At 32.4% G+C, this 72,089-nt stretch overlaps 2 protein-coding genes and 2 pseudogenes across 4 annotated transcripts; 3 read left to right on the forward strand and 1 right to left on the reverse strand.

Moving 5' to 3' along the window:
* The first annotated feature begins 16,165 nt into the window (after positions 1–16,165).
* LOC107893881 (protein SET DOMAIN GROUP 40) lies at positions 16,166–20,308 on the forward strand. Of its 3 annotated transcripts, XM_016819023.2 has the most exons (5): positions 16,216–16,613; positions 16,704–16,752; positions 16,869–17,009; positions 18,302–18,367; positions 20,073–20,308. In XM_016819023.2, the coding sequence occupies exons 1-5, from the start codon at positions 16,462–16,464 to the stop codon at positions 20,076–20,078; spliced, it is 414 nt and encodes a 137-aa protein (XP_016674512.1). In that variant the 5' UTR covers positions 16,216–16,461; the 3' UTR covers positions 20,079–20,308. The 3 variants fall into 3 exon arrangements, 2 of the variants coding, with proteins under 2 accessions (XP_040941969.1, XP_016674512.1); XR_001683052.2 differs by lacking the exon at positions 16,704–16,752 and having other exon boundaries at positions 16,166–16,613; XM_041086035.1 differs by lacking the exons at positions 18,302–18,367; positions 20,073–20,308 and having other exon boundaries at positions 16,209–16,613; positions 16,869–17,205.
* A 1,613-nt stretch (positions 20,309–21,921) lies between these two features.
* Positions 21,922–26,129, forward strand: LOC107893882 (nuclear transport factor 2-like; annotated as a pseudogene).
* Positions 26,130–68,292: 42,163 nt separating this feature from the next.
* LOC107893884 (ninja-family protein AFP3) lies at positions 68,293–69,974 on the forward strand. The gene is made up of 2 exons (XM_016819025.2): positions 68,293–68,891; positions 69,499–69,974. Exons 1-2 carry the CDS (start codon positions 68,408–68,410, stop codon positions 69,894–69,896), a joined length of 882 nt encoding a protein of 293 aa, XP_016674514.1. The 5' UTR covers positions 68,293–68,407; the 3' UTR covers positions 69,897–69,974.
* A 113-nt stretch (positions 69,975–70,087) lies between these two features.
* LOC107893883 (LRR receptor-like serine/threonine-protein kinase RPK2) overlaps positions 70,088–72,089 on the reverse strand; it is a 3,923-nt pseudogene continuing 1,921 nt past the window's right edge.

The raw sequence follows: 72,089 nt of genomic DNA on the forward strand, positions 1-72,089 counted from the left end.
AAAAATATTTTTCTCATTTGACAATAAGTAATGTCAATGTTAATACAATATCGGGTAGTTCAAAGCTTATTGAAGGCTCTAGAAGAGCTATTATATTATTACCTAAAGGTACAAAATTTTTCATTGATGATGCTTTATATTCCACTAAGTCTCAAAGAAATTTATTGAGTTTTAAATATATTCATCTTAATGGATATCATATTGAGACTATGAATGAGAAAAACATTAAATATCTATATATTACAAATGTTGAATGTGGAAAGAAATATGTTTTGGAAAGGCTACCAGCTTTTTCATCAGGTTTAAATTATACACATATTAGTGTAATTGAGTCACATGTTACTACAAACCAGAAGTTTGTAGAACCACATATTTTTACTATTTGACATGACTGGTTAGGCTATCCTGGATCTATTATGATGTAAAAAAATCATTGAGAATTCAATTGGACACCTATTAAAGAACCAAAAGATTCTTGAATTCAAGGATTCATCTTATGTTGCTTGTTCTCAAGGAAATTTGATTATTAGACCATCACCAGCTAAAGTTGGGATTGAATCTCCCGCATTTCTAGAACGTATTCAAGGTGATATATGTGGGCCCATTCATCCATCATATGGACCATTCAGATATTTTATGGTATTGATATATGCATCTAGTAGGTGGTCATATGTGTGTTTATTATCGACTCGCAACCTGACATTTGCGAGACTACTTGCTCAAATAATTCAATTAAAAGCACAATTTCCAGATTATACAATTAAAACTATTCATTTTGATAATGCTGGTGAGTTTACAACCCAAGCTTTTAATGATTATTGTATGTCAATTGAGATAAAAGTTGAACATCCTATAGCTCATGTTCACACACAAAATTATTTAGCTGAATCGTTTATCAAACGCCTCCAACTAATAGCTCGGTCATTGCTTATAAGAACAAAACTCCCTATTATAGCTTGGGGATATGTTATTTTGCATGCAGCAGCACTTGTGCGCTTAAGGCCAACAAGTTACAATAAGTACTCCCTATTACAATTAGTTGTTGGTTAAAAGCCAAATATTTCCCATCTTAGAATTTTTGGATGTGTAGTATATATTCCAATTGCTCCACCATAACGCACAAAGATGGGTCCTCAAAAGAGGTTGGGAATATATGTTGGTTATGAATCTCCTTCTCTAATTAAATATGTTGAACCATTAACTGGAGATTTATTTACTGCACGATTTATTGATTGTCATTTTGATGAAACAACATTCCCAACATTAGGGGGAGAGAAAATAAAACTGGTAAAAGAAATTACATGGAATGGATCATCATTATCTCAATTAGATCATCGCACAAGTCAATGTGAACAAGAAGTTCAAAGGATCATACATTTGCAAAACATGGCCAATCAACTGTCATATTCACTTACTAACCTAAAGAGAATTACAAAATCTCACATACTAGCTGAAAATGCTCCAATACGAATTGATATCCCAATAGGGCAAATTGCTAGTGCAAAAAAAAAAAAAAGTAATCCACGCCTGAAGCGTGAAAGGCCAATCGGTTCCAAAGATAAAAATCCTCGTAAAAGGAAAGGAGCAATTATTCAAGATGGTAATATTGTGGAGGCAAGTGCCTAAGAAGAGGCCAAAGATATAACTAATCAAAAACCCCCAAAAGAGGTTCAGGTACCTAAAAGTGGTGATAACGAAGAGATCTCAATAAGTTATGTTACTTCAGGAAAAAGATGGAACTGAAAAAATGAAGTTGTCGACAAAAATTTTGCTTATAATTTTTCTACTGAAATAGCAAAAGAAAATGAGGATCCTAAGGTAAATTTATTGAGGAATGTAGAAATAGAAAAGATTGGCTAAAATGGAAAGACACAATTCAAGCATAATTAAATTCATTTTCTAAAATTGAGGTTTTTGGACCTATAGTCCAAACACCTAAATATATAAAGCCGGTAGGATATAAATGGATATTTGTGCAAAAACGAAATGAGAAAAATGAAGTCGTAACATAAAAAGCACAACTTGTAGCACAAGAATTTTCGCAAAGGCCCAACATTGATTATGAAGACACATATTCTCCTATGGTGGATGCAATTACGTTTAGATACCTTATTATCTGGTAGTACATGAAAAACTTGACATGCATCTAATGGATGTTATTACAGCCTATTTGTATGGTACACTTGACAGTGAAATTTATATAAAAATTTTAGAAGGATTTAAAATCCCTGAATGATATAAAGTTTCCTAGGAAAATTGCTCAATTAGATTAAAGAAAAGTTCATATGGATTAAAATAATTTGGACGTATGCGGTACAATCGTTTTAGTGAATATTTGTTAAAAGAAGGTTATAAAAATGATCCAATATGCCCATGTGTTTTTGTAAAAAGGTATGGATCAAACTTTGTGATAATTACTAATTATGTTGATGATCTAAATATTATTGGAACTCTTGAAGAGCTTCAAAATGCAATAAATTATTTAAAGAAAGAATTTGAGATGAAAGATCTTGAAAAAACAAAGTTTTGTCTTGGCCTGTAGATCGAGCATTTAAAAGATGAAATTCATGTCCATCAGTCAACTTATATGAAAAAGATCTTTAAAAAATTATATGGATAAAGCACATCCATTGAGTACCCCGATGGTTGTACAATAGTTAGATGTGAATAAAGATCAATTTCGTCCTTGCGAGAATGATAAAAAGTTTCTTGGTCCTGAAGTACCATATCTAAGTGCCATAGGAGTATTGATGTATCTTGCAAACAACATAAGACCTAATATAACGCTTTTTGCAAACTTGTTAGCAATATTTAGTTCTTTTCCAACACATAGATATTGGAATGGAATTAAACATGTATTTAGATACCTCAGAAGGACCATTGATATGAGATTATTTTATTCAAATGATTCAAAATCCCTATTAGTTGGCTATGCTGATGCTAGATATTTATCGGATCCATATAAAGGTTGATCTCAAACGAGATATTTATTTACATATGAAGGTACTGCCATATCATGACGTTCAACAAAGAAGACATTAGTTACTGCCTCTTCAAATCATGCTGAAATAATTGCAATGCATGAGGCAAGCCGAGAGTGTGTTTGGCTAAGGTTATTAACCCAATATATCCAGAAGATATATAATTTTCATTTACAGGAAAAGATGTCAACTATCTTATACGAAGATAATATAGCATGTATAGCTCAATTAAAGGGTGGATATATCAAAGGTGACAGAACGAAACATATTTCACCAAAATTATTCTTCACTCATGATCTTGAGAAGAAATGTGATATAGAAGTTCAACAAATTCGTTCTAGTGATAATTTAGCAAATATTTTTATCAAGGCATTGCCAACTTCAACGTTTGAAAGAATACTCCACAAGATTGGAATGCGTCAAGTGAAATATGTAATGTGATATTGCCATTAGGGGATGTCAAAAACACGTTGCACTCTTTTCCTTTAACCAAAGTTTTGTTCCACTAGGTTTTCTTGGTAAAGGTTTTTAGCAAGGCAACTTATAATAAGAGATTACGTACTCTTTTTCCTTCATTAGGTTTTTATCCCATAGGGTTTTTCTTAATAAAGGTTTTAATGAGATACATTTTTATTTAAAAGACATCCAAGGAGGAGTGTTGTAAATACATTAAATGGATGCCTATAAATTTTAAACATTTATAAAAGTAATGAGTTAAACCCCCCATTCATTATTAAAGATGCTTAATGTACGTGTTAATGAAGCAGTTAAATAAGCTTCATTTCTTTATGTCGCATTGAATGTCAATGGCTTATATATAGAACTCTTTTGTAAATGAAAAGAAGATACGAGAAAATTCTCTATTTACTTTATATGTTCTTTTATTTGATTATTTTATAATAATTTCATTTTATTCTTTTATTATTATTATTATTATTATTAACATATATTATAACAAACAATTACACACTTAAATGACACTAACCCATTTAATGGTTAATTGCCACTTTAGTCCTTCCTATTTATTTCAAATTACAATTCTTTTATAAATTGTACTTTTATCAATTATGCAATTTAGTCCTCGTACTTAATTTAGGCACCAAGTAAATGAAATTACCTATTTGAAATTCAATTAGCCTACAGATTACGGGTCTGGTTATAGCAATGGACTCCCAAAAACACACTTTCTAACACTACTGACTTTCGGGTCGTTACATCAACGACCGTTTAGTAACATTTTGAATTTGACTGACCAAAATGTAGACTTACTAATAATTTAGTAACTTTAGGTGTAGTTTACCTAGAGAAAAACTTTTGGTATGGTAAGAGCATTTTTTTACTGTAAACTGATTAAATTATGAATAATTATTTGATAAATGACAGTGGAAATTTTTAACTCCATAAGTAGAGTTGAGATTTTGTCATATGTCCTTAAGTTGTCAATCGCATCCCACCGTGCGTGCACCAAAACTATGAATCAACACAAATATAATTAGAAATATAGTAGTGTGCTACAAGTGTGACAAGTCAGATGTAATATTTATAACTGTTACAATGGAACACTTCGAGTATTCCAAGGATCGAACCCAACGGATTGCAAAATTGGTAAATGCGTTTATCAAGTTAAGCAATTATTAATCTACCTAGTTGGATATTATTAGTGCAAATTCAAATATATAAACTAAATTTAAACTAGAAATTAAACAAATTAAGCTAAACTTTTTCCTATTGTTTTAGACAATGTAAATGATTAGAACAATGGTCGATTGATTCATTAATTGCTAACTAAGGTAATAAGCTTATACTGATAATATTGTTTACCACTCTTAGCTAGAAATCTCCTCTCGATCTCATCTTAGACTAAAATATACCACCTAAGCTCTCCTCTCAGTCTCACCTAGGCATATAGATCTCCTATCGGCCTCATTATTTGACAAAATTATATTGAACTATTTAACAATAAACTCTCCGTTCAGTCTTATTTATCTAGGTTTTTCACTAGAGATGTCAATTCTAGCGTATTAAACATTTTGATATAAAAGAACAACCAAACAATCAAGTATAGACATTAACTTAATTTAACAATCAATTCATCAATTAACCAACAAGCAATATCAACACATGATAAAGCTTAACGCCCAAATAGACATTTAATCGAATAGTTGATATGCATAATATAAAGGTAAGGGCGATAAATGCTCATTTACATGTAGAACCAATGAAACCCAAAAAATTGATTCATCTTTATTTACAAAAGTATTTAATAAGAAGAAGAAATAAAAGAACAAAAATAAAAGGAAAAATCTAACCTAAAAATGAAAAAAAAAAGAAAAGAAAAGAAACCTAACATAAAAATATGAAAACTAAAGAAAGATGTTCAACTAAAAAAAACCGATCTCAAAAGTTTATAAGATAGTGTTTATAGTCTACTAACATTTAATCTAATATTGACAATTAAGCCCTTACATAAAAAGTGACTTAAGCTTGTCTGGATATAAAATTGCCTACATAGTTTTTCATCCATTAGACTTCAGTGTCGCAACATCCATGGCAGTGGGCACGATGTTAGCTTTTGGGGGTTTTTAATGTCGTGACATTAAATAGCTAGTGTCGCGACACACTCGATAGTGGCCTTAGCTCCTTCACTTTAACCATCAGCAATGGTATCGTAACTTCAAGCTTAGAACCGCGACACAACACATCTAGTGTCGCAACATCCTTGACAGACTGCTCCAAGTTGGTTTCTCATTGAAGTGCTGCTCCCTTGAGATGATGGAGGCTCGTTGTTACAACATCCTAACATCAATGTCGCGACACCCACTATAAAGCTCGATTTTGGGCCTAGTCAGAACAGTGGTTTCGGAACCACTCACCTGAGGTCAAAGAAAATATTTATGATATTATTTTATGTGTTATAGCACGATTTTATGAGTGCATGAAAATTTTGGTGAATTTATTTTAGCGATTGCATGCTTAATTGCAAAAAATGACTAAATCGCATAAATTAGAAAAGTCTCATTTTGATAGCTAAGGGTGTTAATTTTCCATGAATCTTAATGTGGTGGCCTTTAAAGGACAATTAATCCAATTTTAGAAGGGTTGCCGGCCATAGGGGATAAGTTGGTCAAAAAGTCAAAAGTCTAGGTGGTTTGGTGACTTAATTGAATAAAATAAAACAAAATGACTTCATCTTTTCATTCTCTTCTCCTACCACTAAAATTTTCAGCCATTAGAGGGGTTTTTGAGCTTTAAAATTTCAGCAACTTTAAACCCTTTCAAGTAAGTGATCTTGATGACTTTTCTTAAATATTTTTGTACTTTTGAGACCCTTGTAGCATGAGCTTTCTAATAGGGGACTATTTTGCAAAATGGTTGAAAGTCTAAGGTTTCTCCATGAGAGCATTAAGGTTTTTTTCTGAATTTTTATGGAAGAAAATGATTCTTGGATAGGTAATAAACAACTTTTGTGAGGAAGTTTTCATGGAAACCCTGACTAAAGACCATTTTGCATAAGTTGTAAAATAGGTGATAAATGTATGAAATAATGGAAATTGTGGGTTGCTTCTAGAATAAAAATTATTCGTCTAGGCTTGATTAGTGAGAAAATGTGATTAAAATTGAATTTCGAACCTAGGGGTAAAATGGTCATTTTGTGAAAACATAGGGGCAAAAGGGTCATTTTGCCCAATTATAAATTTTTGAGTATCTAGATTTATATGCTGATGAAATGAATGAATTTTATCAATATAGATCAAGAGAAGCATGATTCGGGTCTTAATCGGGGTAAGAACAAAGTTTACGAGGATTAAGCTCCTTTCCATCATTTTATACCGAGGTAAGTACATATGTAAATAACGTCTCATTTTAGCTTACTTTTAAATGTTTTATTTTTACCATGTATCATAAATTGTACTCAATGTCATAAAAGTATAAATAATGCGAGGTAAGAGTAACGTACATTATGATCAAGTGCAACAACGTCAGGTTAGATACGAGATCCCGTTGAACATCGAAAATAGTATAGGATATAAAAAGGTAAGTCATGAGAAATTGAGTGGTCTAAACTCATGAGTTGAGTCTGAGTTCATGAGATAAACGAAATATGTAATATGGGTCCGGGTACTGACTTTGTGTATATACCCGTGAGTAGCTCAATGAGCGGGCATTACATAATAGAGCTATAGGGTCCGGGCACTGACTTGATAAAAAGGCCTGTGAGTAGCTCAAATATACAAGTATTACAAAGTTCGAGGTAGCTTTGGCTACTTGTATGGTATTTAAGAGTAAACTATCCGAGTATTCATTGGTATTTCCGAGTGTTCAATAGTAACTCAATGAATGGATTGGTGATACTTCGAATGAGGTAGGTCAATAGAGAGAATGAATTTGAGTTATTTTATAGGTAATTGTAGGTATATATACTAAACTCTCGAATGAAGACCTTAGTATGTGATGAGATGTAGTAAGCATGCATAGAATAAGTGAAGAGTAAGATAAAGAGATTAAAACGATATATCATTTAAGTATAATAAACCACGGTTTGATGAATGTATTACTAATTACACTTATTTACATATATGTACTTACTAAGCTTCCATGCTTACCCTATTTCCATTCCATTTTCTTATAGTGCCGCCAAAGTAGTTCAAGAATCGTCACCTACGTCAGAGAAGCCAACCACACTATCCTTGAAGCACTTGGTATAGCTAGTTTTATCATTTTGATTATGGCATGTATAGGAACTTTTGATTTTATTTTGTGTCACATTGTTTTTGGGCCAAAGGTGTTGGCTTGTTTTAGTATTTTGACTCATTTTGTATAAAACCATGAAATTGGATAATGTTATAAGCCAATATAAAAATGCAAGATAGTCTTCTACGAATGTGAAATTGTTGGCATGGTTGAATTTATGAAATGTATATAGGTCTTAGCTATGGTTGTTGGTTGAGAAATCATATTAAGTTAGATTTTGATATGTTGATTGGTATTAAATTGTGTTTCAGGGTGGCATAGGGCTTTGTAAATAGCCTTATATTATCCACAAGGGTAGACACACGGGCGTGTGTCTAGGCCGTGTGTGACACACGGCCAGCCCCATGGGCGTGTTGTCTGGCCGTGTGTCCCCTGCACGTAAAAGTTTCAAGTTAATATGCATGGTAGTAAACACACGGGCAGAGACATGGCCGTGTGTCTCAGCCATATGGAGGACACAGCCTATGGCCACAGGCATGTGCCTTGGCCATGTGCCCCTTATTGGATGCTGACGTCAGAAACAAAATGTCAAGGTTTTTAGACACGAGCTAGGACACGGGCGTGTCATGGCCATGTGAGAGACATGGGCCATAGACGCCGGTGTGTGTTAGGCCGTGTGAAAACCCCTATAGATTCGAATTTAGAATTTAATTCGCACGAGCATGGAACACGGGTGTGTCCCTTGATGCTTAGGCCGTGTGTATCACACAGGCCATTAACACGGCCATGTCTTAATGATCACACGGGCGTGTGCTCTGTTTCAAGGGTTATTTTTTTTAAAGTTGGTTAATGACCCGAGCCGGTCCTGAATGGTTTCCAAGGGACATTTGAGGCCTCGTAGGGAAATGTTAAGGAATTTATATAAAGTTTTAAAATTTATCAAGTCTTGATGATTCGAAAAAGTTAGAATGAACGTGTTTAAGTATGGTAACGCCTCGTATCCTGTCTGGCATAGGACTCGGGTGTGGGGTGTTACACCCACGATTGTCGAGGCGTTCCTTCATGTTTGACCTTAATCATCTTCCTACATAAGCTCAAATCAATCATTAGACTCTCATACATAGTTTTGTCAATTTGGGTCTCAAAAGAGGTAAAATATAAGAAAACCTATCATTGATACTAAAATTTAAGAATTGATAAAAAAATTAAAAAGACTCGTAAACAACTTGACAACAAGCTCATTTATACTCGAAAGAGCCTAATTTGACATCTCAAATTACGTCAAATCAATTGTATTTTAAAAACTTAAAAACAAATAAATAGAACATGTGACGAAATGTCAACCCGCTTGTGGAATTAAAAATTTCCGTCATGTACCAAATAATTAACCATAAATTATACTAGAATTCGTATTACACATGTATGCATGTAAAAACCACAAATATGAATGAAAATGTGTGTTTAAAAATACATATTATAAATAATAAAACGTAAGGCTTGAAATTAATTAATAATAACACATGAAATTTTTAAGATACTAAAATTTTAAAAAAAATACATTGTTTATCATTGTATTGTTATCAATCTTGAGTTGGTGTCGAGATAACTTATGACACTAACTCAATGGAATACATTATTAATATGTAATATCTCTCTATATATAAATGATAAAAGTAATAAAGTGTACATGATAAAATTAAAATATATAAAAAAATATCAAAATAAAGTTTTAACTAAGTGAGAAATTAAATGTTTTACTAATGCATGGATTGATTTGGGTTCAAATCCCATCACATGCATATATGTATTGATTTTAAAAAATAAAAAATAAAAAAAAAGTAAAATACCATTGAATAATGTAACTTATTTTAATTACAAAAATGATATTTTCGTAATTTTTTAAATTAAACTGATGAGTTGATTAGGGATGACACTAACTCACAAATATACTTTTACAAATTTAATATTGTGACTATATATTGCATTATATTAAGGAAATATTAGATTAGATTAATCCTAATGCCGCGGTAATGTAATAATGTAAAGATATTAATTTACAGATAGGGAAACACATATTTGAACTAAAGTTAAAATGGATTTGAAGTCAAAACGTGATTCTTTGTATAATATAAAATTGTGGTTAATAAATTAAAGTAATATATTATAATAGTCACAATATATGGAAAAATATGAGGAGATTTTTAAGAGAATATTACCGTAAGTAGGGTTATTTAGGTTTAGGGTTGCCAATTTAAATTTTATTAAAAATATTTGGTTTGTAGCAATTAATTTATATGATAATTGATAACGTAGAGAAATCGAGAGAAGAAAGACAGAATTTCAGAATTTCATTGTCCAAAACACATAACCACCCTAGTACTGATAGGAGGCTAAAATAGGGAGGTAGCGGTCTTACAGCTGTCTAACAAACTATACGCACCGTTTCACTTACTAAGCTAAACGTACCTTGTAGCCTCCCCTCATGAATTAAACGCCCCGTTTTATTAAAAGAAATTAAAACCTAGTTTTTACCTCTTAAACAAAAAGGAAACAGAAAATGAAAAATAAAGTTTACCCGATAGTTGACTTTAGTTTGTTCCATATGAATAATATATAAATTCCATTTCAAAATTATTGCCATAATTTGAATATAATTACTAACGTGAGGTTTATTTCTGTAGTTGATGGTGTCATTTATTTTTATTTATGAAATGATTTTTTTAAAAGAATCTTAAATCGTTTTATTTGCTTTTTAAACTGTATTGATTTTTTGACATATTGCATTCGAATTTTCATTGCGGTTAAATTTATAATGATGTTGACTCCATCTACAATGGAATCAATCAGCACAATAACATAGTAAAAGTTTTTTCTAACAAATTACTTTTTAAAAATTGTGACTTCAAACATATAATGAACTCCTTTTCTTTTTTCTTTTTTGTCAAAATTAGGTATTCATTGTTATTAGTGATGATAAATCTTTTTGTTGTGAGTGCTTTTTAAAGAAGTAAACGGTTGATAATAAAATGTGTTCTATTCTCATGGACAAGGATCAAATCCTTCATCTCATGGTTTTTTTTAAAGGTAAATTCATTAGTTTATTTAATGAATGGAACTATACAATTCAGAGAAAAAAATAGCAAACACTTATCGTAGATTGTGAAGAACAAGCTCTATCAACACAACAAAGGCTTTAACCTCAGCATCAATAGAGCATTATGACACTTTGACAATTAGCTTTGTCACAACTCAAGCACAACATATCTAGAGTGATTGCAAGCACTTAATATGATAAGGAAATCAGCCTCGGATGATCCAAAGTAGCGAGCAAAAATCGACAAAAGAATCGAGCATTCGCCAAACTAGAGAAGATGACAACAAAATTATCCCTAAAATCACTTGAAAAACAAAGATTACATGTATAAGCAAGACTAAAAAAAGTGTTAAAAGAGCATATAAAAACTTCTAAAATTGAAAACTTAATAAACAATAGAAAAACAAACAAAAAAAATATAAAACTTAAGACAACACGGGTCGAAATCGACATGTGAAATCATTTATTATTCTAAAATACATTCAAAACGTACAGAAACAGATTAAGAAGTTGACGAAGAGCCACCCACTTTCCAAGAAAAAACTATTGGTGGCCAATGAAGTTTTAACGAACAATAGGCACCGTCATCTGTCTATCACAACTTATGAAGACAATAAAGATACCCACAAAATAGATCTATAAACTGAAAAGAGAGAAGACATGTATAGTGGATAACAAGAAGGAAGAAAAAAAGGGTTGATGGGAGAGGAAAAAGGCGAGTGATAGCTAGCACGAAGGTTGGTACCGCCACTAAGCAAAACAAAAGATAAGAAGCAAACGATTTGGAGAAAAAAAGAGATTTTTTTTTTACTTCAACCCCTGGCCTCATACTTAAAAGATAAGGTGAACAACCATCACGTCATACTTTATAATTCTATTTCCTTTTTAATCGAACTTGAATTCTCTATACATATTAATTTCGTTAATTAATACTGTCCAGACCCAAATTTGCATGGCCCAAACCAGACAAACAAACCAAACCAAAATAACAACTAAAGCCCAATGTCCATAGTCTAATTCCAAAAAAATAAACTACCAGCCCAAACCTTAAAATCCTGACGGCCCAAACGGCCCAAAACACTTAACATTTTCAAAAAAAAGGGCAGAAACCCTGGCCTCTTCACGCCGTCGCTTCCACGTGCCGTCTGACACTTTTCTACCATCGTTACCTGTAAGGAAGAACAGACACGCAAAGTAGCAGTAACAGAGCAAAGAAACAGGAAACAATAAAAATAGTAGCAATGAACAGTGTAAAAAATTTGGCTATAAAGCCACAATCAAAAGCCGATTGTAAAAGGAGGAAAAAGAAAAGAAAAGAAAAAAATCGAATACCAAATAAAGAGAAATCAAAATCAAAAGTTCAAAAAAAAAGGAGAAGTCGAATCTTACCTTTCCTTATGGTTATCCCGTCGTGGGGAGGGCCAATGTTGTCATCTCCGATGAAAGACGACATTTTTGGGATCGGGAGTCAAAAAGGCCAAAAATGGCCAATTTTTATGATCTCCAACAACCGTGGACGGCGGCGCTATCACCGACGACCGGCGGTCGTCACGGTGGTCTAGTGACCGAAGCTAGGCCGGAGGGGGAGAGCTAAGAGAGAGGGGAGAGAGTGTTTCTGAATATTTTTTTTAAAAGAAGGAGGAAATGATTTTTTCTTGAAAGTTTTTTAACTTATATAGGGTGCTAAAACGGCGCCGTTTTGAAGGGGTTCAGAAAGCCCCAAAACGACTGAACCGAGCCGACCCGACTCACAGCCGGAGGATTTGCGTGTTTTTGTGAAAAGGGGCTATTTGCGCTGGCCCCTTCCACTTTTATGGTCTGTTGCGATTTAGTCCTATTTCCTTTTTTTTTTAATTTTGCTCCTGTAATTTTATTTTTATTTTATTTTGGTCCTCTACAGAACGACGTGTTTATAAGGCCTGAGATAATTTCCAAATTGGTCCCCCTCTTTTTGCGCACATTTAATTTTAGTCCTTATTTAATTTTATTAATTAATTTATTAAAATTTGTACCTAAAACTCTGTTTACATTTCAATTTAATCCATCTTTTGGTTAATTTCACTATTTATATGTATTTATTTATTATTATGCCTAGGTTCAATATTATTTATATTCTTTTACCTTTAAAATATTAAATCTAGTATTATATATTTATTTATTCATTCACGTATTTATTTATTTATTTATCTATCGATTTATTATTCATTTCTTATCCTTAAAAATTCGTTTGTTTATAATTTGTTAACCACACAGAATTTATCATCATCATCATTATATTACTCTTTTATTTTTATTTTTATTTTTTTCTTGTTACTTATTTTATTATTATTATTATTATTATTTTATACTTTCATGTTTTCTTTATCATATATTTCCCCTTTTATTTGTTTATTTATTTCTTTTACTTAATTAATATTAGATTTTATTAGTTGATGCCGTTGCTTATTTATTGTTTTTGATATATCACCGCTTAGTTTATATGCACCATCATTTTATTATTGTTACGTATTACGTCACGAGTCGTTTTAATTGTATTCATGCTTTTCTATTATGGCCCGAATAAATTAAATATTTATCATTTTAAATATTACATTAACTTTTACGCGATACATAAAAATTTTTTTTTTTAAACCAAGACAAATGTTCATTATTTCAAATTTAGAAAAATTATGTTCTAATTTATGGAATATGATTTCTTTCTAAAACTGAAATAATTGAATATATTTTAAAATAAGTAATTTTTTTCGCATTTGTTCTCATTTTCGGGATTTAAGACATGGTGTCCTAACTTACGGGACGTGATCCTTTTCTTCGATTAATTTGAAATAAATTCATTTTTGTGAAAACAAAATTAAGTAACATTGTAACGAAGAATCGTATTTTAAAATCTTTTCAAATTCTCAATTTTCGACAGTAAGACATTAATTAATCAATTAGGTACTAATTTTGGGCGTTACGAGGGTGCTAATCCTTCCTCGTATGTAACCGACTCCCGAACCCAATTCCTGGATTTTAATTTGTAGACCGAAAATTATTGTTTTAGCAAATCAAATCTTTTATTAGAACGATCAAATTACGAGGTGATCCAATCACACATCATAAAAGGATTGGTGGTGACTCCCATTTTCGTTTTTAAAATAAAAAGTTGACCTTCAAAAAGAAAAGGGTTTTGACAAATACATTTCTGATGGATGATATATTTCCTCATTATTCAATGCTTTGTTTGAGTTTTTGTAAATTAAAAAAGAAAAATTTTCAAAACTCAAAAAAATAACTCTCTTTTTATCATAAATTATCGTGCGTTTCTACGTCATCCCTATCTTTTTCCAATAGGAGAATAACAAATCTGATTTTTTTCTCTTGATTTTTAGTATTTTTTAGTTGGATTTGAGTTTTTTTAAAGAAAAAAACTGAATATCAGGATGAAAAATTTAATTTATCATTCTCTTATTAAAAAGTGATAGAGATGATATGAAATGTTGGGAATCATTTTCCATTATCATACTTACATCCATCGGTTAAATTACGAAAATTGTAAACATTTAAACCTTTGAATTGGGATCATAACTGCATAAGTTAGCAATATTATAATTCAAGTATAAAAAATAAATTCAAATAGTTACTTACCATGTAACAAATATCATCCGTTTAATTTATTTAGAAGTTATAATTAGTTTATATTTTCATGCGATAACATATTTCTCAAAGAAATCGAAAAAACAATGTAATTTAAAATATTTTAAAAGTTTATTACGAATTATTTTAATATTATTTAATCTTAAAAATATTTAATATTAAAACAATACACTACAGGAAAATAGGGCTTTAGCAGCGTTTTAGCAAAAAACACCGCAAAAATTGTAAAATACAGAGCAATAGCAGCGGCTAAAAATAGAGCAATAGCGGCATTTTACTGAAAACGCCGCTAAAAACCAGAGCATTAGCTGCACTTTCGGTAAAACGCCGCTAAAAACCAGAGCATTAGAGGCGCTTTCGGTAAAACGCCGCTAAAAACTAGAGCATTAGCGGCACTTTCAATAAAACGCCGCTAAATACCAGAGCATTAGTGGCGCTTTTGCTAAAATGCCACTAAAAGTCATATAACTCCTAAAACTCTAAACCCCAAAAATCATAAACCCTAACCTATAACCCCTAAAATAATAATTATTAAAAATTATGGTTATACAATATATTAAATATTTTCTTATATAATCGTAAAAAGAGATACTATTGAATTTAAAATATTGAATTAATTATCATTATAGTTTAAGGTTTATGATTTAAGATAAATGGTTTAGGGTTTAAGGTTTAGGAGTTAATTAGTATTTGAAGGTTTAAGATGAATTATGGGTTTAGGATTATGGTTTAGGGTTTATAGTTGGGGTTTAAAGTGTAAAGGTTTGGGGTTAAGGGTTTAGGGTTTAGGGTTTATGGGATAGGGGTTAAGAGGTTTAAGGTTTAGGTTAATTAGTATTTTTTAATTTATATATTAAATGATTTCTTATATAATTGTAAAAGAGATAATATTAATTTGAATATATTAAACTTATGATTATATTTTAAATTATTTAAGAGATAATAGATAAACCTTATATATATATTAAATGGTTTAAGATTTAATCTAAAAATATTTTGATATATTAAAAATAATTCAATTCAAATTAATTCCTCTACATTTAATTTATTTAAGTGAAATTTAAACTTAAAATTTAGTCCTTATATTTTAATTTGATTAGTTTTAGTCCCTATATTTTTCAAATCGATCAATTTTATCTTTTGTTCTTTTCAAAATTTAAAATTTTAGTCATGATCACTCAAATGATAGCAATTATATATGTTTGATTAAATTCTACTATTAGTCTTGGTATTGTGCGTAAAGTTGTAGGTTGAGTTTATGTTATCCAATTAGATCATTCTTGGTCCCTATACTTTTCGAATTTTGAAATTTTAATTTTGACACAAATGACAATCGTTAAATACGTAACTGGCTTTTTGTGAGTAATATGTTTGTTACATTAGATTTTAGAAATAGCAAAACTTAATGAATTTAATAGCTACCATTCAATTAATACTACAATTTCAAAATTTCAAAATTACAATGACTAAAAATAACAAAATTAAAGTAAAATGACTAAATCCACAACTTACATATAATTCAATACTAATAGAAAAAAAATAATAATTAAAAATATTTAACTTGTTTATATTTAAAAAATTAATAAATATCAAATGAAAATAACATGTATATATTTATAAAAAAATTAAAACAATATCATTAGGTTTAAGTAAATTTACACTAAGTATTTATAAATATGATGTGTTTTAAGTAAAATTTAATTGGAGATTTAAAGGATTAATTGCGTTTTTTTTAAATACCTCAAAAAAAACATAATTGTTTAACTTAAACATGATCCTTTTCCTTTCTAAAATATTTTTTTTTCTCATACCCGACACTAAAACCCTTAATTTTTTCCCTAAAATTAGTATCCTCAAAACACCCCCAACCTCACCCTTCTGTTGCCCTTTTCAATAAAGAAACTCTCCAACAGCAGCGTCTCCGTTGTCTGGGTGTCTCTTGCTTCCCTGGCGCCGGAGGAAGAGGTGTGGCTGCTCTCCGGCCGATTAGCAAAGGAGAGTTGCTTCTTAGATTTCCAAAATCTGCCTTAATCACAACTGACTCTCTTCTTTCAAGAGATGAAACTTTGTCTCTTGCACACAAATCCCATCCTTCTCACTCTTCTACCCAAGTTTGCTTTTGTGTTTCAGTATTCGATATATGTTTTAATCTGCGTTTCAACCAAACAAAACGACTGGACTAAAGCAATTTGCCTATTTTCATTTGCAAGGTAGGTATTCACTATTTGTTTGTTATATGAAATCAATAAAGGAAAGGCTTCTTCTCCATGGCACCCTTATTTTCTGCACTTGCCTTGTAGTTATTCCATACTCGCCGCTTTCGGTGAACTTGAAACGCAAGCCTTGCAAGTTCTGTCTCTTATTTTACCTCTTTTGCTTTTGCTTTTGCTTTCTCACATTTGCTTCACTTGTATTTCTTTTTTTCTTTTTTTTCTTTCTAACCTTGCTATTTATCTCGTTCTTAGGTGGATTATGCCATCTGGGCTGCTCAGAAAGCTGTCACAAAAGCTAAATACGAGTGGGAACAAGCCTTCACTCTCATGAAGGAACTTAAGCTTAAGCCTCCACTTCTCACTTTCAGGGCTTGGATTTGGGCTACTGGGACTGTAAGTTCACAGTGTTTATGCTTCTCTGGGTTTTTCTTTTTCAGTTTTTATTTATGTTGGACAGCTTCAACTTAGACTGTTATGCACATTTCACACGCATGCATATGGATAAATGTCTGGTTAAACAAGCATACATGGGTTCCTAATTTATCTTCTCGTGTCTCTAATTAACATTTTCCTACATATTATTGCTTTGATAAAGGTTCAGATTATTGCTCGGGACAAAATACCGCAGACTTCCGAAAATATATGTTATTTATGCAAACATTTCTTAGTAAGATGAGATTAAAATTTTGGAGTGTCAAACAAATAATACTGTTTGAAAAGTTCAGAATTGGAATAGACTGCTGCTTTAAAGTATCTGTATGGATGGTTACGTCATCACACAAAGTATGGTACTCTTTCGCCACCCGAGCTTGCTAATTCTTTGTATTATGCATATGTAAGTACACTAGGGTATAATTCTTTGTTTTTTTGGTTAGTTTTTTTCTTTTGGAACAATGCCTTGATATTGCAATCTTGGTTTGAGTGTAAGTCGCTTCCTCTAATGTTACTGTGGGATAGTTTGCTTATGTTGTGAATGTTGTGATTACAAGAGTGTCTTTTTGCATATGATTTCCATGACTGCAGTGATTATATTTTGGACTTAGAGTTTTACATATGGTGACAGGATATAATTTTCCTTAAGATTACTAGAAGCTTATCCCTAACATTACATTTTTGAAATGTTATTGTTATATTCTGGTGTTAATCAAATTGTTTTCTGCCATACATGTGATAACCCAACATGTCAATCTTCTGTGTGCCAAACTCATATGGGTTGCATCATCTTTTCCTCTATTTCTCTTCTTTCTTATCTTTCAATGGTAAAGTGATGCATTGGTGTGTTATATAGCTCTCTTATAGGGTTGAATTATTTACTTGCTCCATCTTTGTAACCTTAGGCTGCTAAAAAGATGCTCCAGATAACATGTTGCACCTAGTTGGACCTTAGAAGACAAACTAGCTCTTCTATTCAGCTCCATGCAATTAATTATTTGATTTGTTGAAGCTATTGGTTGATTTAGATGATTTGATTATGCACTTCCTCAATTTACATATATCCTTAATCATCTCTTCCAAAATGCCTTTTTTAATGCATTCAGATCTTGCATATGCAGTTTGATTTGTTTAGCCTCTGTTACTGAGATTGTCCATTTAAAATTATTTGATGATAAACTTCCCTTTGCCTGTGGTGGCCATATTTTCAGCACTATTGAATTTAGTCTTTTGGTCTATGTCTGGATCTTTAGGCACTAGATTTGAAGCCAAACTATGTGCGTGCTTGGGCAAACATGGGTATCAGTTACGCCAACCAGGTTTGTTATCTCCTGCATTGTTCTCTCATTGTCTTGACATTCATGAAAAGGGAACTGCATTTCTTACCTTATGTCTTCATTTCCTTTTGCATATTAAATTTATGCTTATTAATTAAACAACATAAATCATATTTTTTTAATCTCCTTAATTATTTGGGTCCATCCTACATAATAGTCAAATTTATTAATCAACTAGCCACTATTATTTGCGTGACTTAAGATTGAGTCTAGATTTCAGCAATTTTTTAATGTAGTCAATGTTATTCAGAATTTTTTAATGTAGTCAATGTTATTTAGAATTTTTTAATGTAGTCAATGTTATTCCGGTATAAAATACAGTTGGTACTAATTATATGAGTGCTTACCGATTGATTTCGCCTTTACCGACCGAAGTATGGTATATCGGTAGATAAAAAAATGAATTTTAAAATATAATTTTAGATTTAAAGTTAAATATTTTATTCTTTATTTTGGATTTGTAGAAGATTAAAATATGTCATAAGTCCATGCACGCTTTTAAATTTTGAAATTTACTCCCTATACTTTTATTTTCAAGAATTTAGTTTATCTATTTTTTAGATTTTAAAACAACGTTAATAGTTGGACTTAAATTTTGAATTCGGAAAAATATATGGACTAAATTCTAAATTTTTTAATAGTAGAAGGATTTAAGGTATATTTTTCAATTTTTCGAATTATGGATAGTATGGGATGATCTTATTGTTTAATTTATGGAATACTTTTTTTACTTGTTCATTTTGAAATTGTTTAGTGATAGATTGTATTTTCAAGGCTTATTAAAAAGTATTTTATATTATTGATTAATATTTTATATTTAATATTTATAAATATTATATAATTTTTTTTAAATAACAATAAATATGAAATAAACCAGATAATATTGACTTTATTAATAAAAATAAAAACAATCAAATCTATTTAAGTGCATATATTTTTTTAATCAATTAAAATTATTTTTGGTTTGGTTTTGAAGATCACTTATCCACAAAGCATAACTCATTCTATAATCCATCAGATTTATGCTTCTTTTTTCTTTTTTTTAGTGTTTTTGTTATACTTTTCGGTGTTCAGCCTTATGAAACACTTTTTATATTTGACTTTTTTAAATCTTTGGATGTTGTCATTTTTTTTATAGTTTATTGCCTGTTATGTGTTTTATTTTTTTTTCGATTGTTTATTTCCCTTTGATTTAACAGCATTTTCTTGCAAATCTTTGAATAATTGAATCCTAGAATATATGTGTTTGAAATTTATTGATGTGGTCTGTGAGTTATTTTTAGTTGTTTTATGCTGTTTATTATGATTTACTAAATAAGAGAACCTAAATTAAGAAAAAAATAGGTGTCTGAAAAAAAAATGGTAGTTTTAATTATTGTTTCCTGCTTGAAGTTGAATGCTGTCCATATATGATTTTGAATGCTGGAAATTTGCAGCATTTAATTTCCTGCTTGAAGTTGATTAAACTATGCTGTAAATGCAAAACATTTATATGCTGTTCACATGCTAAATTAACCATTAGTGAGCTTAAAATTGGTCTATTCGAATGTGTTAAATTCATTGTTCAATGTGATGTTATTTATGCTAATGTTATATGTGGCGTTAATGTTGACTTGTTAATTGCATATTTTATTATTAATTTGACGTTATATGTGTCATTCATTAACTTTTGTTTCTTTTTTCTCAGGTTTGAGTTTTTGTTGGATGCATGGTTCAGGATTAGCTGAATTCATGCATAGTGACGACTTGTTTGAGCTAATTGCTGATCTTAAAGTGTGCATTCTATCATTATTTTGTTCTTTTTGTATTTTGTTAGATTTCTGGTGTAGTATGATAAGTGCGGTATTTTGTTTGACTGTTATTGATAAACTTTCTATTTGGTGGGATATATATTTATATCATAGATATTATTCTTCTTCTCAATATTTTGATAATGAATTTTAAAATTTTTTATATTTTTCATAACTTTTTTAATATTTTATTATTTTTTTAAATTTTATGATTTAGCGGCATTTTTTTGGATAAACGCCGCAAACTTTAGTGGCGTTTTCTATAGCGACATTTTTTGCGGCGCTTGAAAAAACTCCGCTAAAAGTCAGTTTTGCTGTAGTGATATAAAAATCATCATAATTTGAATATTAATATTAATTTAAATAATATTATTTGTGATTTTTTAAAGGCTATTTATTTCATATATATTGTTAAATTATTTAGTTTTAATATTAAAATTGTTAATATTCATTTTTATGATATTATATCTATCTTTGATTTCCTTTAGATAATGAATGTAACTCAAGTAAATATTACAGAATAAAATCTTAAAGCATATGTGTAATCGCTAATTATCTTGAGCAGATTTTTTCTATTTTTTAGCATTTATTTTAATAAATATTGAAATATTTAATTATCTTTGAATCCTAAAATATGTACTTATGGTAACCTATAATATTTTTTTAAAGAAATCTATTAACTACAGTTCTCATCATATTTTATCATTTATTTTAATAAATATTATAATATTACCTTTGGCTGAATTTTTCTGTTTCAATATGAAAATCTGTACTTATAATTTTTTTTATGGACCCTATTAACTATAACTGTCATTATATTAATGTGACAAGTCACTATATATATATAAACTATATCACATAAGCTTTGTTTTTTTTTCCTTAAATATATATGATATTTTAATTGGAATGATAACATTTGGAAACACAACACAAGTTCACAAAATATAGAATTTAACTCGAGAGTTTGCAAGCACTAAATTTCTAGAAAACACGAGAATGTTTGATTGCGAACCCCACATGGTTTTCAATGCAAAACCTCAATTTGAAGTCGAACAACGCTTTTAATTGGACCATCATCTCATCTTAACTATAATGGAGTGGCGGTGCATTACGCTCCTCTGCTTACGTGTCACCAAATAATTCACCCTTCACTGATCACAACCTAATGCTAGCCTGGATTTTAGGCATTTTCTCCACAATACATATAGTTAAAAAACTAATAGCCACCGCAGTCTCCTGATAGTCCTTTCTTATGTTAGTCCCTTTACTATGATAAAGTTTGAGATTTAAAATTTTACTTAATTTGACATAATGTAATCCTTCTCTTTTTATAATGTTAATAATAGTCTAAATTGACAATATTATTAGTTGTTGTTGGTAAAAGGATGACAAGATATTTTTTAAAATAACCTTAAACGTTGGATTAATATGTAAATTTATAATTCATCAAATATATTAATATTAGATTGTAGTTTCACATTGCTCTACAAATGTGACATAATAACAGTAAATAAAAACAGTTGCACATAATCACTTTAGTAATAAATAATTAACGATGTTATTAATTTAAATTTTGTAATAATATTATAGAAATAGAGGAACTGATTAATTTCAAATTAAACCAAGTTTAAATTGTCAAATTTGTCTCACCTACTATAGAAGCCAGTTTCCAACTTCAGCTTGCCACCAAACCCCTTTCGCATTCCATCTATATAATCAAATCAAAACCGTTGAAGCTAACGCTCTAACACATTCATCAATCATAATTTGATCACGACCGCCAATCAAATCAGTTGGTCCACAAATTCATCGACGAGACCAAAACTAAACATCTCTAATTTTTTAAAAATAAATTTTAAAAAAAATCCAGTAAGGATTCGAGAATTTCACCCTATATATATCTCTCTCTCAAATAATGAGGTGAAATTTAGGTTACTTCCTTTTTTATTTTTCACCTTTCGATTCTCCACGGTGCCGCCAGGCACTGTTTTCTCTTTTCTAGGTAATCCCATTTTTCTTTTCTATTTTATATGATTTTTGATGGCACAATTTAATGAAATTAAATGTTTTCCGATCTGGGTTTAACATCAATCGGTATAATGTTGTCGCTGTTATTGATTTCTGTTGGTTTTGTTTCTTGGAATTATAATCATAGCCTCAATTATGAAAAGTTTTTCCCTATGACCGGATATAGTAATAGTGGATTATCCATTATTAAATTGTTGAATAGATCTTATTTTTTTAGTTACAATGCAGATTTATTTCTGATAACTAATGAATCAGTTTTCTTTAACCGATTGGATTCATACTAGTATAATGGTTTAACTTACCTGAAAAAGGCATCGTCTTTAGGGTTTTCGCAGTTTTGATTTGTTTTTTTCTCAATGGTATAACGTAAATATTTTGGATATTGTTCTCTGCTTTTCAATTTTCATTGGGAAGTATTTCCTTAAACTTTTACATTATGTTGGGTCCTTACATGTTTTTGTGCTTATAACAACTTTTATCGTTAAGTGTTTTATTGTTTGTAGATGACAATGCAATCGGATCCATCGGCTTCCGATCCACAAGGGATTGGGAATGCCTTTGTCAAACAGTACTACACTGTTCTTCACAATGACCCTTCACATGCTTATAAATTTTATCTTGACTTGAGCGTGTTAAGCCGCCCTGGTACCGATGGTGCGATGAAGTCCGTGACTACCCTGAAAGTAAGTTTCTCTTTTGCAGACAATGCAACGGGAATGATTGAATTTTATTTTGTTCGTGTTATGGCAATTTACAATGTTTTCTGTAATGCTCATAACAGGAGATAAATGAATTGATTCTCTCATTGGACTACCAGAGTTAAAAGGCCGAGATTTCTTTTGCTGATGCCCAGTTCTCATTAGCAAACGGTGTGATTGTTTTGGTTACTGGCTCTTTGATCGGAAAAGATGATGTGAGGAGGAAGTTTACACAGTCATTCTTTCTTGCTCCACAAGAGGGTGGATATTATGTCTTGAATGATGTTTTTAGGTATGTTGATGACAAAGAGCCAGTGGACGTGGCATATAATGATATTGATGAGGGTAGTCAAGCTGATTTGTCTCAAGATACCGGTGAGTTTTATGGTTTGTGCATATGTTTACTTACTGATTTTCATTCTTTTAGGGGAGAATGTTTAATTTAAAATGCTTGATTGCAGAGGTAACTCCTGTGCTGAAGAATGCTGTAGCAAATCACACTACTTTTCCTTCGGCCAACGATGATAACAATGTTAAAGAAGTCAGTCCTCCATTGGACAATGGAAAGCATACTGTTCCAGAGAGTGGGGTTGTTTCTGAGCAGCTACCGCCTCCAACAGAGTAAAGTCAGAAAGATTCTCATCCTGTGAACCAGACTTCGGCCCCTGTAATTCAGGATGATGCTCTGAAGAAGTCATATCTATCAGTTGTGAGTTCATATATCCTTACCAGCATTTAGAAAACCACTTATTTTAAATGGGAAAAATAATGCTTTTCCTTTTTAAATACTTGTTTCAGGTACATGCATTGACAAAGAATTCTGCTCCATTTATTGTGAGAGCTCCGGCTCCGAAACCTAAACCTGTGGAGCAGTCTCGCAAAGCTGCAATACCTGAAGAATCTGCTCCTAAAAGCTACAATACCTCAGAAAAGAGCAATGAATCTTCAGGTTTTTGTTTATTGTTCTTCAAATTCATTAGTATCCAGCGCTTCAAAAATGTTAATGTTGCATAATTTTTTCATCCATATTCCTCATTTCAACTTGTTTCAGGTAAGAATACTTCGATATTTGTCGCTAACTTGCCTATGAGCGCAACTGAGGAAATGCTGGAGGAGGTTTTCCAAAAATTTGGACCAATTAAACCCAATGGCATCCAAGTCAGAAGCTTTAAGGTTTGTTCTTTACGTCTGTTTTGGAATTGATCAATGTTTCGAATGCTTGTTTGCACAACATTTACAACCTTCACTTGGTTCATGTCTTCAGGACAACAAAAACTGCTTTGGGTTTGTAGAGTTCGAGTCTGCTACTTCAGTGCAAAGTGCTGTTACGGTAGTGCCAGTCCTCCTCTCGTAGTTTTTATTTCATAAATTTCTCGCATCTCACATTTATAATTAGATTGATGTTGATTTCGTGTTGCATGATGGCACGATGGTATGTCTGTCTAAAATTTTCAATTCCCATCAATGCAGGCTTCTCCTATTACAATTGGCAACAGGCAGGCCAATATCGAAGAAAAGCGAGGCACGTTAACATATCTTCTTCAACTTATATGTTGATGTTCTCTTCATGGCATGAAGGGCAAATGTTGTTATCATAAAGTTGTTTATAGCATAGCATAAGAGGCAAGTGGAAAGTGCATAAATTATGTTTGTTTTAAATAATTTGCAGGACCCTGCAGTGGTGGGAAACCAGGGTTTGGTGGTTATAGAGACGAAAATGGCTACCGAAATGACAACTTCAGAGGCCGTGGGAACTTCAGTGGCAGCCGTAACTTTAGAAGAAATGAAAGGAATGAGTTCTCAGGTCAAGCTTGGGGCAATGCGGGGCGAAACGGAGAAGCTAATAGGAAAGTTTATCAAAATGGGGGACAAAGAGTTGCTGCTGCTCGCTATGAAGGTGAAAGTTAAGGGTTTTGAAGATTAGTTTCTTGCTTTTTATCACCAAAAAAGTAGGGGGAAACAAGAGAGTAATTTTTTTTTTTTACTTTTTTCTTTTCAAATTTCTACTTTTGAAGTCTAAATTTTCGTCATTTTCAGTTTTGAGTTTATTAAAAAACTTAAATTAGGTAGGCAGATGGCTGGGAGGCTTTGGAAAATAATCTGTGGAATTATTATTCTTTTTGCTTTATATTATTTAATCTTTGATGAGATTTTTGGATAAAAAAGGGTTTTTCTTATGCTGCTAGTGAGTTGGGAATGGGTAGAGAAGAGGGTTTAGTATAAAGGCTTAGCAGTTATGGCATCGTAATCTGTGATGACCAAGCAAGAGGTTGTGAATTGGCTGTGGTGGGTGGTGACAGAAATTAATCTGCAAATATCAATTGAGCATCTATTATTATATGTCCAAACAGCCGATGTTGCTGTTGAAACTCAACACCCAATTCCCAAATTCATCCTTCCATTTGCCACCCTTGCCCTTGCTGTGGTGAATCCCATTTCATCTGCCTCATGGTTCTAAGCGCCCCACTTTTCCCCTCCCATTATTTACAAGTTTTATATAATTCAACATTTTTATACAAGTTTTCAATTTCTTGATTTTTTTTAACAAAATATTTTTATAAAATTTGAAGATTATTTTGATGATTTTGTATATGGTTCGAGAGTGATTATTTCGCTTGTTTTCTTGATTTATTCTAGGGTTATAAATTATATTTCATTTTGACTCAAATTGATTCAATTAACTTTGTTTGATTAACCAAACTTTTTTTTTTTTTGACAATGGCTCCTATACTTTATAAATATTCTAACTTTAATTTCGTTTGTCAATGTGCTACTTATCATGGATGACTTCAGTAGCTCATTTGCAAACTCTTTCGAACCAAGCTTTTTCAGCGTGGGCTATCTCAATCTCTGCAATTATCTTCTTTGTCGTGCTTGTTTAGCCTTTTCGGCCTGGGTTTTCTCCGCCATTCAAACTAAGCCTGTTTGCTTCACTCTTCTCATGAATGTCACTTGACCCTATCAATAGCTTTAAGCGAGTCCTACATTTCTTATTTGAGTTCTGCCAGTGCTTGATGATGGTAGAAGCTGAAGTTCAAGAACCTTAGTTGATTTCAAGGCCTGAAATTGAGGTTGAACTCCTCAAACATGAAAATGGAAGATGAACGAGGCATGAAACTGGTGTTTCCTTTCATAAAATGGAAGACCAATTAGGGAATTTTGGGGATGAAGATGTTAAAAGACATTGAAATTGAAGTTGAGAAGAACAACAAGATGGAATTTCGGTTTCAAAATTTGAAAGTTGAAATTTTTTTGGTTTTTAATGTTTTATCTTTTTGGATTAAATTTTTTGAGTTATCTAACTTGAGTTCTCTCACATATTTTCAAATAAAAAATAATTTTTTTTGATAAAAAGTAGCAAGTGGCACCTTACAATTGGAAAATGTGTCTTAATAAGTCAAAATTTAGCACTATTAGACATGTTTCATTGCAGTCAGTTTCATTCCGATACTGTTCATATTGGTTATCGAAATAATAAACTTTAGGTCCAGTTTTGGGGTAAATTTCGATTGGTGCCGTTCATACCAGTTGATTTTATCAATATTGATTGAAATATGGCGTATCGGTTGGTACCAAAGAAATTGAAAGTGTAGATACTAATATAATTATATTCAAAATAGAAGTACCATATTAAAAGATTGTTCTGGTAGTAAATCAGAACAACAAACTTTAGGTTCAGTTTTGGTGTAAATTTCGATTGGTACCGTTCATACCAATTGATTTTGTCAGTATTGATTGAAATATGGTCTATTGATTGGTACCAAATAAATTGAAAGTGTAGATACTAATATAACCATTTTCAAAATAGTACCATATTAAGAGATTTCATAACAGATTTGAAAGATAAATATACCATTATCCTAAATTTTTTCAACTCCTTTAAATCCTTTACATGCAAATCCCTTTACTATAATTCCAATCCCCCTTCTTCCCATATTGTTTGTTTTTCATCTTTGAAACCATCTCTTGTAAGTAAATTGGAATGGACAACACTTAGAGATTGTAGCTAGACAAAAAGCGATGATTTAGATCCTCCCTCTTATGAACATGAGTGCACGCAACATCTTGTGGAAACGAAAATTCATCTGTTAAATAATATAGCGGAAGAAAAAAAGGATCAGTGATTTTCTTTGACCAAGATCTCTCACTCAATAGATCCAATTAGAGTCTTTATTTAATTGCCATAATTCATGATTTTTAGGTATAAGAGAGCTTGCAAAATTCATATTAGGTGCGGTATAATTTGACATTTTAGAAACAATTGTCCAAATGATGAAGTGGAAGTTAAAGATATCTTTAAAGATGAAAAGGAGAATATCAGATAGCAAATTGAAACCTCTTTTGACTCTAATCAAATTCTTCTTAGGGTACCCATAAGAATAGCTTGAGTAGAGGACCTAGAGGATCTACATATGTGGATATCAGGCCAAAGGTAGCCATATTTGTGCCCTTTTTAGAGAAACCAATATCAACTTGGTGTAGGGGATAGAGGGATTGACAGTGATAATTTATCTATGGAATCTGATCTGTCGATGAGAAGTCAAAGGAATGTTTTTGAAGATTGAACACTTTTTCAGAAAAGAGAAGGTGACCAAACACAAGATGGTTAAAACTTGAAAAAAGATAACCATAGAATGGAGGGCAATGATGATTAGAATAAAGCTGAATGCAATGAAAGGCAAAAGGGGGAAGGGTAATGTTATAAACTAAATAGAGTTAGATTTTGATAAAATATCAAAGAGAGACAAACCTTCTTGTGGACCTAACACCTTAGTATAAGAAAGTACAATCAGATAACTTAAAGGATATTAATGATTATTTTCCACCTCCAAGCACTCAGGAGCAAATTGATAAGTTGTTAAATGAACTCTCAAGTATGTGGATACTAAGGAGCCAACATGTACAATTAGATGCGTTCAAAGAAGTTAGAATATAGCTAATAAACAATGTTTCGAGATTCATTAGGCTACCTAATTTAGATATTTTTTTTACTAATGAAAGATTTGACTTAGATGCAAAAGCAAATATTACTAAATCTAGTAGAATGGAAGCCGAGAGAGGTGTAGTGAGAAGGACTATAAGTGATGATTTGAGGTATACAAATTTCACTAAAACAATTATTATTGGTGGCGAAATTACGCAAGAAGAGTCTTTCGATTTTGTTATTTATATTGAGATTAAAAAAAAACTAATAATGTCCTTAATTTGATTGATGTGGATATTGCTATGACTACTAATAGTAAGGATATTGTGATTCTTGATAAGATTAATGATGTTCCTCATGCCTTTGTTATAACCTAAAGATGTTTGTGACTTTGGTAATAGTTTAAAGGGAAATGCATCGAAAGATTTAGCTGGGATGGACCATGGGAAGAACAAGCCTCTGACGACTCATACAATCAATGTGGAATTAAAAGGTATGAGGAGATGTAGGAAGAGTCTAGTACAAATGAAAAATAACTTGTTGAAAGAAGGTTGCAATTATTGAATGTTTCAAAAGAAGAAGGCAACTTAGATGAATATCATGAATAAATCGTAAGGATTGAGAGGAGTAAACCCTAAAGGTGCATAACCTTACTATATGAGAGATTCTTGAAGTGATCAAAAATGCTAGAGAGGGAACAAAATATGATGTTGTCCAATATAATATAGAAAATATGGAGAAAGAAAATTGAAGTGGAAAAAAGGGGTGGAAGATGAATTGATAGAGTTGATTCCTAAATCTTTGACAAGGAGGAGGATGCAACTAGTGGTTGATGGTGATAATTTACGTATGATAGCTAATGGTTGTAAGGAAAAGAATATTCAAGGTCAAGTTTCTCTCATAATTGATAACAATGCTGTTAATGTTATGCTTAACTTTGAGTTTAGAATCGTAGAAAATAGTAATCTTTTTATTGATAATGTTTGTAACTCCATTATTGTTGCTAATATAGAGGTTGAGTTTGGGGAGGGTAATCCTGGGAATAATTTCAATACGTTTCTATCTTATGGAAATGCTGGAGGTAAGGAAACTATTAATCGTTGATGATTGTGATACTCTGGGGGATTCAAGTAGGTAATCTTTAGGGATGACAATTCTGATTACAGATTTGGATATCTGTAGATATTCAATTTGAGTTTTGCAGATCCAAATATTGTGGATTCAAATAATATTCTATTTGGATGTTAAAATTACCATCCACTATAGATCCGGAGCAAATATGGATAGAGCTTCTCAGATATCCATTATCCAAATCCATATTGCTAATTCAAATAAAAAATTCAGATCGATATCTGAATTCACGATTTTAATACAAATTAAAATTCGAATAATTTAAATCCAAATCTACTGGTTACAACAAGTTTGAACCTCAAAATTTTTATATATAAAGTTAAGTTTTAACCATCAATACTTTTATTGAACTTTAATTATTATTTATACAAATTAATATATAATGTATAAAAACATAATAAAAATATTTTCCAGAAATGAATATAATAACTATAACAAAATTAAAGTAATTACTTAAATATGTTAGAAAAATTGTGAAAAAATATCTTCTTTAACATCTCTTAAATCTCATGTAACTTTTAAATCTTATTCTTTTGTATTTGTAAACTTAACTGAACAATGGAATGAGATCATCAAAAGTCTTAAATTTGTCATTATCCCTTCTATTATTTGACCAACTCAATTAGTGAAATCACTTTAAACGAAAATTTAATTAATATGTATATAATTAAATAAATTATAATACCAATTTATTTTATAATGCAACATAATTATAGTTACTACATATTATATTATAAAAAAAATGACCGCATGTGCATGTGTGTAGAAAACAAACAATTTAAAAGCATGATTTTAACTGCAAGCATACAGTGTCAAGTTGTAATATTTATATGTGTTACAATGGAAAACACAGAGTATTCCAAGGATCAAACCCAAAGAATTGTCAAATTGGTAAATGTGTTTGTCAAATAAATTATGAGCTAAGCAATTACTAATCTAATTGAGTCAGAAATTATTAGTGCAACCAAATAAAATAAGATTTGAGTTATATCTAAATTAACAAATAAAAAATACCAAATTAACTTTATTCCTTTTTACTAGAAACAATGTAAATGGGTTGAAATGATGGTTGAATGAGTCATGGATTACTAACTAAGCTAATAAACCTATAATGATTATATTGTTTGCCACTCTTAGCTAGGAATCTCATTTCGGTCTTATCCTAAACTAAAATATACCACCTAGGCTCTCCTTTTGGCCTTACTTAGCTATATAGATTTCCTCACGGTCTCACTATTCGACATAAATGTAATAAAGTTTTACACGATAGAGTCTCCTTTTGGTTTCGTTTATCTAAATATTTCACTAGAGACGTCAATTCTAGTGCAATATGTAATTTAATACACTTGAAAAAATAACTAATCAAGGCATAGATAATAACTTACTTAAGTAACCCAAGCAACTAATAAAACTGTTCAATTGGTTAAATGTAAATTCCACACAAACATATTAACAAACACATGGTAGGCATAGAATATAAAAGATATAAGTTGAGAAGATTCTCATTAATAGATAAAAAATTGATAAAGCGTGAGCGTTTAATCCATCTCCATCCAAAAGATTCCAACAAAAATGAAGAAAAAAAATACTACAATAAAAACAAAAACAAAAGAAAAAGTAAAGAAGAAAAAAGAAAAGAAAAAATGAAAACCTAAGCTAAGAAAAGAAGAGTAATTTTTTTACACTATCTTATCCACCTCCAAATAGTTGATATAAGGTGGTATTTATAGGCAAAAGTATTTGAGTCAACATTGGAAATTATGCCTTTTAAATAAAAAGTGACTTAAGCTTATGTAGGCATAAAATTACCCTGTAGTTTTTCACTCGTCAGGCTTCAGTGTTGTGACACCTAGACTTCGGTGTCATGACACCTTTGATAGTGGTGCACTCGTGGTTTTGAGGGTTTTCAGTGTCGCGGCATCACTTGTGGTGACCACAATTTCTTCACTTCAACATATTAGGGTTATCACGACCTCAAAGGCTCAATGTCGCGACTTCGAGCTTGGTGTCACGACTCTCTCGATAGTAGGCTACAAGTTGATTTCTTGTTGTAGTGTTGCATCTTTGAGCGGTGTCACGACACCTTTGATAGTTGTGCACTCGTGGTTTTGGGGGTTATCGGTGTCGCGACATCACTTGTGGTGACCAAAATTTCTTCACTTCAACACTATAAGGGATATCACGACCTTAGAGGCTCAATATCGTGACTTCGGGCTTGGTGTCAAGACTTTCTCGATAGTAGGCTACAAGTTGATTTCTTATTGTAGTGTTGCTTCTTTGAGAGATGTCATGACACCTTTGATAATGGTACACTCATGGTTTTGGGGGTTCTCGGTGTCGCGACATCACTTGTGGTGACCACAATTTCTTCACTTCAACACCATTAGGAATATCATGACCTCAGAGGCTCAATATTGTGACTTCGGGCTTGGTGTCATGACTCTTTCGATAGTAGGCTACAAATTGATTTCTTGTTGTAGTATTTCATCTTTGAGGCAAAGGGACTCGGTGTCCTAACTTCCATAGCATCAGTGTCGTGACACCCACGTTGAATGATGTTTTCCTCAAGGTTAGACCATTGTCGTCTCCCTACTCAAACATCTTGTTAGGTTTGCCATGACACCATTTTTCAAATTTGGGTCTCAAAAGGAACAAAACTAAACAAAAAAATTATTAATTGTGAAAGCTAAATATCAACAAAAATATAGAAAAGACACCTAAATTGCATGAGAATAAGCTTTTAGAGTGTTTTGGAGAGCCTAATTTGACATATCAAATTACGACAAATCAATATACATAAAATATTAGAAAAAATCCGATTTGAAAATGATTTTATAGCATAACAGAAAAATCAAAATTTGAAAACTGAGCCGGTTTGTGATATTTATAGTAATAATTTTTTTCCCAAAATTGCACTCCTGTCTTGGATTAGACGGATCCTTTCGTTCCCGACTTTCAATCTAATGGCCTTCTCCGCTATTCTCGTACAATAAACTACTTCAAGTCTGTGCTCGAACAAAATTGAATCAAATATAAAACCATAAATTATTTACTTACTTTCAATAGTAAAGTAAATTTCTCTTTTATACAAATTGGTAGAATTGTTATTTTTGAAAAATAAAATTTATACTTAGAAATAAATTCTCACTATTTTAAGGTAGAATAACAATATCTCAAAATTGTATTTAAATTAATTTTGTTTATATCCCTACCAGTTCCATCTATTTATGGGGAGAGGAAGTGAAACCCTTATTGAAATAGAAGAAACATTTAATGACTATTTAATAGAAAAATAATCTCCCAGTTGAACTAGGAGAGAGAGGGGCGATAACCTTAGTTAAACATACTTGTAACACCCCGAACCCGAGGCCGTCGCCGGAGTCGAACACGAGGTGTTAACAGACTTCAAACCACTTAAAAAAAATTTCCCAGACAAGCTGCCAATCTGCGTACTAGTCGCTTTAAAAATCATATCTTGAGTTCTGAAACTTGAAATCCAGTTCCGTAAATTTTCCCTGAAACTATGCCCATCCACATATTTTTTCTAGAATTTTTGGTTGGGCCAATTAGTACAGTTTATTAGTAAAAGTCTCCCATGTTACAGGGATCGACTACACTGACCTTTGCGCATTACGACTTGGATATATCCCTGTACAGGGCTTCATTACTGATGTCGTTTGTTTCTATAGAAACTAGACTCGAAGGGGAATCTATGCACATATGGCATGACTTCTAATTATCTCTGGTTAATTTATAATGAATTTCCAAAGTCGGAACAGGGAATCCAGAAATCACTCTGGCCCTGTTTCACAAGAGTTTAATTATCTCCTAACATACAGCTCATATGGTCGTTTCGTTTCTTCTATATGAAAATAGACTCATCGATATTCGATTACATAATTTATTCGTTAATTAATTCCACTCCTACTATTTTTAGTGATTTTTCAATCTCACGTCACTGCTGCTGCCAGCATCTGTTACTAAAGCAACTATGCCTATTTCGTGATTTCTCCTTGATCTAACTAGTAATTTATCATACATATCACAAATTATGATCATGACTAGCCATGCCAAGGGCTAATCATTGTCAAACATCTCCCTACTACACTATTGCCATATCATGAATTTTGACACCAAAAATAATCAACCATGACATATGGCATAAAAAAATCGAATTTCCAAGACTTACGACCTAACATTATAGAACCAAATCCAACCGAACATTTATGCCATTTTCGCATGGCTAAAAGTTTACATACCAAATTTCAACAAAACATATTAGCCTATACATGCCGAAATGTTCTCCTAGACCGACTAAAAAGAAGATACCAAAAGTTGCTAGCCGGTGTGATGACTTTGATGACGGCCCGATCACGCAAAAAGAGACGAGTCCAAGAAACCTAAAATAGGTGACAAGGAAACACCGAGTGAGTATATAACTCAGTAAGTCATAAGCAATGCACCACCATCCATTAATAATATTATCACAAGAGGAAACAAAATGGAACGAGGCTAGTTACTCCATCCATACCGAACCATACCATAGTTCCTTAGACCTATCGGTTCAATCTCATACCAAGTCATGCATTCACATTCCATATACTAATCAATAGGATATTTGAGGCATTTTCATACATCATTGTATTTTCGTTACAATCATACAACTAAACGACCTTTCACCTATTCCACGATAAATCTTATGTACGTGACTTCAATTATAATTGTCACATAGGTTCAAACTTACCAAGCTCAACTCCAAATATAAACATAGCGCCTATTAGCCATGAACTCAAGGTACTTACCCGATCCGCTGTCCGTGATCAACTCAATAATGTCGCACACTTAGTGTCCATAGTGATTCAAAAATATATATTAAGTCCGCACACTCAGTGCTATATAATCAACTCGCACACTTAGTGCTATATAATCAAACTCGCACACTTAGTGCTGTACAATTTAAACCCGCACACTTAGTGCCAATCTCATGATCATAAATGTTTATACCCGCACACTTAGTGCCGAGATCAACAACTCAATACATCTCACCTCTTTTCTTTTCATTCAACACTTTCATCACCACATGCATACATGTATATATATTTATCATTCCATTCAGCATCATTACATAGACGTTATGACCATTTAAATTAATACAAACTATATGCTTAATGACTTACTTTGTGTTGGGTAAGACGGTTCCAACTCGGCTACTCGATGATCTTTTCTTTGCCTTTGCTTGATTCTCCTCCTTTAACTCCTTGAGCTTAATCAATAAATCAACTAGTTTAACCATCTTGCTAAACATTCATAATTCAATTACACATGCATATGTATGTCTGTATATTCGGCAACCATCCTCACTAATTACCCATTTAGTCGATTATACACATAATTAAAGGTAACATCACGAATGGGCATACTTATGTATATATATATGTATATATATACTTCGGAATGGGCATCACAGTTAGATTTAACACCACCTTCATACTCAATTAGATGGCCGAATGCATGTATATATGCACAATGTCAACTATAACATCATTTAAACACCTAATTTCATCTCATGAACACTCGACCCATTTTTTTACCCCATATGGCCGAATGTGTAAGATTACATTCAACACCACCGATGTACTTAATTAGGTGGCCAAATATACCAAGTTAGACTTGACATTATACGTCACAAGAACTCTAATTTAATTTGTCAATTGCTTGGCCAAGAACTCACAAGTGCCTTATCTACAACCTATTTGGCCTTACTACTTAAACTTAGCCTTTCATACACTTATCTCTATTGTTTTAGAAGGCCGAATCCTTATGTGTTCCAACATCTAGCTTACTCAATTCAACACATCAAAACGACATTTAGGCCGATTTTGCTAGCACACAAGCCTTTGACCGAATGTCCTTGACCTCTAGTCACCTAAATTTTTATTCTTTAAAACTCATCCAACTCATATTTTTCATTGACAACCTCCTTAACTTCAATTTATTCACATCTTTAATCATGCTACATTCGACCATTATTTAACAATAATTCATGTATCCTTTTTATTAAACACTCAAAATCAACCATCTTCATACCTCATCACCAAAGACATCAAAATACCAACCAAGAATGTAACATTCATGGCCGAATATCATCTCCATCAATTAACAAATTTGAACCATGGCTAGGTAGATTTCAAACTTACAACTTAAAATATACATGAATCTCAAAGAATAATATCAAACATACCTCAATCTAGTTACATGCATGGCCAAACTTCTTAGAAACTTTTCCCCTAGGCACCGAATATTCAAGAGCTTCTTAATCAACTTAAAGGTGACCAAATGCCTTAACTTCAATTTCTTCTTTTTTTTTTCAATTCGGCCAAGAAGAACCAAAGAACACAACTTGTTTTTCTTTCTTCCTTAGAACATTCGGCCAAGGGAAATGAAGAAAGATGGACACTTTTTTTTGTTTTTTCTTTCTAGTTTCGGCCAAATGGGGGGGGGAACAACCACACACTTTTTTTTTTTGTTTTCATCATATTCCCTTTCATTATTTTATGCCCATGCTCCTTATTTTATCATACTTCCCATGAAACACTAACTCAACATGTTTATGACATGTTCTTGCCCATCACACTTGGTCTACCATGCTTGTCATGGCCGGCCACTACTAATTAGGGGGGAAATTGACATGCAAGTTCCCCCTTTTTATTTCATGCACTAATAGATCCTTATGCTTTGACCTATCACATTTCAAAATTTTCTCACATAAGTCCTATTTACTAAAATTCACCTACAATTAAACAAAATTCAAACACGAAATTTTCACACATGCACATGTACATATAATGAGCATCAATTATGACGGTTAATTATTTTTATGACTCGGTTTAGCGGTCCCGAAACCACTTCCAGACTAGGGTCAATTTTGGGCTGTCACAATACTAGGGTTTGTCGTCCCTTGTATTCAATATGGGAAACTTTTGGGCCTCTGTATCAAGTTTAATTATAAGTGCTTCATGTACTTTTAAGCGAACACTTTATAATTCAATCCAACACGATACATATTTTTCCATTTTCTAAAATAAACATCATGAATTAATTTAAAAAATTAATTTTTGAATTAAATAATTTTCTCAACCCAATTCTAATTTTGTTAAAATCATGACAACTTTACTGCAGAAGAATCTATGATAAAATATATTTAATTTTTACATTTAACAAATTTCATAATGGCCGATTAATTTAATTCCATTTTGAGCTTCAATTAATTAATAATTTGAAAAACTATAAATTAATTCTCAGGTTATTTCTATACTTAGTGAGAAAACCACATTCATTTTCGAATATTTCTCATTTCTCTAACTTTATCATTTTTATCAATTTCTATTCATTTGATTCAACATGCTATTCATTTCTAGTTTCAACGAGCTAGCGAGGGGATCGATTGGACATATGTGATTAGGGCTATACATGTGTTATCCTCATAGAATATCTTTATTCTCTTTGGGATAAATCTGCTCTCCTATTATGATCCTAGTTTATCTCATGGTAACCATTACATCTTCCTTCATAACAAGCCAATTATTATCAAATAGTAATTAAGTCATTCATCATAAAGGCGAATGACCTGTGACCACATTCACTTTTCATCTATTATGGAAATCATTTACCCTTATCTCAGGCTATGAAGTAAACTTTTGTGAATGATGCTATATACTATAGAATTCGTATACTCAATGCACCAACTTTCAGTTTCTTATCTATTTGAACTCAGGCTTTTACTTACATTAAAGTAGACGAGTCACACATACATAATCCATCATCCACCCAGGATTAAGGTTGTCACACGATGAATGTCACAAGTGAATAAATCTATAAACGGATTTAAGATCTATTTAGCTTGGGTTCAATATGATGTACTATCAGTCCAGTCAGTTACATCTATGTCTCTATCTTCTAGGAGTCATCCGCTTTGATGCCGAATATAAAATAGCTCCCAATTGGACTTGATAGATTGCATATTATTCTTTCAATCGATTTTATCATTTTCGATTAGACTAAAGACATGTTCAGGTTCGCCTACTACTATAAGTTGTCTTTTCATATTATGATTTGACCTCGTAATATCGTTTAGTATTAGTTAAACATTAGACAACCAATGAGTTAATAGACAACCAGCGAGATAAGCATGGTGATAATTATATGACTGTGAATGTATGTTCATGCATATATGAGAAAGCATGCCATATAGATTAGAGAGAATGCCACTGTACTTGTTATGTATATATTGATAATTTATTATTGAAACTAGACATTAAAAACCTTGCATGTTTTTGAAATATTGAGTGAGAGAAAGTCCCTAAACAAGACATATGACCTCTATCAATGGTCTCTTGTAATGGCATGGTAATTTAACTACCCCACGGTAGGATTGTCATGTGGATCTCACTAAGGAGATTTCCTAAAAGTAAGTTGAACTCTCTTGTGGTTGTATAATAGTTGGATTGGCCCTCGTGGTAGGTACTATCATACAATATTTCAAGAAGTTTGTCTTCAAAGAGGACAACTAGTCACAACATGCTACTCGGTGAGATTATCCCACAATGACTCATTTGTGGTCATGATGCGATAGGTGTTGAGTTGATGATTATACACCCAATATTATTTAGTTAAGTAACTCCTCACGGAGTTTTACTTAAGTTAGAAAGATGGTCAAATGTTACACGATTATTAGTGCATATGAATCCCTAAGGAATTAGGTTCATGTGCTAATTGGATGGAAATTCATGTTCTTACTAGTTGATCATGATCACCTCATGATGACTTGATTCAACAGGTGTAGAAATTATCATTGCAACGACTTACAAATATTTTCAAGGTCTAATGTAACATGCATGCATCATCCTAATGATTATCGTAATGTTGTAAAACTTTTTCAAACATTTTCTTAATACAAAGATATTAATATATGAATATTTTATTTTCAGTTCAAAAATGGAACCAACTCCCTTATTGAACATACTCACTAAAAACAAAGTGAACGAAAATAACTATAAAGAATGAAAAAGGAACTTGATAATTATCCTGATTTGTGAGAAACTTAAATCAATTTTTGATAATAAGTGCCCTCTGGCCACTCAAGCTAAGACTAGAAAATGCTAGGAGGATTTTGATTAGATAACTCATTGTTACATGCTGGCAAGCGTGACCAACACCCTATATAAGCAATTAGAGAGCTATAAGACTGCCAAAGTGATTTTGGATAAGCTAGAAGACAGGAGGTCAAGCTGTCCTGGCTTGATAGTATACTAGAGAAATCCCAGTACTCCGGTCAAAGACCGTATGATAACTCTTATGAGATACTTTGTCGAGGCTACGGACAATGAGGCCAATTTAGAGCAGAACACTTAGATTGAGGTGATGTTAAAGAGCTTGTCCAAGAATTTTGTTGGCTTTTAAGCCGCACATAACTTTGGCAACAAAAACTTGACATTTACACAACTCATGAAGGAGTTATAGTCCTATGAGTTGATGTTGAACGGCAGCTAGCTAATCCGACAAGTAGAAGCAAATATAGTTGTCGCTTCTTTCTCAAAAGGAAAATGAAAGTGCGCTAAGAATGGTAAGGCTAAGGTTTCTGGGCCACCATAATTGGAAAGAAAGAGAACCAAAAAGCCTAAAGACTTATCTAATTCTAATTGCTTCTTTTACAGTAAGAAATGGCACTTCAAGGTGAACTGTAAAGAGTGGAAGGAATACCTGGCCACCAAAGGCAAATGTATGAAACTTTTTATGATAGAAGCTTGTTTAGTGGAAAATTTAATAGACCATTGGGCCATTGATTTAAGAGCCACTAATCATGTTTGTGTTTCTCTATAGGGTTTTGAGAAGACGAAAGATCTTAGAGATAAGAGTCTATTATTGCGGATCGAAACCGAGATAAATGTGGTTGCTAAAATAGTGGGGGATGTACATATTTATTTTGATAATTTTAGGAAGATTATTTGGAAAGATATTTTTTATATACCAAGTTTCAAAATAATCTTAATTTCAGTTGCATGTTTATATAAAGATGACTTGACCATGAATTTTAATAATGGAATTGCAATATTTAGAAATCACAATCTTATTTATAATGGATGGATGTCAAATAATCTCTATTTTATCAAACTAAATATGTACACACTACTTGAGACTAAAATATCAAATAAGAAACTTAAAACTTCTCACTCTAATGAGGCATACCTTTGGCATTTGAGACTTGGTCATTTTAACCAAGTAAGAATCACTAGATTTTTGAAAGACGTCATCTTAAGTTCACTTAAAGAAATTGATCTTTCATAATGTGAATCTTTCTTGAAAAGTTAGATGACCAAGTGATGTTTTAATACAAAGGAATGATGGCTGTAAAACCTCTAGAACTTGTGCACACTGATGTATGTGGCCCCATGAGCATCAATACAAAAGGTGATTATGAGTATTATGTAACCTTCATTGATTATTTTTTCAGATATAGGTATGTGTACCTTATGCATTGTAAGATTGAAAACTTTGATAAATTCAAAGATTTTTGTGCGGAAGTAAAGAAACAACTAGGTTTACCAATAAAAACTGTAACACCCCTCACTCGGTCCAGTTGTCGGACCCGAGTTATAGGATGCTATAGTATAATACCGGAACATCCACATGCAAAGATTAGCAAGCAAATTTGTTTTAACCTTATTAAAATTTTTCATCTCACACATTAGAAGTTGTAAATATAAAGGAACCTCAAGTTTCAAAACAAGCATCAACACAATTAAGCATACTTAAAAGAGTAAAATTTTTTAAAATGAAACACGCTAAGTTTATTTACCAAAAAACTACCTGCCAACTGGCTATCCACTAATAGGAGGCTAAAATAGTCTGCCATAACCCTAGTTTATACTCCGCAAGCCCTGACCACTCACTTTTAGACATATCCGTCATGTTGGTTTGCCACTAGGTGATACGTTAAATTACCTGAGTTCACGTAGTTCGAATATCATTCCCACTTAGATTATCAGCCATGAGCGCTCATACAAATACTATCCACAATTTTTATTATATCATTATTATTATCCACTAGACAATCCTCATTCATAAGTTTGTCAATTAATCAAAGCTAACTCCTTCAAGACATGCAATCATTTCCATTCCAACAACTAGTTATCTATGCCATACACATGAACAAGCATCATTGATGCATATATGTACTTATCAATATCCTCATCTATTCACATTTACCTTTCAAAATAGACCGGTATATCATTCAACCTATATACATGCCACTTGGTCGAGTGTAGAATTTAAAATAATTCTACCAAAATAAGAGTTGGATAGTGTGAGTTGTGGATCGATCTTCCTATCGAGTTCCGCTAATTTCTCTATAGGGAAGGGAAAATTAAACAGGGTAAGCATTAAATATACTTATTAATTTCATAGGTTTAAAACAATAAACTCAAGTCACAAAACATTCATACATATATATAGCTTAACTAAATTCTTTATCCTGCCAACACATACCACATGTATACGGTGAGTACATCGTATTCAAACATATAATGCATCCCAAACATTTCATTAGTCATTCATATCTTATTTCAATTTATATAAGTCATATAGTCAACATTTCTATTTCAAAAACATTTATCCCGATGACTTAACATGAGCAGAGAGGAATTCGAGGGTAACCATCCGATAACATGCCAATTTGCTCATAAGAGTTATTCCAACTGATAATACGCCAGATGCACATAATGCAAATACCGTAGGCTAAATATTCTCCACTGATAACATGTCAAATTACTCATAAGAGCTTTGTAATCGATAACACGCCAGATGCATATAGTGCAAAGCCCATAGGCTAAATATTCTCCCCCGATAACACGTCATATTGCTCATAAGAGCTTTCCAACCGATAACAGCCATAATCTCTGAAGAGATTAAATTGAAAATTCACAACAAATGCAGAATTCTAGAAAACTTTAGTAAACTTCCATCATCTTCTTCACATCTCCCTTCTTCCCATATAGTACACAAATACCCTTATTGGCATGCCAACTGTATCCTTTCTTCATTTAGGAAACACTCATATAACTGGAATTTCTTTTTACCATTTAACACATTTTCTCACATTATCATACCAGTTTACTAACATTTCCTTTATACATTCCCTTTCAAATATTTCATAATTAAACCTAGCAACACCATATGAACTTACCTGGTACAGTTGTAGAAATTGAACATAAAATGATCAATCCATGATCTTTCCTTTTCCTCTGTTATCTACTAGTTGATTTAGTTCTTGATCTATACGTTAATACATTCAATTCATCAATGACAACATTTCAAACTTTAATAGTTTTGAAATTAGAAATGTAGGTTAGCTAAATCGAGATATAATGATCTAAAAAACATGAAACTTATGAATAACATGTTTTGAAAACACTTACATGCAAAGTTAACTAATAAAGAAAGTTTAGAGCTTTTCTTTCTTCTACAAAGAATAATGTTTTTGGTAGAGGAAGATGAGAATGAGACTCTCTTTCCCTCCACTTTAGCCCATAACCTTTAACATATTAATTTCATCGTTAAATGAAAATTAACAAGTGTTTCCACTAAACATTGACAAAATTGGCACTACTATGCAAGAGTGGTTGTTTACCACTTCGAACCTTGAACAATTTTATTGAACTCATTTAACTAGCTATTTGCTAATTCTTACGGTTTAGTCTATACGCTTTCATTTCTAACTTGCTAACCGAATTTACCAATTCAAACACCAATAAAACAATATAATGAACTAGTAAATACTATTAAATAATATTTACTAACTCTATTGTCAGAATTGCAGTCCCTGAACCATTGTTACCAACACCATAGAAAATCAGGTTGTTACAAAGACACTTCGGTTTGATTGAGGTGGAGAATATTTATTTGATGTGTTTTTGGGGTACCTTATAGAGAATGAGATTCTATCCCAATTAACCAAATCAGACACTCCACAACAGAATGGTGTGGCAAAGAGAAGGAATTGAATGTTGTTAAACATAATATGTTCGATGTCAAGTTATTTGAAGCTGCCAATCTCTTTCTGGGATATGTTGTACAAACGACTTACTATTTTCTGAATGATATGCCAACTAAGGTAATGTCGAAAACTCCATATGAATTGTTGCACGGTAGGAAGCCATACTTTAATCATTTAAAGATTTGGGGATACTCGACCTATGTATTGGATAAAGATTGGATACACAGACAAATTTGTTTATGTTTTTAGGATATCCAAAAGGAACAAAGTTGGTTATTTTATAACTCAAAAGAGAAAACTGTTATAGTGTCAACTCATGCAACTTGAAAAAAGTTACATGAATGACTTCATACCTCAGAGTAAAGAGATACTCGAAATACTTTTGAAAACAATACAAAACCCTACAGAAATAATTCTAGAACCAACTCTTAATAGTAGACCAACAAATGCTGTCATGTATGATGAAGTGATGCAGAGTGCTGACTCTAAGCTTTGAGAATAGTTATGAAAGCTGAGATGGATTCTATAGACTCCGACTTAGTGTAGGAACTTGTAATGTCTCATAAGTTAGGGATGTCAGGAAATATTCTTCTGGGACCCCGCCTTCATGAATCGGGTTCAAAAATATTATTGTTATATTTTTAGGAGTTACTTTAGAAATGAATTGATTATTATATTTTTGGGAGTTACTTTAGAAATGAATTGAACATTAATTAGATAATTTTAGTTAAAAAGGGACTAAATTAAATAAGGGATAAAAGTAGGAATTACTATTGAATTTTAAGATGGAACTAGATTAAGGGACTTATTAAATCAATAAACCCATATTTATAAGGGAATGATGATAGTGGACGAGTTTTAATTAATTTTATAGTATTATATATATTAAGTTAGTATAATAATAAGTAAATGAATTATAAAGGAATAAAATAATGAAAACAAATTAAATAAAACATCAAAAGAGAGCACTAACAAAAATTTTGATTAATTTTCTTCTTCTTGTCTGAAAATAAAGAAAAGTAAGAGGGGAAGGAAGCCATTTATAAAGCTTATGCTTTTGGTTTGAAGTTCTTGCATGTAAGTATTATTCAATTTGATTTTTTATGTTAATCCTATTTTTGTGTTGGAAATAGTTTAATTTAGCTAATTCATGAGCTAAAGTATAAATTGTTTGGATGTAATGGACTATGCCATTGTTGATGTTTTAAGGTTTTGAAACCTAGTGATGAACCTTTGAGCATGGGTATTTTATAGAAAGATTTGCTAAAAAGTATGATAAGTTATAAATCTATTTCATTAGTCATTTTGATTAAATTATGTGAAGGTTTAAGTGAAATTAATTGTTAGAGATCTAGCCTATTTCAAAACTAAAATGGCATGGTATTAAGTGATGAGATTCAAAAGTAAGAGGACTATTTTCAAATTATATAAATAATTATACATATACATTTAGTGGGTTGAAGAAACTAGTATAAACTTAGGATTGATTTGTTGTATTTATGTCAAAAACCAAATTGAGTAAATATCATATTTTAATAGTTAAATGGTTGAGCTTAATTATTGAGTAATTGATTAAATTGAAATTATTAATTCTAGATCGAGATACGAGAGATTCTATTGCTAGTCGTGGAAAAGAGAAAGCGATGGAATAATTGTCTGCAAATGTGGTTTCAGTAAGTTCGTAGTCCCCAAACTCGAACTTTATAATTTGTATCAATTAATTTAGTTATTACTTGATGTTTAGTATTTTATCCTTAATATATCGTTAATTTAAGTGAATGATAGTTTTGTTTCGGATTACGGCATATGGTATTAAATTTTTTACTAGCAAATATTTAGAATGAAGGTGTTATTAAACTATGAAATGTGATATCGAGCTGTGAGAAATAATATTATGATTTTGAAAATGAGTGATTGGCATTGTAAATTCATTCGACTAGCACTGGGCGCAAATATTGTTGGTTTATCCAACTAGAGTTGGGCTTACTATTGATTTTTTCAGTTTATCCGACCAGCACCTAGGCGCAACCTTTGTCTGCTTGTCTGACTAGTGCTGGGCACACAATCGTTGGCCTAACCAACTAGCGCTGGGCTCAAACATTGTTAGTTTAACCAAATAGAGCTGGGCTCATTTTTAACATCGTTGGTTAATCAGACTAGCACTGGGTGCAAATTCTTTTGTTGTTTATCTGCTAGACATCGAGTGCCATGTAGCTAATGGACCACACAGCAAGGTTTTACGACTTATGTGAAAAGAGTGGTATGTTGATATTATTAAAGGTTTATGGTAATTTTTATGTTGTTGAAACATAATTCATATGATTTGATTATTCTTGTGGTTTGTTATGTAAATGAAGCCTATTAAATGTGAATTGGTTTTCATGTTCGGAGGTTAGATAAATAGTAGGTTCGGACTCGGCATCTTTCAAGAATATGGAATTCAACGTTAGTGATGTTTTTTTTTTGAAATTTTGACATGTACCTAGGGTGTGATTATGTTTATGAATTTGAATCTTTTGAGTATGTGATTTCAAGTTATGTATATAGATATATGTTTTGTAGCATGTTTTGGTTATGGTTGGATTTTAGCGTAGATGTTTATGTCATGAGATAATGTTCAATAAAATTAGTCATTTTAAGAAAGTTGAGCATAGGTTATGTTTTTACCATATTCAATTATGTATTTGTTTGAACTTTATTTGAGGTACCTGTGAATGGTACATTGGATGTGAATGGATAATTTAAATATGGAGTCGATGAGGGCATATTGGTTAAACACTTAATATGTGTGTTTTGTTATATTGTGAGCATGCTTTAACGTGCTTTGATGTTGCTTGATATCCCTTTTACAGTGTGTTTAGTTAGGTTGAGTGACTATGTATGTGTTGGTTTTGAAAAAGCTTGTTTTAGGTGATTTTTGGTTCACACGGCCTGGCACATGGGCGTGTGTCCCCTATAGGTTTCTTTACATGCAAGTCAGGTTGTTACATGGTCTAGCACGTGGCCTGGCATACAAGCGTAAGGCTTGGCCGTATGACTCAAGTTAGTGAGTTACACGGGCACGGACACGGAGTAGGACACTGTCATGTGTCCCTACTTTGAATGCCCACACGGCTTGAGACACCGGCGTGTGTCTCAGCCGTGTGAGTCACACTGCCGTGTGACTTCTATAGTCAATTTTTTTTAACTTTTCCTTAAACTTTTAAATTGATTTCTAATTGGTCCCAATATGTTTCTAAGGTATTTTTGGGGCCTCAAATGCTCGATTTAGGGACGTTACACATGTAAATGATTAAATTATAATGTTTATGATTACATATTTATTGTATGTTAAATGTTTTGATTATACGGTAATACTCCATAACCCTACTCTGGCGGTGGACACAAGTTTGGGGCATTATAGAACTTTTAGACTTACCATAAGAGATAGAACCTATAGGGTGTAAGTGGATTTATAAGAGGAAAAAAAATACGGATGGAAAAGTGGAAACTTATAAGGCCAAATTTGTAGCAAAAGGTTATACCAAAAAAGAAGGTGTCGATTACGAAAAAACCTTCTCTTCGGTTGCCATTCCCAAGTCAATCTGCATACTGCTATTCATTGCGCCGGCTCACGATTTGATCAAGTGATCCCTCATGGAACCAATTGGATATGTGATGCAAACTACCAGGTATATAGCTTAAGGAAATGAGCATAAAGTTTGCAAACTACTTAGATCCATATATGGACAAAAGCAAGCATCCCTCATGGAATCAAACATTTGATTAAGTGATCAAGATGTTTAGATTTCAGTAAAACATAGATGAATCTTGTGTTTATAAACATTTAGGGGAAGTAAAAATGGTCTTTCTCATTCTATATGTCAAAAATGGTCTTTCTCATTCTATATGTCAATGACATTTTACTCATTAGGAATGATGTAGCGACATTGTCATCGGTTAAACTGTGGTTAATCTAATAGTTTAGCATGAAGGACTTAGGAGAAGCTAATTTTGTTCTAGGTATTAGAATCCTAAGGGATTGAAAGAACAAAGTGATAGCATTGTATCAGTCTTCACACATAGACAATATATTGGAGTTTTATGTAATGATCAATTCGAAGAAGGGAAATCAACCCTCTATATTGAATTTTCATCTCTCTTTGGAGGATTATCTTAAGGCAGCGGAAGAAAGACAGAACATGAGAAATTTTCCTTATGTTTTAGTAATAGGAAGTCTTATGTATGCCATGTTATGCACACACCCAAATATCTGTTTTACAGTAGGGTTGGCAAGTTGATATCAAGCGAATCCAAGACTAAGCCATTGACAGGCAATTAAATATATACTCAAGTATTTATGGGGAACTAGGGATTATATGCTTGTGTATTCTAGAGGAGATCTTACTCTTATAAGATATATTGATTCTAACTTTCAAACATGTCGAGATTTGAGGAAATCGACATCAGGCTATGCTTTTGTCTTAGGCGATGAGTCTATTGTGTGGGGAAGTGTAAAGTAGAGCTGCAATGCTAACTTCACTATGGAAGGCTAAATATGAGGTATGGAAAAGCTATGACACTATAATTGTGTGGGTATAGCTAAAGCTCAAAGGGCAAAACACATTGATACAGAGTATCACAAGAGAGATGGTATTGTTTGAGGAATAGTGGATGTAGTCAAATATCACATTTGAGGACAAACCTTGGGGATCTGTTTTGCTAAGACTCTACTAGATAGAGAGATTTTTTAGAAACATATGGAGAGGCACAAGAATGCAAAACATGATTCATCTACTTTACTAGGGCAAATAAGAGGCTATCGGATTTGGTACCCTAAGTGTAGTATTTTTATCAGTGTACACTTTTAATTTTTTTGAAGAGATTAGTTAATAAAATAAATTTATTGATTAAATTAATATACTTTGTATAATTTTCCTCATATGGTTTTGCACGTAAAGCAAAACAAAGCAAATGTTGCTCATTGGTTGTCTAATGTTTAAACTAGTACTAAGTGATATTACATGGTTGGATCGTAATATGAAAAGACATATTATATTAGTAGACAAACCAAAACATGTCCGTAGTCTAATTAGAAAGAGAAAATTGGTTGAAAGAATAATATGTCATCTATCAAGTCAATTGGTAAGATGTTTTGTCCTTGGCATTGGAGCAGATGACTCTCAACAGATAGAGACATAGATGTGACTGATTGGACTGACATCACATCAAACTGGACCCAAGAAGAATAGATCATGAAACAGTTTGTGGATTTATTCACTTGTGATGTTCATAGTGTGACATACCTAAATCATAAGTGGATGACAGACTACGCGTGTGGTGACTTGTACACTTTGATGTAAGTAAAAGCTTGAGTTTGAATAGATAAGGAACCGAAAGTTGGTGCATTGGGTGTACAACTTCTGTAGTATGTAGAGTCATTCACAACAGTGGAATTCATAGCCCGAGACATGGGTAAATGATATCCTTTCATTGGCATTACATGGTTGATGAAAAGTAAATGTGGTCACAAGTCGTTCTTCTTTGTGATGGATGACTTGATTACTATTTGATAGTAATTGATGTTTAATGAAGAAAGATGTAATGGTTATCATGAGATAAAATAGGATCATATTGGGAGAACAGATATTATCCCAAAAAGATTAAAGATATCCTATGAGGGTAACACACTTATGACAATGTTAGAGTGAAAACTGATATAGTTACTTTCGTAATGGTATGCGTTGGGGAAAGCTTAGTCATGATACTATAGTGGAATGAATTAATGACTAAATGAGTTTATAATTAATAGGCAAAAATCTGGAACTTAATTATAAAACATTTGAGCCTCAATTGGATATTTCCAATCGATCCCTCTGCTAGCTCGTTGAAATCAAAAATGAATTTCATGTTGAATCAAATGAAAAGAAATGGTGAAATGGAGAAATGGGAAACATTTGGAACTGATTATTATTTTCACCAAAATGAAAATGAAAATGAAAATGAAAATAGAGAAATGAAATAATTTGGAAATGAATGTGGTTTTCTCCAAAAAGAAAAAGAAAAAGACCTGAAAATTGAATTTATATTTTTCAAATTAAATGAAGTTAAAAAATGGAAACAAACATTTGGTCATAGTGAATCATTGAATACAAAAATATTAAATATATTCTCATAGATTATTTTATAGTAAAGTCGTCATGATTTTAACGGAATTAGAATTAGGTTGAGAACATTATTTAATTAGGAACATATTGAAGTTTACTTTTGGGAAATAGAAAAACAAATATTGGGTTGAATCAAATTATAAAGTATTGGGTTAAAAGCTCAGGAAGTACTTGTAATTGGACATAATATGAAAAAAGGCCCAAAAGCTCCCTACATCATAGTTGAAGTAGGATTTCATTTTTCTAATTGAAATAAACTTCTCTAATTCAATAAGGGTTCTACCTTCTCTCCCTATAAATTCATAGCACCAGTAGAGCTATTAACACAACTTTCAGATATCGTTATTCTGACCAAAAATAGAGATACTTTTATTCTCTAAGAATTACATATATTTTCTGAAATAATGATTCTAGTTGCTTCTATTTTGATGAGAAATTTTCATTTTCATTCGAAAAGAAGAGAAAACTATTTCTAGTTTTTATGTTTGATTTGTTTTGTTCGAGCCCACACTTGAAGCTATTCGTGAAACGAGAATACCGAAGAATATCGTTTGGTTGAAGATCGAGAACATCAAAGGTTTGTCTATTTGAAAACATAGGTACGATTTTAGTCTGGGGTTTATTTCTATAAATATAAAAATCTGGGTTGATTTTTAGAACTTTTATTTTTGCTGTGCAAGAAAAACGTTTTCAAATTAGATTTTTTCCAACATATGATAACATATGATTCATTAATGGATAAATTCCTTTATGCGAAATATTGTTAGAATCTATTGGTTGAGTAAATGGAAGCAAAAACTTTGGATTCATGGATATGGAAATGTTTGCTTACTAGGAGAGATATTTGTAATAGGGGGAAAGATATTCACATTTGGGGTGGTATTGATAGTTGGGAGCAATAAGGTCAACTAAGTCTTTATATGAATATGGAGAGAATGAATCTTGAACAATTCTAGTACAATAATGGTGTAAGAATAATGGAAATGGATAAGATCTTTGAAAAGTAGGAATTTGTCTTAATGAGAAGGGCATATAGATCTTTCTTGATAATGAGGAGCCACAATTGAATAATGTGGGGAAAGGATATTATTGGTAGATTTTCAGTGAAAGAAGCTTATTCATTGTTGAGGAAAGAAAGTCATGCCAATCAAGTCACTATATAACATTCACGTGCACAATTTGGAAAATCTGAAAATCTAAGAACTAGATAATTCTTAACAATGTACCTTCAAATCAGCTAGGGGCCCTGCACATATCAAATGCACTAACGACATCCATTTTGGATTCCTTTGAAGATCATGATAAGGAGGATTTTTTAGTCCTTAATTGTAACACCCCTCGCCCGTCTCCGACATTGGATTAGGATTATGGTATCCTACAACAATTCACCAAACAAGAATATGAAATTTCAACTCAAAATTCAATTGAATCATTCATTAATAGATAAACATTCAATAATCATGTTAATCATACCAAAAAAAGACTTAAATTGAGCCTAGGAAACTCTTGAATCAATTTAAAAAAAGTAGGGACTAATTTGAAACAAAACAAAAAAGTATGGTAAAAATAGAAAACAGGGGTCACATGGTTGTGTGACAGCCTGATGTGTGGTGCTATAGGACATGGCCGTGTTGTTCAACCATGTGTGAGGACTAAAACCGTGTGGGTGAAGGTACACGGTCATGTCTCCAAACCGTGTAACAGAATATGGTCATGTGTGCTAATTGATAACTAAATCACACAGACCACACAACCGTGCCATGTACCCATGTATAACATGCGACCATGTGTCAGGCCGTGTTTCAGCCCTGTAAACCTAAGTGTGTCTTCAAATACAAGTCATACCATTTCATGTTTACTTAGACCACAAGTATTCTACTAATCAATCATTCAACCTGTTCAAATTACATCAAAAACATACTGAAACATGTCATTTACCTAATTCTAACCAATATGCCATAAGGCATCATCACAAACAACATTCAAGTCTAACATTCAACTTCAATCTATATCAAGTTCAAATTTAACTCAATAAGGCCATATAAAATGACAATGTACCATAATTCATTTATCAAATAACATTACTTGCCAAAATATATGCACCACATATTAGCTGCCAAAAGAAAACCATCCATGTAATAATTCATGGTATTCACAACAACTCCAACCCAAGTATTATCTATACAAACATTATTTATCACATTAAATTCATCTATATGCATTTCATTCATCATACTCATATATATTTCATCACATATCAAGCAAATATCACTTTCAAATCTCTAAGTGAAGCTATGATTCACCATATCATTTACCACAAACATACAACTTATACACAAGTACAAAATATACCACTTATAAGAACACTTATAAACACATACAGGATACTCCTATTACATGCCACATATCCTCAAAAAATCATTTTCAATGTCTACCAAAAGATAGCTGAATAGTGTGATCTTCCACTTGATCTGATTGCTTGGTTCCGTAAAACAATATGTACAAAAATCAAGAAAAAAAAGACACAAGTAAGCTTCAAGGAGCTTAGTAAGTTCATTGGTTGAAACAATATAACTTACCATATATTCATATATTAATAATTAACAAGTTCATTAGCTAACATTAATCCTGTCATCCACAACCATTCAATAAGTGAGTTTCATATACACGAGTCATTTAATTGTCTCATTCTTATGATATCATTCAATACCAAATCACGATATAGTATCGAAAATAATGAAAAAATATACAAGTCATCAACAAGGCATTACAACCAAATATCAAATACATGTCATCAACATGTCATTTAACCATTGAAAATCTATTCGATAAATGATATAAACATGACATCCCTCCAGAAACACGCCTGGGCACCAAGTGCTAAGCTCATAGGCTTTACATCCACCTCTAGAAACACGCCAGAATCACTGTAAATATAACTCGGTAATCCACAAGTGTCAAGAAGCATAACCTATAACTTTTCCGTCTTACATCAATACACAACCTGACCCACTGAGCAACGCATCACTGTAAACAACTTATTCTTTTTCTGGATTCAGGTTGAGTCAATACAGGGGATTCTATCAATAAAACTTTCAATTGAGCAAAACTCTGTTAAAATTTATTCGACCAAACAAATTCAACATTTTTCTGAACCAACTTTGTTATCGGTAAAACAATTATCAAGAAATTCTTAACAAATCGACGATACTAACTAGTTAAGCCCAGAAAACTACATACTCCGAAACATTCTTCGGAGCTTTCCAATTTACAAGATCAGAAATCTTACTTTGGTCAACATGAATCTTGTCCAAGGAAATCACTTGGCTAAGAAATCTAACTTCTCTGAGCCAAAATTCACATTTATTGTATTTTGCGAATAACTATTTCTCGCCCAAACTCCGCAACACAATTCTCAAATACTAAGCATGCTCAGATTCTGTGTAACACCCCTTAACCGTGTCTTACGCCAGCACAGGGTACGAGGCATTACCAGACTTAAATACAATCAATCATGTAAAAATCGACCATAAAATTTTTTTCTATTTAAAAACTTTCATAGATATGCTTACCGTCCCTTATATAGGCCTACGAGGCCCAGAGCATACATTCGGGGTGGTTCGGGACCAAACTGTAAACATATGAAACTTTTGCAACACTTAGAAAATTTTCACACTTTGGAGAGTCACACGCCCGTGTGGGTTTCACATGCCCATGTGGCTTGGACACGTCCTTGTTTTCAACCCACGTAACTCTCTGTTTATAACATCAATAAACATTTAGAATCACACGTAAGTCACACACCTGTGTGCTAAGGCCGTGTCCTCCATACGGCTGAGACACACGGCCGTGTCTCTGCCCGTGTGGTCAATACTTAGGCTATTTTCCAAGCCTTTATGTTACCCTTAATCCTTCACATATTTATACACACTAAGGACACATATCATGACATAATTTTAATGATTTAGCATCTCATATTAAGACACATTCATAACATTAACGCCAACCATATATGGCCAACAAGCATAATCACACCACTTCATCACAAGCATTAGAACATAGCATAGATAGATCGGTTCACAAACCATAATCAAAATGAGACACACCTTTTGGCCATATACAAATAACTCAATATAAGCCAATACATTTGGCTGATCATAATAACACATAACATAGAGATAAGTCCCTATACATGCCACTCACTTAAAATGTTTAACATATATTAATATTACAAAGGTGATGGCTTGATAGTGTGATGCTGCCTCCGACGATCTCCAATCCCGAGCTAACCTGAAAACACTAAAGAAAAGGAAAGGAAGTAAGACTGTATGAAAATAATAAGCAATTTATCAACTTGGTTCTCAAGGTAATACAACCATAGTTACACTTTTACTTATGTTCAGGTCAAGCTGTTTTCTCGAGTCACAGTCATTAAATTATTTATATCTTGATCTACGAAACTCTAAATTAAGATCTGCTAATTTTCCCTGAGACTAGATTCACGTATATTCTTGCCATAAAATTTTAAGAATTTTTGGTCCAGTCAATAAGTACAGTTTATTCTTTAAATTCACCCCTTTTTCGCTATCTAATAGTTCTCACCCTTCTTCACTAAAAATTAATTATCTCATAAGATGGGACTCAGATGATGTTCCCATCTATTTTTCTTGAAAATAGACTCATCAATAATTCTAAGAATATAAATTAGACCCATAAATATTTTTTACAATTTCCAATGATTTTCTCAAATCAAAACATGTGATTTTGAAATCATTCTGACTTTGTCTCAGAACAATTTAAATATCTCATAATATGAAATTCTTTTCCTTACACCGTTTCCTTTATAAGAAACTAGACTCAATAATATTAAATTCCATATTTTATTTAGTCTCTAACTCACTTTTTACTATTTTTGGTGTATTTTCAAATTCAGACTGCTGTTGCTGTCCAAAACTGTTTTAGTGTAAAATAATGGTAACTAAACTTATAACACCTTTACAAACCATTTTAAACATCATGGTAAAAAAATACATATTGGTACATCATAAGCATAGATCCATAATCACAAGGTCATCAATATTTCATTTTCATAGGCATAGCTTACTTATTTGTATCCTTACCAAAGATGCATTCATTTCATGATTGTAATAGTATTTGAGCTTCGAGTACATACCTGTACCTTTTCAACGGGCTCATAACATTTCATAGTTCATTCATAATACATAAATGGACATAAGCACAATTTACTCATCACTATCCAATACAATTCATATAGCATATATTGAGCTTACACCTCATACGTTTCAAGTAGGTACCTGGACCACTCACAACATGGTCATAACTTCTCTCATTAAGCTTAAATTGTAAATCTCTTCGTTGAACCGTTCGGAATACTAAAGGATATTAGATAAGCTTTAAACATAGGGTAGGATGTCGATGCCATGCCCCAGACATGGTCTTACACTGGCTCACACATCAAGTCGATGCCATGTCCCAGACATGGTCTTACACTGGCTCTCACATATTTGTGTCGATGCCATGTCCCTGACATGGTCTTACACTGACACATCTCATAGTCGATACCATGTCTTAGACATGGTCTTACACTAGCTCATAACTCGAGGCCGATGCCATGTCCTAGACATGGTTTTACACTAGCTCTCATCTCAATGCCGATGCCATGTCCCAAACATGGTCTTACATTGGCTCTCATAATGTGGCTGATGAATGTCCCAGGCATGTCTTACACTAGCACACATGTCACTCAAATTTCATGGGATGAAAATCCAATCTATTCTTACGGTTCAATCGAGAGTTTATCTCATTAAGTTTCATCATACATTTCTCATAGTCCCATTCAAGCATTTTATGCAAAATTAATCATTCAATGCATAATAACAATAAAGTTGTTAATATTTACTCGCAACTTACTCGTTTCAATGGAATATCATATTTCATCAAATTTCCAATGTATTCAATTATCACATAAATGTTATTAACATTTGGCATCACTTTCTCATATATAATATCATCAATATATAATCCAATACAAATCATAGCAAGATAGATTTCAAGCATATTAACAATAGCATGGGTATCATGCTTATTTAATCACACAGACTTACCTTGAATGCAATTTCGGCTAATTACTTCAATTTAGACCATGACCTCATACTTTTCGATTTAAGCCCGAATCTCGGTTTTATTGATCTATAATGATAAAATTCACTACTTTAATCATCATATTAACCAATACATTCCATAATTTATACTTTGGAAAAATAACCATTTTGCCCTTAGACTTTTACAAAAATTAAGATTTTACCCCTAGGCTCGTAAATCGATTTTTATCGAATTTCCTTATTAATTAAGCCTAGTAAAATTTATTTTAGGCTTATAGCAGCCCACAGTTTCATTCATTTCACATACTTATCACCTTTTTATCAACCTTTACAAAAAGATCCATTTAGGTGTTTTTCATGAAAATCCTTTCACAAAAGTTGTTTATTACACAACCATGACTTATTTTCTTCCATAAAAATTCAACAAACAATATAAATATTCACATGACAAAACCCTAGACTATCAACCATTTTGCAAAATAATCCTCCCATTAGCTAGATTAAGCTACAAGGGTTCCAAAAATACAAAAATCAACAAAAACAAACACAAATTTCACTTACAAGCAAAGGATTTAAGTTGCTAAAAATTTGAGCTTCAAAACCCCCATGTTTGCTGCCATTTTCGGTTGTTGAAGAAGAAGAAATGAAAAGGATGACAACATTTTTCCTTATTTTATTTTATTACCAAAAAAGTCACTTAATGCCACCAACCTTTGACTTTTCAATTTTTCTTTCCCAATGGCCGGCCATCACTCCCAAAATGGCCTATTTGCACTTTAAAGACCTCCAATTTTGGTTCTTTAGCTATTTAACATATTTGGGTAGTAAAACAAAACTTTTGCCCTTTATGCGATTTAGTCCTTTTTCGCAATTAAGCTCACAAACGCTAAAATTAATTCACCAAAATTTTCATGCACTCATATAATCATGCTATAAAACATAAAATAATATAATTTTTTGACCTCAGATTTGTGTTTTCGAAACTACTGTTCCGACTAGACCCAAAATTGGGCTGTTACATTCTGTTTTAGAAAAGATCAATAATATCATCAATAAACACGACTAGGAATCTATCCAGGTGAGGTTGAAAAACTCGATTCATCAAATCCATAAAAATAACTTGGGCATTATGTTAGCTCGAAAGAGCAACTCTAAATCACTAAGAGGGGTGATTTGGCCTTTAAGAAAATGGTGGAAGCAACGAATGAATGAGCAACAAAGAACATAATGCTTTATAGTGGTTCGATTCCAATTGCATACTCCACTACCTTAGTTTGCCACAACTAAGGATTTTTCCAAATTTACTAATTTGATAACTTTTGAGGACAAGGTTTAACCTTATAATGTCCCTTAAGATTTTTACCCAAAATCTTAAGATTGCAACTCCTTTAAGGTTTCTACCCAAACCTTAAGACTCAATCCTCTCAAAGAGTAAATTCAAATAGCAAACTAAGAACTAATCCTTACAAGATGAGAATGTTTTCCAATTAAGGACAAATAAACAAGAATACACTTGAGTTAAAGAATAACAATGAAAGCTCACAAGTGTGTACAAGAAAGTGTATGAAAGAATTAAGCACTAAGGTTGTATTGATTGATTTTTTGTCTTGATGATCTCTCTTATTATTGTAGGACCTCTGGAATATGACATTTATACCCTCTAAATCATTTTCAATCGTTGTGGTTGTGGGAAACATGAATAGAACCATTGAGGATGAAATACTAGATCATTAAATTTACTTGTACCAAAATGTATCGATATTTTTTCTAAGAATACCGATACTATTAACATTTAATGCTTGATTCAGTGACCAGTAAAGTTAGTTTACAATGATACCAAAGATAATTTATCGATACTTGGTAAAATGTATCGATACTTTTTGAAAAATTACTGATACTTTTTGTAATTTATTGAAAACATAATGTAAATTTGGTATTGATTTTAGAATAAGTACCTATATTTTGAAAACTATCGATACTTAGCCAAAAAGTATCGATACTTTTTGGCCAAAAGAAATACTAACTTGTTTTAAAATAGTTGTAACTTGATTAAAAATGTTTAACTCAATTGGAACCATTTTTACTTGATTTTATCATTTTACTAATTATTTTCAATTTCAACTTTTATTCAAAAACATTTTAATTTGTTATATCAAAACATATTATCAAATAAAGCTAGGTATAACACATTAGCTAAACCAAAAGACAACAAGTTCGAAAAGTAGTTTTTGGTACGTCAATATCTTTAACTCGCAACTAATAATAACCGGATCTAAGGTCTATTTTTGAAAATACTGTTGTGCCTTTCAACTGATCAAACAAATCACCTATACGTGATAAATGATATTTATTCTTTATCGTGATTTTATTCAATAACAGATAATTGATGCATAGTCTCATCAACTCGTCTTTCTTTTTCACAAACAACACAGGTGCACCCTAGGGAGATGCACTCGGCCAAATAAAACCTTTGTCTGTCAACTCTTGCAACTATGCTTTAAGTTCTTTCAACTTTTGATATGGTGCAATTGATCTCATAACAGTCTCAAGCATCAAATCAATCACAAATTCAACTTCACGCTCAGGTAGTAATCCCGGTAATTCGTCAGGAAATACATCAATAAACTTGCTAACAATTGGTACCTTATCAATTTTTATCCTGATTCTCAAGTATCAAGTTTATAAGCCCTGTATTTTTGAGTATCAAATTTTAGTCTATAGTTCACTACAACATCATGTAATGTAAACCAATCCATTCCCAGAATGATATCAAATTCATGAAATGGTAACAACATCTAATCAGCAAGAAAGTCACAGCCCTGTATTCTCAGCGAACACTTTTGACGTATTAAGTTAACTATCACACTCTGACCTAGTGGATTATAAACCAAACATCAAATTCAGTTGACTCAATAGGTAAATTATTATTTGTTACTAATGCAGTGCAAAGATATGAGTGAGTTGACCTAGGACCAATCAATGCATACACAGTAACATCAAAAATATAGATTGTACCAAAAATAATATCAAGTGCAGTAGCTTCCTCCCTGGCTTGGATGACATATGCTCGAGTAGCCACTCTAGCTTCAGATTTAACAGTTGTGTCTTTGGTCCCACTATGATTAGCTCCACTATTATTGCTCTAACTGGGACGTCTACCTTTCTGAGGCGTAGACAACTACTTTACACTCTACTAATTAGTATCTCCTACTTTTCTCAGGCAATTACGCATGAAATGGTCCGTTGATCCACAATGAAACAAGCACCTAACTTGGTCCTGCATTCACTGGCATGCAACTTTCCATAATTCAAAGCATTATGAACATTGCCAACGCTATCTGCAAGTATTGCCTAAAATCTCAAATTATGCTGCCTCGATTTATTTCTACCCAAAAAGCTAGATGGTGAAGTGAATCGGCTAAAAGCTTCTTTTGATTTCTTTGACGGTGGAGCAGAAAACGGTTTAGAGGAACTCTGTTTACTGAAATCCGTAGATTTTCATTCATTTTATTTCTTATTTTTGTAAATTTCTTCCATTTTTTGTGCCTGATCAAAGAACACCACAAACTCTAGCAATTCCATCGTGCCAACTAAAACTTTAATCTCATCATTTAACCCGTTTTCAAAATGGATGCGCATTTCTTCCTCAGTTGACACAATTTATAGGGCATATTTACGGAGCTACACAAACTCTCACTCGTACTCAGTTACAGATTTATTTTGCTGCTTCAATTCAAGAAATTCTTTCTTTTTTCGATCCAAGTACCATTTGCTGACATATTTCTTTCTGAACTCAGATCTGAAGAAATCCCAATTTACTCTGTCTCTCGGTACAACTATTGTTAACATGGACCACTAGCTATAAGCCTCATATTTAAGCAAAGACACATCACACCTAAGATAATCATCGGGAGAACAAACCATTTCAGTAAAAACTCTCTTAATGTTTTCAAGCCAATATTCTGCTCTAGCTAGATTGTCATCTGATTTAGCTCTAAATTCTTCGACACCATATTTTTTAACCTTATCAATCGGGAGACATTGAATTGTTTCAGTTGTTTGAGGACACGTGGGTGCCATAAAAGGCACAAAAATTGGTGAAGGTTGCTAAGCCGCGGGATTGGCTCACATAAGTTCGGTAAACCACTGACCCATCATGACGAAAAAGACATTCCTACCATCACTTTCAGACATTTTCGGAACTGGCAGACTATGGCTTACTTCTTAAGCCAGAATATTACTGTCTACCTTATCAATGGCAGCTCGATTAGATTTTGCCAACATTCTTTAAATCTATAAGAAAAACAAGGTTAGATCAGATCAAGTAAAATCACACTGTCGCATGTTTATGTGGCACGTAATTTCTAAACTCCAAATATGCTACATTCAATCTAAGAATCGACTAAATCGTAGCTATGATACCACTAAATGTAACACTCTATACCTGATCCGATTGTCTGACCCAAACTATAAGGTATTATAATTATAAAACTATAACATCGTTTTCAAATTAATAGAAATAACCAAATAATTCATTCACAATTCTTTTTCATGTTATTCAATATTCAAGGTTATGGAACATTGAAAACAATCCGGGAGCAATTCTAGATTAAAATAAAACTTTTACAAAATTTTGAGTAAAAAGTGAAAACAGGGGTCACATAGCCGTATGCCCAGGCCGTGTGACAGAGCTTAGCCCGTGCAACTGAAAAACATGGTCATGTGACCAAATCGTGTAAAAACCTGTGTTGTAACACCCCACACCCGAACCCTATGCCGGGACGGGATACGAGGAGTTACTACTCTTAATCACATGCATACAATTATATTGATGTCATTAAGACTCAGTCAAATTTAAAACTTTTTCAACTTTGTTTAAACTCCTTAATATGGGCCTACGAGGCCCTAAACATCCATTAAAAACCATTCGGGACCAACCCGGGTCCTTAAATTAACTTTAGAAAAATAACTCTTGAAACTGAAAGGGCAATACGCCCATGTGATCATTATAACACAGCTGTGCTGATGGCCCATGTGACACACACGGCCTAAGCATCTAGGGACACGCCCGTGTCCCATGCCTGTGTGAATTAAATTCTAAATTCGAACCTACAGGGGTTTTCATATGGCCTGACACACGCCCGTATCCCTCACACGGCCATAACATGCCCGTGTCCCTCACATCGCCATGACACGCCCGTGTCCTAACCCATGTCTAAAAATCTTGACATTTTGTTTCTGACGTCAGCATCCAAAAAAGGGTACACGACCAAGGTACATGCTCGTGGCTAGAGGTCGTGTCCTCTACATGGCTGAGACACACGGCCGTGTCTTTGCCCGTGTGTTTACTACCACGCATTCTGACTTGCAAATTTTACGTGTAGGGGACACACGGCTGAACAACACAATCTAACATCAACCAACATATCAAGGTTTAATCTTAATATGATTTCTCAACCAAACAACCATAGTTAAGACCTATATACATTACATATATTCCACCATGCCAACAATTTCACATTCATGAAAGACTAGCTTGCATTCACATAATAACTTTCAATATTAGCCATTTTTCCATGTCCTTATACAAAATGAATCAAATGCTAAAGTAAGCCAACACATTTGGCCAATTAACAAAGACACAAAACTCAAAAGTTAGGGTCCTATACATGCCATAATCAAATGAAAGATCTAACTATACCAAGTGCTTCAGATGATAGTGTGATCGATGCCTTCGACGTTTGATGATCCTCGAGCTAATTAGGCGGCATTATAAGAAAATGGAAAGGAGAGGGTGTAAGCATAAAGCTTAGTAAGTTGCATGCAAATAAATATAACAACAACTTTACCATTCAGCATCATGCTCATAATACAAACCATAAGTACAACTTACTTATCACTATCCAATACAATTCTCATAGCATATATTGAGCTCACATATCATACATTTCAAATAGATACCTGTACGACTCACAACATGGTTATACTTTTCTCGTTTAACTTAAATTGACACTCTCACCGTTGAACCATTTGGAATGCTATCGAACATTCACTAAGCCTCAAACATAGGGTATAATGCTGATGCCATGTCCCAGACATGGTCTTACACTGGCTCATCCATCAAGTTGATGCCATGTTCCATACATGGTCTTACACTGACTATCGAAATCGAGGCCGACGCCATGTCCCTGGTCTTACACTAGCTCTCACAAATCCTTGTCGATGCCATGTCCCAGACATGGCCTTACACTGACACCTTTATACGTGCTGATGCCATGTCCTAGACATGGTTTTACACTGACACATCTCATAGCCGATGCATGTCCCAAACATATCTTACACTGGCTTACATCTCTAGGCCGATGCATGTCTCAGACATGCCTTACAGTAGCTCTCGTCTCAATGCCGATGCCATGTCCCAAAAATGGTCTTACACTGGCTCTCATAATGTGACTGATGCATGTCCCAAACATGTCTTACACTAGCACACAAATGACCCAAATGTCATGGCATGAATATCCAATTTGTTCCTAAGGTTCACCCGGGAGTTCTATTTTCATTACCACAATTAAGAAATTTATGCTATAAAAATTCATGCATAATTGATAATAATGTAGTTGCATTATTTACATACAACTTACCTCGAATTACAAAATGTAGACGACTAGCTCAGCTTAGAGCATTTGTTTTGCTTTTCCCCGGTCTAGACCCAAATTTTGTAATTCTTGATCTAAAATAATAGAAATTCATTCATTTCATCAACATATAGATCTAGACACTCGAAAATTCATAATTTGGTAAAATGACCATTTTGCCCCTAGACTTTCACAAAATGACCATTTTACCCCTAGGTTTGAAAATCGATTTTTATAATATTTTCCCACTAACCAATCCTAGCCGAATACTTTTTATACTGGAAGCAGCCCAAAATTCTCATTATTTCACACATTTATCACCTATTTTATAACTTATGAAAAATGGTCCCTAGTTAGGGTTTCCATGAAAATTGCTTCACAAAAATTGTTTATTACACAACCATAACTCATATTCTTCCATAAAATTTCAGAAAAAAACATGAACACTCTCATGGTAAGACCCTAGATTTTCAACCATTTTGCAAAATAGTCCCCTTATTTGAAAGTTCATGCTACAAGGGTTCTAAAAGTACAAAAATCATCAAGAAAAACCATCAAGATCACTTACTTGTAGAGAGACTAAGTGACTGAAATTTTTCAAGCTTCAAAACCCCTCTTATGGCTGATATTTTCGGTGGGAAGAAGATGAGAGAAAATATGATATAATTGTCTCTTTGTTTTATTTTATTTTAGTCAATCTATTCACCAAACCCACCAAACTTTGACTTGTTGACCATCTTTATCTCCTATGGCCAGCAATGCCTCTTTAAAGGGTCTAATTACCCTTTAAAGACCCCCCAATTTAGGTTCTCTAGCTATTTGACACCTTTAGCTATCAAAATGGGACTTTTGCACTTTATGCGATTTAGTCTTTTTTCTCAATTAAGCTCACAAACGCTAAAACTAAAATAGTCCCCTTATTTGAAAGCTCATGCTACAAGGGTTTTAAAAGTACAAAAATAATCAAGAAAAACCATCAAGATCACTTACTTGTAGAGAGACTAAGTGGCTGAAATTTTTCAAGCTTCAAAACCCCTCTTATGGCTGATATTTTCGGTGGGAAGAAGATGAGAGAAAATATGATATAATTGTCTCTTTGTTTTATTTTATTTTAGTCAATCTATTCACCAAACCCACCAAACTTTGACTTGTTGACCATCTTTGTCTCCTATGGCCAGCCATGCCTCGTTAAAGGGTCTAATTGCCCTTTAAAGACCCCCAATTTAGGTTCTTTAGCTATTTGAAATGCTCAGCTATCAAAATGGGACTTTTGCACTTTATGTGATTTAGTCATTTTTCTCAATTAAACTCACAAACGCTAAAACTAAACTACCAAAAATTTCGTGCACTTTTATAAACATGCCATCACACATAAAATAATATTAAAAATAATTTCTCTAACCTCAGGTTAGTGGTTCCGAAACCACTATTCCGACTAGGCCCAAAATCATGCTATTACATGTGTTCTTGTAACTCAGGGTCACACGGTCATGTCGTCAGACCGTGTAACTCTCTAAGGCTATAAGGACAAACCTACACCAAAAATCAAATAAGCCACATGGTCGTGTCATGCAATCGTGTGGGACACATAGCTGTGTGGCAGATCGTGTCATAGACCGTATGTGCCCAAAATACCTTCAAACACAAGCCAATTCACCCACAATTTCTTAGACTCCAAGCCATTCATTTACCATCATAGAAACCTATTCAAAAAGTACCAAAGCATGCCAATTCACATTCAACCTATGTGCCTAACCAATATGCCCTCGTTGGCACCCCAATTAAAGCAAAAAAAACAACAGTCCAAACCAAGACATAATCAACATGTTAATCTCATTCAATCATCAACTAAGTCCCAAATACCATATGCCAAAATCATCCATTTATGCCTCTTTCAAATGCAAATCATATTCCATATTAAGTTCATAAGTTACCAAAATCAAAATGTAAAATTTACATCATAAATGGCATTAGTCATAACCAAGATATCTATTATCATAAACATACCGAAACCCTATTTACATGCCATTTATAACCTGGCCAAAATAAAAAAATAGCTACCGAAAGAGTTGTCGGATAGTGTAATCTCCAACGATGTTCCAATCGACAGAAAAAGTCCGACAATCTACAAAGAAGAAAAACCAAATAGAGTAAGCTTACGTAAAACTTAGTAAGTTCATAAAATTAACATTCTTTTGTCTTGTTCCAACATTCCAAGTAAACAAAATGGTTAAGCCTGAATAGTTCATATCACCAATACATAACATGTTAAGAATTGTATACCAAGATATCATCGACCAACTATAATTAATCATACCATCTCATTTCATTTTTATTTCAATAACTCAATAACTAACTGTTTTGCCTGGAGAACAATAGTAAATTGACTTCGGATACGCGAGAGTGTAATGTTCACACAAGTTGGCAAAAGGATATTAACCAATACATGATGCTGCTCACCCAAGCTCTAGAGAATCAGTAACATATGTAGGATATCAAGCCATCAGTAGTACATAGTACCTAGAATTGTAATACTAGCACTAAGTGCCTAAAACTGTAACACCAGTACAAAGTTCCTAATATTGTAATCACTTAAAACTAGTGTCTAAAACACTCTAATGACATGTCATTTGTATCCTAGCTATTCACTAAGTTCACACGGGCTTATCCTGTTTTTCTGAGATCATTACATGTTCAAACTTTAAATTTCAATCTATTATCATTCTATTTTATTACCTTTCAATAGATCATAGCATCATTCATATTCATATAACCAAACACATAATTAATTAAGACATTTACAAACATAATAAATGTAATACGAACTTACCAAAAGACAATAACAATCAACACTCAACGACGACTACTCGACATCTTTTCCTTTCCTATAATTATCAAACGACTGATTCGTTTCTTGAACTAAATATAATAATTATTCAATTAAACAATTAAAATACCATAAAATAACTAAATTCACATATTTGACCCTTAATCAATATTTTACACTTTTACCTTTTATTCAATTTAGTCCCTAGGCTCCAACCTTTCAAATCTATCACAATTAAACCAACCTCATGCTAGCCGAATTTTTCCGGTGCAATTACAACCCATATTTATTAAAATTTCATAATAATTTCATGTCAAGGTTAATATTTTATCAATTTAGTCCTTAAACTTAAAACTAACCAAAATCACTTTACAAAATAGTCCTATTTAACAATCAAGCTTGTAGATCTATCATCAAACTTCAAAAACATCACAAATTCATCAATGACATAAATAAAAACATTTAACAGTTTTAGGAATTAGTCTTTGGGTTACCTAGATCAAGCTACAACAATCTCAAAAATATAAAAATGACTAAAAACGGACTTGAGTTTCATACCATGCAAAGAGATTAAAGCTTGACCGATTCTTTGGTTTCTCAATCTACGGAGTTTCGGCTAGAAAGGTTAAAGATGATGAAAGAAAATAAAATGGCTTTTTACTTTTATTTTTGTTTTATTATAATTAACATTATTTTAATATAAAATAACATATAATTTAATGAAAATTCATTCAATTGTCCATTATATTGGATTAAGGGTAAATTTCTATTTTAATCCCTTGTACTTTAACTTTTCAAGCCATTTAGCTAATGATAATCTATAACGATTGACTTTTGCTGCTTTTACTATTTAGTCATTTTCATTTAATTAACTATTTAAACATTAAAATTTTCTAATCAAAGTTTAATATGACTCTGTAATAACAGTGTAAATACTAAATAAGTAATAGAATACTGACTGAGTGGTCAGAATCGTGGTCCCAAAACTATTGTTTCTGACACCACGAAAATGGGTTGTTACACCACTAGAAAACGAAGTATTACATTAATAACCGAATAAAAAGAATAAATTATAGTGACTATATTGCGATCGAATGAGAGGATGGTAGAATGAAACCTTATCTTGGAATTATCACAAGTGAAAAAGCGAATACCTATAGAGGGGCAATGGTGGTTAACAGTACAAGTGGAGAAATGCTTAGTATTAGCTTTGGTATTCAATCAATATCAAAGCTTCAAGTGAGAATTTTGATTCTCCGTTTTGCCTCAATTTTACTAGAAGAACAGGACATCAAGATCTATAGAGTACTTAATAAGAAAAAACAATGGTTGAATCTCATACTTGGTAGATCAAAGAGCAATGGGAAGTTCTTTCGAACTTTTTAAAAACATCCAATACATGCTCTCTTCTCTCCATCTTGTGTAAGGGTAGGAACACAAGCCATAATGTATTTCTTTATGTAACAAAATAGGGTAAATAATAAAAATAGACGCCTAACTATTGGCATGTTTCTGTTTTGGTAACTCAAGTTTAAAATTCTCTACTTTAGTCACTAATGTTATCGAAATTTAATATTTTGGTCACTCATCTATTAAGTCACTAACGATAGTCCTTTTTATTTATTGTCATAATAACAAAATTTTCCCTATAATGTTTACAAATTATATCAATTTAGTCTCAAGCCTAAAAAGGTCAAAAAAAAAATTAGCCCTCAACATTACAAATTTTGTCATTTTAATCTTGATTCTTAAAGATTAAAAATTAAAAATTAAAAAAACTTTTAAAAAATAAAAAAATTATGTAAAAGTTCATTTTTCGATAGAAATACATACAAAATTATAAAATATTTTATAAATAAATGAATATCCATTTTCTCATTTTCTAATATGAAATTTATTTATTAAAATAATAATATTATAATAAAAGAATTTAAAGGGAAAAATAATGAAGAAGATTTATGTAGATTCAACTTTTCCCTTTTTCCAACATTAATGACCACCATGTTCAAGTTGGGTAAAAATTATAACATGAGGTTGAAAGGGTGATAATTAATGGCTTTAAGTTGTTTCCTAGAATGAGTTTGTTGCATTTGAGGTTGTACTTGAGGGCGAGCATGATTGGGGATATATATGTGATGATGAGGTCTTGGAGACCCCGTAGGTGGAAGGCTATGCTAGCAGCTCCACATCTGATTCTTTATTCAATGACGCAATGATGGAGGATGTGGAAATTGAGGTGTTTGGAGTAAGAGTTATTGGTGCCAGTGCTTATGGGTGAAGATAGAGCCGAGTGCTCAACAAATTTGACAAGGATTGAGGAGTAATGCCAGAGGTATAATAAAATTTACTATCTATAAAATAAACTTAAAAAAGGAAATGTTTGAGTTCTGTTTGTAGGTTTTTTTTAAATATCTTTTATTTATAAAAATATTATTTTAATAAATAAATTTAATGTTAAAAAAATACTCAGTTTGGTTTTATAATTTTGTATGTATTTTTATAAAATATTATGTATTTTATTGAAAAATAAAATTTTAAATATTTATTTATTTTTAAAGCTTTTTTAATTTTGAATTTTAAATTTTTAACAAGTATAACTAAATTGATAGATGTGTAAAGTTAATGATTAAATTTATTAAATTTTTTATAATTAAGATTAAATTAATAAAATTTATAAACATTAAAAAATTAAATTAATTATTATAAAATATAAAAAAATTGCCTGAATAACCAAAATATTAAATTGCAATAACTAAAAAAAAATTTGAGGAAAAACAAGAATAGGTGGTAACTATTTTCACAAAAAAAGAAAGTGTTGCAAACACCTGATCCATTTAGCCTCGTCACCCTCCTTTTATTAGTCGTATTGGGACATCGCCAATCAAAGTCCCACTTTTCACCTTTACACAAACAACACGTGTCCTGTTTTTATCTGGGAGAATCTTTCTCTACCTCATTAACGTGTCCTCCCTAATCATTCTTCCCTGCCAACAATAATAAATTAAAGTAAAGTAAATTAAATTAATATTGAAATTATGGCCAACGTTAAAATCCTTGCACGTGGCTTTCATCTCTCTTCATTCCTTTCTTGTCAGAACATTGCATTGTGTTGCTACCTTTTCATTGGCTACCAAATGCAATGTCCTTAGGGATGATTTAAGTTTATTCCAACAAAATATGTTTTATATTTTAAATAGTAAAAATAAGTTATATATTTTTCATGAAACCAAAACCTAATAATATAAAACATTGAGAACCCATCAAAATTATCATAAATTGTAAAAAAAAAACTTTAATTAAAATCAATTATAAAAATTAAAATTTTATTTACAAACAAAATTATTCACAAATTTCGAAATAACGAATAATAAATAATACTATCAGAGTTGATATTCATTTAAGATAATTTTAAATGGACATTGCGCTTAGACATGTTTAACATAAAAACATAGATGATAATAAAATTAAATACTATAAAATACCATAACATAAAATAAAAAAATATTCAAATCACCCCTAATTTTTCTTTCTTCTTTAACCTATTGTAACTAGGCAAACCCACGTGGCGATTCCTCAAACACCTAAACCAACTCGTACAGTCCTTGCCGGCTTTTCCCAACTAAGTAAAAAAATCGCCAAAAAGGCAATATACTTCAACACTTTGTCTCTTCAAATTATATTTCGAAACGTGTGTATACTCTTTTATGATATTTGTATTTTCATGGTCAAATTTTGGTTTCATCTCTCTATTATCTTTAATTTTTACACATAATCCTTATACTTTAATTTTACATAACATTATCCCTCTACATTTTATTTAATTCATACTTTAGCAACTAAAATATTAACATTTAAAAAAATATATATACATATATACATTCAAACTCATCATATAAACATAGATTTATTTAAGATTGAGCAAGAAAATCAAGAAATAAAAATTCTATCTAAACATGGTATTTTGAACGATTTTGGTTCACAATTTAAAAATTGTGATTACTTAAACTAATCAAAGTCTGATTTTAATTTTTTTATGATGTAAAATAGTGTAAATAACTTAAATATTATATAGAATTTAGTTTTTTTTAAATATTGATTAATTTTTATTTACTATAAAATTTAATTTTTAAAAAAATATTTATGAATTTTTTTTGAAATATTACCGAACAATGTTAAGAAGGCATAAAATAAAGTCTATTTATAGAAATAAAGTCTAAAAAATCAAAATTCAAAATTAGTATAAAAACCAATAATGGAATCAAAATATCATAAATTGTTGAAATAAATAAATAAATAAAAGCGTTACACCAAACTGAACACAAACCTAGATTTATTTGTTATGGGATAGATGTTTTTAGAAAAGATTAACATAGCATTTTAATCAAAATGATTAACAATGTGAATTATTTGAACTAATTATTTTTATTATAAAAATAAAAAAGTTAAATTATTTCATATTAAAATATAGGGACGAAAGCCAGAAATTGACCAATTTCTTTGATGTGAATAATCCAAGTTTAAGCTTTTATATACATGGGTTAAGGCTAACTTAGATCAAGGGCTGGTTTTTTCCTTCTGTTTTTTTTTTCTGTTTCATAGGCTAAGACAATAGCTTTATTTATACCAAAAAAAAAAACACTCCTTTTGTTGGGTTTTATTTACTTTGTTTAATGTTTCCATCAAAAATGGGATCAGAAGCAAGTGAAAACAGAAGCAAAGAAATGGAGAATCTTTCTTTGCAAACAGAAAATTCCCCAAGAAACCTGTTACAAAGATTCATGTCAAGAGAAACACTAGATTCAACAAGAAGTGAAGGTGAAGATGATGAAGATGAAGAAGAAGTGGAGCTGAATCTTGGGTTATCATTAGGAGGCAGATTTGGTGTTGATAAGCATGCAAGTAAGTTGAAAAGGTCATCTTCTATTGCTGGTTCAATACCAATATTTAGAGAAGATGATAGTGCCAATGCTCCACCACCATCTGTTCATCACCCAACAACTCTCATCAGAGCCTCTTCTTTGCCCACCGTGACTGAGGAAGAGTGGAGGAAGAGAAAAGAGTTGCAGACCCTAAGAAGGATGGAAGCTAAGAGGAGAAGAAGTGAGAAGCAGAGGATTTCAAGAGGGAAAATGGAGGAAAGTAAAGGCCTTCAAGGTACTTTCTGCAGCATTATCTATGGGGGATTTGTATTGTATGTTTACAATTTGTTTCATACATAATACCATTTGATGTAGATACCAATTTTGACCTAAGTTATTCTTGATGCTCAAGTGTGAGTATGTATTAGATTTTTCTTCTTCTTCATGTATTTGGACTTTAGTGGTCTTCATCTCACTTATAAACAAATTAATATTGCTGAATTTCTTTTTCGCTAAAGCATAAGTAACATGGCTTCTTATCATCACTAATTAGTTTAGGCTTGTTTGATGTTCCTAAATATCTGCTAACCTTGTTGATTATTTTGGTACTTGGATGAATAATTTGTTTTGAATTTAAAGCACATGAAGTTCCTTTAATGGATGTTGTTGGGAGAATAATTTACAGGAAACAAATGGAGATATGTGGATCCAATATAATGCATTTTAAATAGCAATTATGATGGTAATGGGATCTGGATGCAAAAAGATGTGTTATTTCTTGTGAATTATTTGATTCAAAATTGTCAAGACATGGAAAGTTTCAATGTTAAATTTCCATTTATGATAAAAACAGTGATTACTCGCAGCTGGTTTAATGGTTCTCATGATTACAATCACTGCAGGAGCTAGAAATTCTGGTGAAGCAAGAAGCTCTGGTAGTGCTTCATCCTTGCAAGAACAAGGCGATTCAGAGGCAGCTACCGGTTCTTCAGGGACAAAGACGAGTGGGAGTGAAAGAACTCTGGGACTGATAGGCGAGACAGTCGAAAATAAGGAGAAAGAAGGGGGAAAGGCGATGGAAGATATGCCTCATGTGTTCACAAAGGGAGAAGGTCCTAATGGGAAAAGAGTAGATGGGATTTTATACAAGTATGGGAAGGGAGAGGAAGTGAGGATAATGTGTGTATGCCATGGCAATTTTTTTTCTCCAACTGAGTTTGTAAAGCATGCAGGTGGTGGTGATGTGGATAACCCTCTTAGGCATATAGTTATTAACCCTTCCTCTTCTTCCCTTTTGTAATGTGGAGTATATGGCAACCCCCCACAAAAATGGGGCACTGTAAGTGAAAAGTTTGAAAAAAACAAATTCTTTGCAATGTCTACAATAGTTAATTTACTCTTGCCGATTTTCGACTGCCTATTTTCGGATTCTGCAGTTTCCTAGAAAAAAAAATCTTGATACCATCAAAGTAAAAGATCAGCATCTCAATCTATGAGGAAAAGATTATATTGTGATACTAAACCTGCCTCAGTCAGCATTAGATATGCAAAGTTTGTTATGATTTGTACACTTTGAGCTGTTCCTTCTAGATCAAGTCATGCACCTAGAAACCATATTATCAAACTGAAGAAGGTTGAATTCGTTTCAACCTTTGGACAACTTGCCTCATGGTTGGTCTGGTCGAGAGGCTATCAACTGTACACGTGACGGCCAAGTGCAGCAGTTCTACCAGATCATGATGAGGACCTGCATTCCATAACCTTAAAGTGAAAACATCCTTTGCTTGACCCTGTTGAAGCAGCATGCAGGCCCAAGAGACAATATTGAAACCATTTGCTTGCGAAGAGAATGAAGGATCCAAAGCTTTCTTATCTGATATCAACTCAAGCAGCACGATACCATAGCTGTAAACATCAGCCTTCTCGGATACACGACAGGTCATGGCATACTCGGGTGCAACATATCCGAATGTGCCAGCTACACCGGTTGCTGCATGGGTTTCAGATGTACCCAGAAGCCTTGATAATCCAAAGTCAAGACAGATAAGCATTGCAATCATTGTCCAACAATATGTTACTCGGCTTGACATCCCGGTGTAGCACCTTCGGGGTGCACTCGTCATGCAGATAAGCAAGTGCATGGGCTATATTGAGAGCAATCTTGTGAATAATTTTCCAATCTACACCTCGAGTGGATCTTTCCCTAATAAAATTTTCTAAATCACCACCTGGTAAGTAATTATATAAGAGAAACATATCCGTTTCATTGGCATGGTACCCTACAAGAGTTACAAGATTAGGGTGCCTCATTGTCTCAAGGGTCTTTACCTCGGCATGGAATTGCTGGATACCCTGAAACCTTCCAACAGCAAGCCTCTTGACTGCCACTGAGATTCCTGGAGCTATTTCAGCCCTGTAACTGGCACCAAAATCACCAATTCCTATGCATTTGCCAGCACTGAAATTCCCAGTTGCTTCGACAATAGTTTCATACGTCAATGGAACCCCAATGTCGACAAAAGCTGTAATTTCCCTTGATTCAGAACCCTGAACCCTGGACTTTGGGACCTGTTTCCTGGTGTAAAAGAAGAGGACAGCTAGAACTAGAAGAACTGAAACAATGGCCGAGGCAGATGCTATGGATGCGATCTCAATGGGACCTAAGCTTTTATTGACAGTTCTGTTACCCGAAGAAGAAGCTACTTCATTTTGTGAATCTTCAGTGTTGATCATCATATCAGCGGATCGTACAGCTAGAGAATTTGATGAAAGTTCTGACACTTAAGGGAACGAAACCGTCCAAAGCTAGAAGGAATAGCACCACTCAGGTTGTTACTCCCCAAGGAAAGGTGTTTGAGATTTTTCAACTGATTGAGCCCTTTGGGTACCAGACCTCTAAGTTTGTTTCCACTTAGGTCAAGTAAAACAAGGGACTTCAAGTCCCTGAAACTTTGGGGAACGACTCCTTCAATCTGATTCTTAGAGACATCCAAAAATTTAAGGGGTCTGCAAATTGCACCAATTCTTGATGGAATATGACCAGACAATCTGTTATTGCTAACATTGACTATCATCCCATGGAGCTTATTACAGTTTACAAATAAACTTTCTGGAAATGATCCAGTGAGATTGTTTCCACCAGCAAGAAAAGCATATTCAATCTGCTTAACCAATCTTGCTCGTGCAATTGGTAGCCATGGGAGTGAACCAGAGAAGTTATTTCCACCAAAATTGTGAATCAACACTGCTTTCGAACCCTGAAATGGCAAAATTGTTTCGAGGCGTGTTTTACATGTAAAGAATGACAGATAAGCAGATGGCAGATCATGGGGTTGGAGAAGTTCAAAACTAGAGGATAAAATACCAGGGCAGGCACAGTAATTGAACCTGGGGATTGATCCTGACATGAGATTTCCACTGATATCAAAGAGTGTCATACAAAGAACTCGAAGCTGCTCATCAAGCTCCCCAGTTAGCCTGTTCGAGCTCATAT

The sequence above is a fragment of the Gossypium hirsutum genome, chromosome A13 (genome assembly GCF_007990345.1).
Source record: "Gossypium hirsutum isolate 1008001.06 chromosome A13, Gossypium_hirsutum_v2.1, whole genome shotgun sequence".
Taxonomy (NCBI): Eukaryota; Viridiplantae; Streptophyta; class Magnoliopsida; order Malvales; family Malvaceae; genus Gossypium; species Gossypium hirsutum.

Excerpts from the sequence above, each read along its gene's own strand:
- LOC107893881 (XM_041086035.1), top strand. The coding sequence starts at position 16,462 with ATGAAACTTTGTCTCTTGCACACAAATCCCATCCTTCTCACTCTTCTA. Across the intron at positions 16,614-16,703 it reads TGCCTATTTTCATTTGCAAG|TTATTCCATACTCGCCGCTT; the intron begins GTAGGTATTCAC and ends CTTGCCTTGTAG. Across the intron at positions 16,753-16,868 it reads TTGAAACGCAAGCCTTGCAA|GTGGATTATGCCATCTGGGC; the intron begins GTTCTGTCTCTT and ends TCTCGTTCTTAG.
- LOC107893884 (XM_016819025.2), top strand. The coding sequence starts at position 68,408 with ATGTTTCCATCAAAAATGGGATCAGAAGCAAGTGAAAACAGAAGCAAA. Across the intron at positions 68,892-69,498 it reads GGAAAGTAAAGGCCTTCAAG|GAGCTAGAAATTCTGGTGAA; the intron begins GTACTTTCTGCA and ends CAATCACTGCAG.